Source organism: Notechis scutatus, chromosome 5 (assembly GCF_049901735.1).
Source record: "Notechis scutatus isolate UNSWTSFEM ecotype Mainland chromosome 5, rNotScu1.2, whole genome shotgun sequence".
In the NCBI taxonomy this organism is placed as follows: domain Eukaryota; kingdom Metazoa; phylum Chordata; class Lepidosauria; order Squamata; family Elapidae; genus Notechis; species Notechis scutatus.
The window spans coordinates 32441786-32513874 of record NC_142013.1 but is presented as its reverse complement, the minus strand read 5'-3'; the positions used below and the strand labels follow the sequence as shown (position 1 = coordinate 32513874).

Genomic DNA, 72089 nt, shown 5'->3' with positions numbered 1-72089 from the left:
AGTTCAGAAAGGAATTCAAAACGAACATAATACTGTTCACTATTTTTGGTCATGTCAAAACAGTTGCCAGTTTCTTTGACCCTGGTTGCCTCTGTCAGCATCCTAGGCATAAGAAAGAAGCTTTTTTGCTAAAATCCTAGAGTTGTAAAGCTAAGAAGAATTATTTAGGCCAGAAAATCTGAAAAAAGAAATGAGTGATAGAGAACGATGGAATAGCACTTCTTCCACTGTGTTTTTCCTTTTTATTGTGGAGAATGGGGTGTCTTTATTATGTTAAAAAAAAAGACAGTGAAGAGTAATCCCCAATTACAACATCATTTAGAATAAAAGACCTTTTGGACTGAAGCAGGGGAATATTTAAGAAAATATAGATTGTCATGCCTTGAATTTTCTTCTTTTGTCTAATTTTTTAAGAAGCCTGAGATTTGGTTGAGTGCAATTTTGTATTTCTTTTGAGCTGCCTATGTAGCTTTTTTTTCACTACAGCTTTTTTTTCCCCACATAAAATTACTTGTTCATTAAAGATGGCTTCTTCTTTGTCCCAATCTTCTTGTTCTGCAGGCGTTTCTTGTTGTTTCTCATAGTTCCAAATCTCCATTTCTAAGAATTGAAATAAGAAGCCAAAAGAACCTCTCCCTTCTTGTGCATCTTCATTGTACTTTTCAAGTTCCATTTTCAGTTCTTCTAAAAGTGGTGCCATTTTAAACACTTTTAAACAACCACCCGATTGATTTTAGTAATTCAAATACAGTAACCAAAAATCCAGAAGTCACCAAGTAATCCAAATACTCCCATACTGTTTCTTCTTGCTTCTTTTTTCACTTTCTCTTCCTGGGGTTTTACTATTTTGTTGCCATGTTTCAGTTAAAATGTATCTTTTAGAAGTCTTGTTGAGATTTTACTGTAAGTTCTTTTTAATTCCAGGCAGTCTCCTCCCTTCCAGATCCTGCCCTTTTATTCTTTTTCCCTCCTTTCCTGCTTTCAAAAGCTTTTAAGTATCCAGAAATCTTTATTATCCCTTTGACATTTTATTTTCAGCTAAAATGCCTATTGATGTCAAAGTGGATTTTTTTTTTTTTCTAATTTCTTGCTTAAGTCTCTTAGCTGTCAGTATAGGGAAAGGAAGAGAAGGAAAAAAACCCAAATCCTTTCCCTTTTCTCTCTCCATTGCTGCTTGAAAATCTTCTTTGGGAACAGTGTTATTTTTTTTATAGTTTAAATTCCAGGGTACCTTATTTGTTGCTTTTGCTGTTTGACCCGGTTAACCAAAAGTTTCTCTTCTTATCTTCCTCCTGCACATTCTTTTCCGGTCGAGTTCTTCTTTGGGGTGGCCATTTCTGACCACCGCTACAACCGCATACATAAATGTGGGAAATAAACTGATTAAAAAATGCAGACATTACTTTTATTTCTTTGCAATAAATCAGATTGATTGAAACAAATCTAGATTCACTCAGATCTTTCTCACAGCAATCATACACTTAACTGTGACTTTCTTCTTGAAAAGATAAACCTAAATGCTAAAATGTATGAGAATCTTCTTAAAACTTGACAGTGACCATAAGCAGAAAGATTCTTAACTTGAAATCAGGTATACTTAATGATTTTTTTTAGTTACTGACATTCAAAAATTAATTTGTTTTATTACATTTTTCATAATAAATATCTGGCATCCATTATTGACATTCTTTGGAAATTCCTCATCATCGAAAGGTCAGAAAAAATGAGCTAATGCATTGTTAACACAAGATGAGCCAGTAGAAAAATCTAATATACAAAATATTATTAATAATTTCTAGTTATTACAAAGCAGCCTCTTTTACATGTATATCATTGCCTTTTGCATCCTATACATGACTTTAATTAAAATTTAACTTATTCATAACTATAATTCAAATCTAAGTGCTAGTCAAGTGAAATCAGTGTAATTAGTCCCAAGGGGAATTTATATGAGAACATGACTTTCTTTTCATGTTTATGTTTAGGCAAACAGAAAGAGACTTTGGGACTTTAAAAACTTGAAGCTGCAAGAATAAAAACTTTGCAACATACCGGTAGTAAAAGTCTATTTAGTTCCATTCCTTTATTGTGCATACCACATAGAGCAAAACTGGAAAATGGCAAACCACCATAGAAGTTCATAATTTTTTATAGTTGGTTATTCCATAAAAAGGAAATTAGAATTTATAAGTTTAACTAGAATTTGAATGAATTTAACTTTTAAAAGATTTAGAAAGATGATTATTTCCAAACTCCATATGAGGATAATCATTGCTGTTATCTATATATAATAAGAAATGGCAAGACATTTCCACAACAGAAAAGAGCATAATTACCAAGAAGTGCATTACCAGAGAAAGCATTACTTTTGAGACTCAGTTTGATTAAATAAGATATCAGATTTATATGGAGATCTCCCAATTGTTCTAGTAAAGTGCTTTCTGGTCAGCAAATCATCCCATATCCTAAAATACCAAGAGATTTCAAAGGCCAATCTCAAAATTTCTGCAATAGATGTTAAATCTTCAGATGGAAGAGATTATAAAAAGGCCATTATCTGAGAAGAATGGATTGTACATTTATACAGAACTAGAAGAAATAGCCCAAAACAATATAATTAATTTATCCTTTGTGCCTATATCCTGTATTGACATATAAAGAAGACACAGAATATTGGAATTTATTTTATCACTGGTTGGATAAAAGGGGTGGAGAGTAAGAATGGCATTTGTATTGTTAAGTTAGTCAAATAACCAGACAACACAATGTTTATTAAGTACTAAGGAATGTAATTAATAGAAAATTAATAAAATGTATTAAAAAGAAATATAGAAAGATCCTGAAGACTATTGACCTATCTAGCTCAGTATTGCCAAATGTTTCTAACACTTCAAAGTTTTCAACCAGGAATCTTTTATTATGCTTCCTGGCAATATCCGAGATTGCCTATGCATTTGATCTCTAAAATTAGACTTAGTATATTTTTTAAAAAGAAAGTTTTCAATGGATGTAGTATCAAGAATAAGAATATAATAAAAAATTGTGCAAACTTTCATTGATGATATACTCTAGCTGATTAAATATAAAAACAAGAATGCCAATAAATTTGGACTGTATGTTTCTTCATGGATGATTGTTTACCATTTCTTTAATAGTGATTTGCAGTGTCTGCAAGTGAAGTGAATTATAGAATTTCATATACTACACTTGTTCTTAGCCAAAAGGCCGAGAAGCTATTACAGAATCATGGGCCTGGATGGGAACTTGGAAGTGTTTTAGTCCATCTCCATGCCCCTGGCGAGAATCTTCATAACATCTAAGACAAATGGTTGTCCAATTTTTCTTGAAAACCTCTAGCAATCATACTTCAAGGCAAGCTATTCCATAGTTTTATAATTCTCACTGTTATAAGGATTATTCTAATTTCTATTATTTTGGCAAAGAGTAAAACTATTAAACCAACAAAACAATATATCCATTGATCTATTATAAAGCAAATAAAATGTGATTTAATTTAAAATAAAACTTTGGCAATTTAATAAAAGTTTACTGTATTAAATTGCCCTTACTTTGATACATAACTGTTTTAAATTTCATAACGAAGAAAGTATTTAAAAACCAATATAAAATTATCTTGATTTTCTGTGAAGTTAATATAAAAGTTTCCAGGTGATAGTATATCTATTAAAATGAATATTGCCTTATGTTTTCATATTCATTTCTTTCACTTAACTGCATATCTATTATTTATTTCTATATATTAAATGGTATAGTTCAGCCATTGATGTGATTTTAACTATATTTTATAACTGAGTCATGAGTATTATTTCTGTAAAAAATCTAAAATATATTGCTTTAAATCTTACACTTGATGTCCTCTATTTGTTTTTGACTGGAGGTCCCAACATCTTGGTCAGGCAATCTTAGTCCAGCAATCCAGAACATTTGAATCGTATTAGGGAGGGCAGAGCTGTTTACTTTTTATCAGTCTATTTTATTTATTATTAAATTTCTGTGCTACCCATCTCCTCTACAAGGTGACTTGGGTCTCAATTCAGTTGTTCAATCCATGTGTTATTACAGTCTTTAATATCCAGCTAAATGTATGGCATATGCTTACTTCTCATTGTTCATTGGATTTTAATTCAAAATCAAGCATAAAAACTGAAAATCTATTCCAAAGGCCATTCATGTTTAGCTATTATTACAAATATCCATAGTAACAGCCAAAGAAGTGGTCATGGTTTTTCTTCTCTAAAGGAAAAATTGAAGTGAATGGGAGTTCTTGCTTCTTTGTGGCAAGAGTCTTCCCCACAAACTAGTGGATTCTAGCACTGTTAGAGTTTGAATATGAGCATTATTAGGAGTACAAAATTATTTAATCTGTATTAAGCACTGTATAATCTTCATGTTTATTGTGCAATTTCTATTGTGCAGGGACAAAAGTTCTGGCTTACTACTTTTATGCCCATTTAGATGTACGGAAAAAAAGATGTGCAGCACTGGCTTCAAGTATTTTTTTAAAATGTGGCATATGCCATAATATCAACCAAGAGAGCAGAAAGATGCATGAAAGATGATAGGTAAAAGATATGGCATGTCTTAAAAAGAACATATTCAGATAAGAAAGGTACAAACCAAACATGATAAAGTCACCATCTATATAATAAAACAACATTTTATGAACAGTTTGTCAATCACTTCTTGAAATTGTAAAATGAGATTTTAGGGTATGTATGTTTTTGTTTTTTTGCTTTCTCTAAACCAGGGATATATAGAACTTTGGAAAATGTATATAATGTTGAAAATTAAATTACATTACTTTTTTATAGATGCATGGGGATACAAATATCTTTTCCTTTTTCTCTTTCTCAAAGAAAAGATATGTGCTTTCTTAAGAAAAGATATGTGCTGAATGTTGACTTTGTTGTTAAGCCAATAAATAGAATCATGGTAAATGGAAATTCTCCACTCATCTATAAAGTACATATTCCAGTATGCTTATAGCTGCAATTTGAACTATTGATCAGAAAAGTGAATATTGAATAATATTACTATAACATGATATTCAATAGAAGTGCAATCTGAATTAAAGAGCTTCTTCTAAACTAATTTGCCACCTGATTTTCTTTATTCATTATATAGGAATCTAGCAAAGTGTTTATAAAACATCTATTCATTCTATATCACAGAAAGAAAGCTGTTCAAAATGGAACAATGTATTGATGAACAATTTGAAAAAAAGAATCAAAACACAAGCATAACTCAGTGCTAAAGATATAACAAAAAAACCCTACAGATAATCATAATCACTTAGATCTCAAAGCCTGAGAAAGAGAAAATAAGAATGTTATTAAATATGTTAAAGGTAATAAACAAGATAGATTATTGGCTTAATAACTGAGAATGGGAAAAAATAGTTATTAATTTAATCTGGTAGCAAGAGATATATCCCATCTGCAGATTCTGAAGGAAATTTTCATAAAGCCAATTAACACAGGTAACAAATAAAATAGTGTCACACATTATCTTCATCATGGCAAGCAATTATATCTGATCCAAGTATCCAGAATCATAGAGACATTTATATTTACTGGAAGACTGAATCGGATTAAATAGTCCTCTACAAGGAATAATGAGCTCTAATCAAATGGTATTTGTCCAAGAGAGTTCTATAAAGGACAACATATAATGCATCTTGAATGGTTTTGATGGTACCACTCAAAAAATAATACCTTTGCAGAATCCCTTTTTCAATTAAATTTTCACCAATTATCTCTAAATAGGCTTATACTTTCAATCCTTATACGTTTTCCCTGTTTCTCTATATCTTGGTTCTGTCTTTTATAACTTCTTTTCCTTTCTTTCTTCCCCCTCTTCTTCTCCCTCCCCTTTTTGCCCCCTTGTCTCTCTACTTCTAATTCTCTCTTCTGTTATTTCCTAATATTGTCATTATTTTTCAAACTATTCCTTTTATTTATGTTTTTTCAAATCTTAAACTTTTCACTCTCTTTCCCCCCTTTCCCTTTTTTTCCCCACATAAAATTACCTGATCATTAAAGATGGCTTCTTCTTTGTCCCAACCTTCTTGTTCTACAAGCATTCCTTGTTGTTTCTCATAATTCAGGATCTCCATTTCTAAAAATTGAAATATGAAGCCAAAAGAACCTCTTCCTTCTTGTGCATCTTCTTTCTGTTTATTAAGTTCCATTTTCAGTTCTTCTAAAAGTGATGCCATTTTAAACACTTTTAAACAACCACCAGATTGATTTTAGTCGTTTAAATCCAATAGCCAAAAATCCAAAAATCACCAAGTAATCCAAATAATCCAAAGCTGTTTCTTCTTGCTTTTTTCTTTTTTCCACTTTCTCTTCCTGGGGTTCTATTATTTTGTTACAAAGTTTCAGTTAGAATGTATCGTTTAGGAATCTTGTAAAGGTTTCACTGTAAGTTCCTTTTAGTTCCGGGCAGTCTCCTCCATTTTTCCAGATCCCGCCCTTTTATTCTTTCCTTTTCTCTCCTTTCCTGTTTTAAAGGTTTTTGAGTATCCAAAAGTCTTTATTATCTCTTTGACATTTTATTTTCAGCTTAAATGCCTATTGATGTCAAAGTGGATTTTTGTCAATTTCGTACTTGAATCTCTTAGCTGTCAGTATAAGGAAGGGAAGGAAAAAAAAGTCAAATACTTTCCCTTCCCTCTCCCCTTCGCTGCTTCAAAGTCTTCTTTGGGAACAATGTTATTTTTTATAGTTCAAATTCTAGGGTACCTTACATTGTTGCTTTTTCAGTTTAACCCTGTCAACCAAAACTTTCTCTTCTTATCTTCCTCCTGCACATTCTTTTCTGGTCGAGTTCTTTTTTGAGGTGGCCATTTCTGACCACTGCTGCAACCACTTTGTGAAAGGGAGTAATGGCCAGCTGAGGAGGAGAGATGCGGCTCTCCTCGACCCTGCTGGCAGTCTCCCCCCTCTTCACCACCTCTACAGGATGGCTTAGCCCTGAATCCAGCTGGCTCGGAACGCTCCAGCAGTGAGCACGGATTGAAACCGTGCATGATCGTGGATTTTGGTCCGTCGCCGAAGAAGCTCAAACTGGAAGTCAGTCTACAGAGACTATTTTCTTAATGGAGTAAAAAAAAAAACCTTTGGACTAGCTCTTTTATTCTGTCATCATTAAAGAAGATGAACTCTGGTCCAAATCTTTTATCACTGATTGGAAATAATTAGATCTTTTCATGGGTTCAAATCTGCTGTATCACAAAAGGAACATAATAAGGGTGCCCTCTTTTTTTTCTCCTTGTTACTGGCTCTAAAACTATTTGCAAGAAAGATTCATCACAATAGTAAATTTCCAGAATTAAATGGTAAATAAGAATATAAGTTAACATATATACTAATTATATTGTACTTAACAGTTCTCTAAAGGATTTTCTACATTTGCTAATAGAATATAAACAGTAACACATTATGGACATTCACATTATCAACAGCACATTCATTAAGAATAAAACACTTACTTACTTAGAAAATTTATATGGCTGCCCACTCACTCTAGTGACTTTGGAAGGCTTACAAAATATGAATGGAATTTATCCAAAGATGAACAATATTTCAAATAAATAACAGATTTTAACAATAGATTTAAACCAATTATATCCTCAGGAATTAATGAACTAGAAATAATAAGCATTTGTTTGAAAAAAATAATCATTTGCAGATTTCAAAGAGCATTCAGACAGGCGTAAGTAAATGGAAAATAATAAACCTACCTTAGTTAGAAAGAATAACAGTAAAAATGATTATTAAAGGTTAATTTCCTATTACAAATAATCCCATTAAAATTACTGAAAAGTTCAGTAATGAGCTGCAAAAATAAGCAATTAAATCTAAGTAAATAAACAACCAAGAATAAAACATAAGATTTTAGCTAAGATAAACTGTACTATATCTGAAATTATACTATAAGGCTGGTTATTTGAACTGGATTACAGACTGGATTATACCACATGATTGCGTCATTCGAAGAAGAAGGACTTAGAGAAGGCCTACATAAAAAAATCTTTGGATCAATAGGAAAAGAAAAACTACCATTATTATTTTTTTTAAAAACTCCACTATGTTAGAAGTATGGGACATATAAGCCTATAATGTTATTAAAAGTGTGGGACGTATAAGCACACACATGCAGAAACACAAACATAAATACAAGTAGGTTTATCCCTTATCTATAAGAATGTATATGCAAATTGGTACTAAAATATGATTCAGAAACTAAACAAGTTAAATGGATGTAGCTTAAACAGGACTTTTTATTTGCCTGGGAATAAATGGAAATAAATATCAAATTCATGATGAATCTTAGTGAATTTTCACAAAGAGAAATTTGATTAAGATGATCTTCTTCTAGTATATTAGCCCTATGATAGATAATATACATTCAGAAAATTATTTAAAATGTAAAAATATTTGTTTTACATACATCCGTCTACAAGAAGCCATCTTTGGAACCAATAATTTTGAATTTCCATTTTAAGGGAAGTTGTTGAGAAGATTGCTGGATTGCAGCTTCAGGAAGCCCTGGAGGAAACAAATGATCTAAACTCATTTTAGTCATATTTTGGGTCACAATTTAGTATGGAAATAAGCTTGGTCATACACGGAATGACTGGGGTAGAGGTGTTCAGCCAACCTTGGCCCCTTGACCATAATATCTTCTAAACAGGTTGCACTGGTTGGGAAATGGGGAGAGACAGTTTCATAGTAGTTTTTCCTTTTGGGGGGCTGATTTCAGCTAAAATGGTTGGGCATTAGTTAAAAGAAGGAAGTATCTTTTTTTAAAAAAAAAAAAAACATTTTTTCCAGTGCAACAGAGCATCTAAATAGTAAATAGATTGCAGAGCAGATGTATGGAAAAAGGCCAATTTGTGCATATAATCCTGTGCTTTGTTTAGTAATTCAATTGTTTATTTTTCTTAATTAAATGTAAAAAAGACACAATTTCATGAGGCATAGGCTATGTCAAGCGATGAAGAAAAGAAATACTACACTAGAACTGCAATTAATATTTAAGGTTGCAAGCTAAAATATTTTGCTAACATCTAGGAAAAAAATCTCTCTGAAATATTTCTTTCTGTTTGATTAAAGCAAACTGCTGTCTAAAATATGTTAACAAGCAAGTTACAGTCATGTTAATATAATTTATTTGTTTATTTATTTGTTCTTATTAAGTTACTGTTTCCTTTATGTTCCCTTAGAACAGAGAAACAGAGAGAGAGAGAGAGAGGGGCTTCTATTTTCCTCATCTATTTTTCAGATGTTCTGAAAAAGAAACCATTATGATATATCTTATCAGGCAATTATGAAAAATAGGTCAGAAAAGCTGAGACTATTCAAATATCATTCTCAAGTTCCAAAAATCAATCACCAGCATCACTCAGAAAATAAAAAGAAACTTTCCAGACCCAGGGGACAGGAGAATGAAGAGGACTCTTGCTAGAAAACTTCAATGGCTTTTCATGAAAGCAATATTGACTCTCAATTACCTAGTGACGGACTATTGTTAAAAGGAACAAAGAAATGTCACATGGAGAATATCTTCCTCTAAATAGTACTTTTATTTACTTCCATGCTATCTGATATTGTGATATGGATGGTTGATTTAATCTAAACTTCAAAACACATGCACATCAATTAATTCCAGGGAAAAAAAGATGCTAGAAAAAAAGCATTTTGTCATTTTTAGTATACAAAACATATGGTGTGATCGTGCAGATCCATGTTCGTTGGCCAACAATTTATATAAACCAAGCATACCTATAGAACTTTAACTTCATTTTATGTACAGCACCATAAAAAGAACTGGATAGTTGTAAAAGTTAACAACCAAAATGCTGCATTATGAACAGAGAAAGGAAAGGAACAGTTTGTAGAATGTATACAAATAATTGAAATCTAGGACAGTAACTAAAAAAGAAAGAAATAGTTTAGTATCAATATGATCCATTTCATCTGAGCAATATGTACTTATGACTCCAAAACATGAGTAAAACATGAGCAAAATGCACTCTGTCGTGTTTGTATTTGACTCTTTCACATTCTATACTGGCTTTGGTAGCTGTTTTTTGTAGTTAGCAGCCTTGCTTCATTATTTTATGGCTCCTTCCCAAAAATCAGGTTCAATCCTGGCAAGATGCCACATGTAGGCAGTTGGCTGCTATCCTTTCTGTTTCATCTATCAAAACAATGTGTTACTGCAGCTCTGGAAGCACAAATTAGATTTCTGAGTAGGATGTTGAAAATCAGGATTGCTATGAGCAGCTTTCCCCAAAATACTATTCCATTTTTTGCTAAATGGAACAGTTAAACAAGTTAAGTTGAACAAACATTAAACAAACTGTGTTATAATATCCTTGCATCTGTTTTTTTTTTTTTTATAAACACTGATCATTTCCATTTCTAGAACAGATGCTGTTTTTAGAGAGAATGTTGTTATTTCACATTTGAATTTTGTAACAAACCTTAAATGGATACTCACTGTCTAGTCCTAGCAATGAGTTTATTTTTAACCTTCTCAAAGAAAAAAACCACAGCTCTGTTCACATTTATTTATCTCAATTCTTCAGATTCTTTAATTTATTGAGTTTCTCTGCAGATCTCTTATATTTTGGCTTATTTTTAAAGTGTATTGATTAATAAATCAATCATTCTCTTGAACATGCTTTTCAAAAGCAACTGGATTTTTTTTTGGTTTTCCTTAAAGATGTTTCACTTTTCATTCAAGAAGCTTCTTCAGTTCTTCAAAGTTCTCAGATGAGAGGCGAAGCATCTTTGAGAAAGAAAGTCAGGTTGCCTTTTTAAAAACACTTTTTGGATAGCCATGACCTGGATAACTGAGAATCTCCATAGACATCAAACCAATTATTGCCTTGGTCAATGTTGGCTTTGACTTTTGATAGATGTAGGTATACATTTAGATATGGCGGCAATGTGGCTTAGACATTGTAATTCCATTGATACCAGGGTTGATTTGGTTGGTGTGACTGGTTAGATGCATGTCCCCTTCCTCCCTCACTATTCCTTGTGTATTCCTTTCAAAGCCACATGTTTGGTGGAAGAAGACAACCATTCCACATAGGAGTGTACTGATCTTCAGTCAATTGTGTATGATAGCTGTGCTCCACGACTAGAGCCTCCAAAGAAACTCAAAGTCCATTTGTTTTTCTAATTATTTTCTCTAGAAAAATCTCTTTAATACATCTTCTATTGTCTGCTTATTTACATACATAGTGCAATCCTATGTTACTTGATTATCTTCATCTTGACAAGACTTCCCTTTCTTGAAGTGAACCTTTGAATATTATACCTTCTCTATCACTTCTTTATCACTGTGTAGTATTCATATCAGCGTCTTGAATTTGATGGAACTTTTCTTGATCAGAATGAAATGTTAGAGCTATATTTTTACTTTATTTTTATGGTTTTCAATAATTTCTCAGTTAAACTGGGCTTTCACCTTCCTTTTTTTATAATCCTTTCATTTTTTTTAAAAAAAGTGTAGTCTTTTAAAATACCTTTTGACTGTACTTCCTCAGAAATTTTCCACTTAACAATATGTTAAATTCACTTGGTCAGTGCATAAAGTCTACAACTATAGAAACAGGAATTAATGATGTTCATGTTCTGCCCACTTCCTTTCACTGTTATTTGTACATCAGAGAATTATTACATCTATTATTTCATCTTTGGTAACCATTCTGGTAGGATATATAAATTAAATAATCAACTTACTCTGATTTTTCACTAATTTTCTATAACTTGTTAACTTCACTTTCCCTAAAAACAGAGTTTAGCCTTTAATGCATTAATTTACAGATCTATGCTCATTCATGCATCATTAAAATCTATTTAATGCTCTCTTCAAATGATTAAGGCTTATCTTAGCCAATAAGCCAATATTATCTAGTATAAAAATGCATAATAATTTATGTCCCCAATCAACAAAACACTGATTTCACAAGAAGCATTTTACAGTTTCCGTATTTTTAGTTTTTAAAAAACCCTGTCATTCTTTCCAAGTATACCATGTCAAGAAAAAAATAATCACAAGCCTCACTGAAAGACAGCATTGAAGCACATAGCACAAAGCAGCACAAGGACAGGCACTAAGCACTAGATCCATAGAATCAGGAGTCTAGACAGGATCCAAGGTGGAGACTATGCAAAGATGCCTCAGAAACTATCCAATACATAGTGGCAAGGTGTAAGATTGCATGCAGGAACAAGTATACACTGAGCAGCATAACCAAATAGCTGGCCTTGTGTATAGAAGCATCTGTACTGTGAATGGACTAATTTTCCCAAGTTGAAATGGGAGATTCCACAGAAGTTCCTGGTGAATAACAGGCTAAGATTTCTAGATCCATTCAGGTACTGGTCAATCAACCAGATATCATGGTAGTAGATAAGGACCAGAAGGCAGCAGTGGTGATAGATATAGTGGTGTCAGAGGTGGTATTCAGCAGGTTTTGACCAGTTCTGGAGAACCGATAGTGGAAATTTTGAGTAGTTCGGAAAACCAGCAAATACCACCTCCGACTGGCCCCGCTCCCATCTATTCTCTCCTGGGTTCCAGCTGATTGGCTGGGTCTTCTTTTGTTGTCCTGCACAGGAGAACAGAGCTGGAAATCAGGTGGGGAGGGAATGGAGATTTTACAGTATCCTTCTCCTGGAATGGGGTGGAAATTGAGATTTTGCAGTATCCTTCCCCTGCCACACCCACTAAGCCACGCCCATCAAGCCACACCGATCAAACCATACCATGCCCACCAAGCCACGCCCACAGGACTGGTAGCAAAAACATTTGAATCCCACCACTGAGTGGTGCCAACTGACAACTATATCAGGAAGAAGGAGTATGAGAAACTGTAGAAGTACCAAGGCCCAAAGAATGAACTAGAAAGCAGGCAGAAAGTAAAGGCCAAAGTGGTCCCAGTGTAATATGAGCACTCAGAACTATGATGTCTAAGCTAGGAGAGTAGTTCCAACACATCATTGGAATATAATGTTTTCTGTTCACTAAGAACAACTAAATTACTATGCAGAGTTTTCAAATCCCCAGGCCTTTGATAGAGGTTCTGAGATAGGATCTTTAGGAGTAAGAAGAGATTAGAGACATAAACATACATGTACAATATATATAAATGGTATATAGCTTATAATAATTTAAAGAAAAATACAAAAGATATCATGTTCTTTCTTACTGTGTGAATTTATAGCACTACTTTTCTTAATAATCTGCTGCTTCTCTTATTTATTTGCTTATGCATTTTAATTAATGTTAAATTATAGCGAATATTAATTATTTTTATTCAGATGTATTATCTGTGATTTTAATGCTTAATTGTAAGCCATCTGAGAAAACTTGCTTTTGAAGAATGGTTCTCACATTTTAAAAATGCATGCATATGAATGAATAAAACATGATGTGTGTATCAATAATGAGCCTTAATGAAGATCACTGTAAACGTAAAAATGCTAGGTTCACACTCTCTATCTTGCATTATTTATTTGTTTGTATAATATTATCTTCTATCAAAGGCCTCAAAACAGAATATCCAATTCTCCCCTCTTCTATTCTCAGTAATATATGAAGTATATAAGAAATGGCAACTGGTCCATATCTATTCAGGAAATATAATATAATAACTAAATATTCCGTCTTGATCTCTGCAGTTCTAACTCAATCTATTATTTTCACTCTTATGAAATTCTCTTTGAAATACACATGCTTTGACTTACAAGTTTAGAATATGTAATAAGGCTTATATAATTCATCTTCCTATTAAAATGCAATTAATCAGGCCAGGACCTAGGTCTCTACATGTCCTGAATTTTGTAGCCCTAGAGAGCTCCAAAATCATTACCAATTTGCCATTTTTAATGTGACAGAAGAAAATAAAATAAAATACATAAACTGTATTTAACTTTCTATTAAAATGAAAATAAGTATTTGTGTTAGCCACTATTTTTTGAACAATATGATCTCTAACATAGGTAGTCCTCATCTTACAATCATTTGTTTAACAATTATTTAAAGTTACTGTATATTATTCCTGAAAAATGACGTATGACTAGCCCTCACACTTACAATTGTTGCAGCCTCCCTGTGATCGTGTAATCCTGAGTCAGACATCTGGCAATCAGCATGTATTTAGAATGGTTGTAGTATCCCAGGATCATGTGATCAATATTTATGACCTTACCAGCTGGCTTTTAAAAAGTATGGCCAATGGGGAAAGCCAGGTTTGCTTAATGACCACATGGTCCATATATCAACAATAACTTATCAACATAATAAAAAGGTCATAAATGTTGATCACATGACCGACTTAATGACTATCTCACTTACCAATAATAAGTCTTTATTGATTAGCCCTTGGGCCATATCAAAGTACAAAGTTCAGCAACAATTTGTTACTAAAATTTAATAAAAGCAATACCAATAGAAGTTCCAGACCCAATTATGGTCATACGTTGAGGACTAGCCATATTTCTTTTAAAGGTCAAATAAAAGACTTGACGAAGAAGTTACGGACTTATCTTCAGTTTTATTATGTTATTATTTTCTTTTATTGATCATCATCAACTTTTGTTACCAACAATAAATTATCAATTCAAATTTTATTAACAGACAGAAAATTTAATTTAATTGTATAATTGTTAAGCCTGCTTATGGATTTAGGTTTTTACTTGATTTTGTTTTTGTTTGATTTTTATTTTTTAATTAAAATATTAAGGAAAATGGAAGCAATCATGGAAATAAGAGGAAGACCAAAAGGTAAAGAAATGAACAATAATTTTAGAAATTTATGCAGGTTATAATTTTTAGGTTAAAGATACATTACTTATATACACATATTGCTTATATCCAGGGGTGGGATTCTACCAATTCGCACCTATTTGCTAGAACCAGTTGTTAACATTTTAAGCAGTTCAGAGAATTGATTGTAAGAAGAAATTACTGGCCTAATCCTGTAAGGAAGGCAGGAAGGAAACATTCTGGTGTTGCTTACAGAAACTGCCTTTCCGTTAACCCTTATTACATTCTTGGCAGGACTAGACTTCCTGTCTCAGGAACTTCTCTGCAGTTATTTTTCTCTCCTTTGCTGGTACTTTGCTTGCTTGGAGTGACCATTCAAAGTTACAATGGCACTGAAAAAAGTGACTTATGACCATTTTTCACAGTTACAACTGTTGCAGCATCCCCACAGTCATGAGAGGCCAGGCAAGGAGATGCCCACAGAACCGGTTATTAAAAATTTGAATGCCACCCCTGCATATGAGAGTTTTTCATACTTAAAGAGGGTCACCTGTTCAAAATTTAGATGCTTGGCAACTGACTCATATTTCTGATGGTAGCAGTGTCCCAGGGTCATGTGATCATCTTTTGTGAACTTCTGACAGCCAAAGTCAATGGGGAAGCCAGATTTACTTAACAACCATGTTACTAACTTAACCACTATAATGATTCATTTAACAATTTTGGAAATAATGGTCATAAAAGGGGGCAAAATCCACTGTCTCATTTAACCACAGAAATTATACATGCATGCACGCACACACATACACACATACATTACACATATCTATATGTCTATATATATATATCTATAAATATATAGATATAACCAGGGGTGGGGTTCAAATTTTTAACAACTGGTTCTGTGGGCGTGGCTTAGTTGGTGGGTGTGGCTTGGTGGTCATGTGACTGGGTAGACATGGCTTGGTAGTCATGTTATTGTCTGGGCATGGCCAACTCAATATCACTCACATCGAGGCATGCATCTCCTCACCTGGCCTTTCATGACTGTGGAGATGCTGCAACAGTTGTAAGTGTGAAAAATGGTCATAAGTCACTTTTTTCAGTGCCATTATAATTTTGAATGGTCACTCCACACAAGCAAAGTACCAGCAAAGGATGGGGAAAAGACTCCAGAGAAGTTCCTGAGACAGGAAGTCTAGTCCTGCCAAGAATGTAATAAGGGTTAACAGAGAGGCAGTTTCTGTAAGCAACACCACAATGTTTCCTTCCTGCCTTCCTTACAGGATTAGGCCAGTAATTTCTTCTAACAACCAGTTCTCCAAACTGCTTAGAATGTTAACAACTGGTTCTGGCCAATAGGTGCAAACTGGTAGAATCCCACCCCTGCTCATATGTCACTTTTTTCAGTGTTGTTGTAACTTTGAATGGTGAACTAAATGAAATGTTGTAAGTTGAGAACTCCTGTATAAAAGTTCCTGACACTTGCTTTATATTTTTAATGCTGATTTTTAAAGTTGTTATATTTTTTTCCTAAAACTGAATGTGAATATGACAACTGCCAAAAATAATATTGTGTCAAGCACCACAAGTGTAATCAGAGCTGCCATAAACAGCTCAATACAATACAAATTAGTTATGTTAATTTGGAGCAGCTTGTGAACATACTTCCACACTGCTGATATGGTGACATTCAATATTCTAACTTTAATGATTCCCATAATATGGTGGCATGGTAAATTTACTACTTTTATGCTTACAGTAGTGTCGACAAAGCATTCCTGCATGTAGATTTATAATGATTTGAAAACGTGCTGATACAAGAACAAAATGGTACTGTTATTAACAAACCAAGAGCAGCTCTATATAAATTACAAAGATTTATTTCTTTAATGATATTATCTATTACTTTTTCTCATTGCCACTTAACATTATAAATCTGTTATTACTTCTCCTAATCTGTCAGAATCATCTGTCCATCTGGAAGAACCAAGAAACAGCACTGCTGCACTTAGGAAATATAACAATTCCTAACCTATTAGAAGATATTAATTTAAAAACAAATTATCCTTACATACTTTTTTTTTAAAGTGTCCATTAATTGCATGTTAGAGTACAGTGGCTCAACAGCAGAATTAATGAAAGCAAATTAAGAATTTGAGGATTTCAGGAGTCACATTGAAACAGGAAGCAGGACACTATATAAATAATTAAAAATATTAAATGGGATGACAATTACATTTAAATATTAATGTTAGTACTTGCAGCTTGTTTAATCATTTACTATTTGAGTATACATTTTTTTGCCAGGCAAAAGGATCAAACATTAGTGGACATGCACAACTTTTTTTCTTCTGGATGTTTAAGTCTGGCAGGAAATGTACACTCAAAATAATACATAATTGAATTACAAGTACTAACATTAATACTGTATTTCTCATATAATAAGACCAGGTCTTATTTTATTTTATTTTTGAGCCCTGAAAAAACAGCTAGGACGTCGGGGGTGAATTAATTACTTTCTCCCCCACACACCCTCACCTAGGTCGCCTTGTGGGCAGCTATGCCTTGCCATCAGCTACTCCTAACAACCAATCATGCCGGAGCATGGAGGGCTCCCTACCCCCATCAAGCGCCTTTGTTGCAGACCCATGTTAGCCGGCAGGCGGCGGGGATGTCCGCTGGCAGCATTTCAGCTGCTTCTCAGGCCTCCATAGCTTCCACTATTCCCGCTGGTGCCTCTCTCGCCAGCGCCATCTCCAACAGCAGTATCTGAGTCGCTGCCGCTTTTCCCCTGTCCCCATAACAACAGGGGGAAAAAAAACACTTTTTTTTGGTAAATTTTATTTGAGTTTTCACAAAGAAAAAAAAATACAAATAAAACATCTTTTTTGAAAGTAGCGTAATCCCGGGTTACATTTCTTCGTACAGACACAAATTCAGGTTCATGCTCATTTTTATATTCTATTCCATATCTTATTACTATTTTACATTTTCTGCATAGCTTCTCCCCTCTTTTAATTTTCTCAATTTTATTTTAATTATCTCATCTCAATTCAAATCATTGTATTTATATTTTTTTGTCTGTCCTGTTTCAATTATCTATTATCTTTTCTCATTAAACAAAATTTCTCCTGTAGTTACTGATTGGAGTATGACGCCTTTATATTTTTTCCCTAAAGTTGTAACATTCAATACAATACATAACTTCCATTCGGATTCTGCTTGGTATATTCTTAAAATACACACTGTATTCTTAAAAAAAGAAAAAAATATAAATGTATATAATTAAAACAATATTCCATTCCAATTCAATTCTATCACTAATATTAATATTCATTAAAGTCTTAACATATTTAACATTACTTTTCAATTAAATATCATACTTCTATGGGAACAATTATAAGCTTTCCATAGTTAATTCCCCACCCTCTTCACCTATATTTTATAAAACATTAACTAATTAAAATGTTCCTGTTCCTTCCTAATTCAATTTTCTCATTTATTTTATTTCACTTATTTTATTCACAAACATTTCACTAAATTACACTAACTATTTTATCCGTCATTTTAATCATACGTTGTTTCCAATTTTCTAAAGTTATTTCTATCACTAATATAACAATACAATCTTATGTACCTTTACAGAATCCCTTTTTCAGTTAGATTTTCACCCATTATCTCTAAATAGGTCCTGTTTCTCCATATCTTGTCTCTGTCCTTTAGAACTTCTTTTCCTTTCCTTCTTCCCTCTCTTCTTCTCTCTCCCCTATTTACCCCTTTGTCTCTCTACCTCTATTTCTCTCTTCTGTATTCCCCTTTTCTGTTGCTTTCCAGTATTATACTTATTTTTCGAATTATTTTTCTTTTCTTTGGTTGTTTTTAAGTCTTAAATTCTCCATTCTCTTTCCTCCCCTTTCCTTTTTCTTCCCCACATAAAGTTGCTTGTTCATTAAAGATGGCTTCTTCTTTGTCCCAGTCTTCTTGTTTTGCAGTTGTTTCTTGTTGTTTCTCATAGTTCCAAATCTCCATTTCTAAAAATTGAAAAACGAAGCCAAAAGAGCCCTTCCCTTCTTGTGCATCTTCTTTGTACTTTTTAAGTTCCATTTTCAATTCATCCAGAAGTGGTGCCATTGTATACATTTTTAAACAACCACCCAATTGATTTTAGTCATTCAAATATAATAACCAAGAATCCAAAGATCACCAAATAATCCAAATACACGCAAGCTGTTTCTTTTTTGCTCTTTTTTTTTCACTTTCTCTTCCTGGGGTTACTATTTAGTTGCAAAGTTTCAGTTAAAATGTATCTTTTAGAAGTCTTGTTGAAGTTTTACTGTAGATTCTTTTTAATTCCAGGCAGTCTCCTCCTTCTTCCAGATCCTGCCCTTATTCTTTTTCTCCCCCTTCCTGCTTATGAAAAAGAAAAATTTTAATGTCCAGAAATCTTTATTATCCCTTTGGCATTTTGTTTTATTTTCAGCTTAATTGCCTATTGATGTCAAAGCAGATTTTTCCGATTTCTTATTTAAGTCTCTTAGTTGTCAGTATAGGGAAGGAGAGAGAAGAAGAAAAAAGTCAAACCTTTCCCTTTTCACTTTCCTTCGCTGCTTCCGACTCTTCTTTGGGAGCGATGTTATTTTTTGTAAGTTTAAATTCCAGGGTACCTTAGTTGTTGCTTTTACAATTTAACCCAGTCAGCCAAAACTTTCACTTCTTATCTTCCTCCTGCACATTCTTTTCCGGTCGAGTTCTCCTTTGTGGTGGCCATTTCTGACCACCGCTGCAACCACCTTTGGGAAAGGGAGTAATGGCCAGCTGAGGAGGAGAGATGCGGCTCTCCTCAACCCTGCTGGCAGTCTCCCCCCTCTTCACCACCTCTACGGGGTGGCTTAGCCCCAAAACCAGCTGGCTCGGGGTGCTCCAGCGGCGAGCCCAGACAGAAACCATGCATGATCGCGGATTTCTGTCTGTCACCGAAGTCCTTCAAACCGCAGGGGGAAAAAACACTTTGAGGTACCTGGGAACACCGTGCGCTGCATTTTGGTTTAATGCTGAGTGGCTGGGTGGGTGTGAGAAGAGCCAAGTGAGCATCTCTGTGGAAGTGTTTTAGTCACTTCTTGGGTGGGGGAGCCACCTCTGTAACTTCCACAGTTCCCGCTGCTGCTGCCGCTGTTGTTGGGGATGGTGCTGGCAAGAGAGGGACAGCTGCAGCTCGGCCTGGGCTTGCTTGGAATGTAGGAATGGGCTGCGCACCGGGACTTTTGGAAACTTGCAGAGCCCAAGGCTGGAGCACCAAGTGTAGCAGCAGCAGAGACGCTCGCTCGGCTCTTCTCACACCCACCCAGCTGCTTGGGATTAAACCAAAACACAGCGCATGGCGCTCCCAGGTACCTCAAAAAAAATTGGGGGGGATGGGGGAAAAGCGGGAGCGACTCAGATGCTGTTGTTGGAGACAGCACTGGCAAGAGAAGCGTAAGCACCAGTGGGAACTGTGGAAGCTACGGAGGCCTGAGAAGTGGCTGAAACGCTGCCAGCAGACATCCACGCCGACGCCGCCCTCCTGCTGACCCAGGTCTGCAGCAAAGGCATTTGGTGAGGGTAGGGAGACCTCCACACTCCACTATGATCGGCTGCTAGGAGTGGCTGATGGCGAGGCGTAGCTGCCCGTGGGGCGCTCCTAATGGCAAATTCCCCCCCGCCTTCCCTCCCCCCCAATTTCACATGTTTTAAAATAGGCCTAAATTTGGGGGGAGGGACATAATTTCATTTTATGCCTAGAAAACATGCTGGGTCTTCCTATTGGGGGGGTGTATTGTTGGAAAAACATGGTATTTAATTACACACACACACACACACACACACACACACACACATTACACTTTTAAAATGGAGAGGAATTCTTACACTGAAAAAGAGGCAGGGTGCACTATGTCCTCAAACTCCTCCTGATACATGACTGAAATCTTAAAGAACCTGTGGGAAGCTCCAGGTAAATTGAAAAGCAAAAGGTATTATCTGTTTAAAGAATCTTTTATCTCTGTAAAGATATATAAAGGTGTAGTACTTCAGGTCGCTACTTATTCTTTTTGTTTTGTAAGTCCAATTTTTCTGTTCAAGATCAGTAATTATGTATCCTTCAGAATTGTATGAATATATAGGATTGGCTGAAAAAAGATATTTTCTTAATTTCAAATTTCTTTGTGTTGTACAATATTAAAACCCCAACTCATTTCCCCATCTTTGTTATGAGACTTTGGGCTTGTAAACAAGTAAATTGTACACCAAACATAATATCGCAAATTCATTTCAGTTAATCTGAGTGGTGAAGAAAATGCATAATGACCAACTAGACATTTGACTCTCAAGAAATTATAATTTTAATAAGACAAAAGAAAAGGATGAATTGATGGAGTGTAACCATGTTTATTTTATGGTTTATTTTCATTTTTAAAAATTCACATCAAACTCCTCTCTTTTTGACTCCTTGATAAATCTAACTAGTTTTCTCTGCAAAAGTATGGAAGTAGTTTCCATTGCCGCTTGCAAAGTGAGATTAATTCCTGGTGATTCCACCCATGAAATATTCCTTGCTGTCTCATAAGAAAAGGTTTGCCCTTCTGAATTGGACTTTTGTGTTTCCCTGAGTAAACAGCCTATAATTTCAGGGTAATTTCCCCATCCAAATACTAATTAAGGCCAACCCTGATCAATTTCCACCACAAAGGTGCTGCCAGATGTTAAGAAGAAAAAATAAATAAATATGTCATTAACTTCTGCTTAACTCTGGCGACTTCATGCAGTTTTAGGGCACAGTTTGGAAGCAATGTACCATTCCATACTTCTAAGGTATTCATTTACTTACTTACTTACTTACTTACTTACTTACTTACTTACTTACTTACTTACAGTACTTATTTCCAGTCAAGTCTGCAGGTCTTCAGGTTTCCTGAAGGTCTTATCTAAATATTAACAAAGCCTCTCCCTATTTAGTATACAAGCACAGACATCTGAAATTCAATTCATTTTAAATTACATTAAATCATTTTAGGTTTTTTTCAACATCAATCCTTTGTGTGTGTGTTCTTTTGTGCCCTTACTCCTGTGAAACCATTCAGTTTAAGTAGGCACTCAGGCCAAAAATGTTATTTACTCTTGACTTAAAGATAAATCATATTACTTGACTCCTATTCAAAATGCAAGATTTGAAATATATCGTATAAGTCTCGAGCTATGGTGAACCTATGGCACGCATGCTGGAAGTGGCATGTAGAGCCATCTCTGTGGGCATGCGAGCCATCACCCCAGCTCAGCTCCACCGCAGCTTCACCGCTGTGCACGTGCCTCCCACCAGCCAGCTGATTTTCAGGTCACTCCAGAGGGGGGTGGGGCGCATGCAGGAGATGTGTGTCCATGCGCAGGAGGCGGGGAAGCATGGGGATGTGGGGAAGTGAGGAGAGTCATGCGCGCATGCATGGGGGGTGAGGCAAGTGGGAGAGGGTTGTGTGGACATTGCATTATGGGCACTTTCAGCATGCAATGACAAAAAGGTTAGCCATTACTGGTCTAGACCCAAATACTTCCAAGACTGAAAAAGAAGCAGAATTGTCATTTAAAGATCACAAAAGTTTCAGAGTTAGTACCCTGTGCCACTTGATTCATATTATCCACATATCAAATGATCACAAGACTTATGATGTAGAAATTACAATTGTGGACTAAATATAAAAACAGCCAAGAAAACAAACACATAATTCCACTGAATAAACCAACCCAGTATTCTCACTCAAGGCACAAATGACCAGGCTCAAATGATGCTATTTATGAGAAAATTACCTACTGATGGTAATTGGGATCTGGAATTCTATTATTAAACACTGATGTTGAAAGGCAGTGTCACATGACCACACCAACTTACAACAGCAGTTCTAGAAGTTCAAGTTCACATTGTTAAATAAATCCCATTCAATTGTAATGTCCCATAGTCACATTGCCATTTCTACCTTCTGCCAGGTCCCATATTGACTTTGCTTGTTGAAACCATAATGAAGTTCACAAATGGCAATTACATGATTGATAGTACTGCTGTGACATCATAATTGATGTGGTTGCCTGAATTGTAAGCCCATGATTACAGAGACATTGTGACCCCCCTCATACTTATACATCATAAGTATTATTGTTCAGTGCCATTGTAACTTTGAACAGTTATATTATGGGTGGACATTAAATGAGAACAACATGTACACAAAGACCTAGCTCTTTGGAGAAGTTTAATTCTGGGAAAGGTGGAAAGAAAGAGAAGAAAAGGACAATCAGCAGCAAAATGGCTGTATCATTGGAAGGCCTGAAAGACAGGGTTAGCAATAGGCTGTCAGACAGAAAATCTGTCCTTATGATTGCTAAGAGTCAATGCCAACTTGATGGTACATAGTCAATCAATTAATTTGCAAAAATCCTCATTTACAGTCTTCAAATCTTAAGATAATAGGTACAATGTTTGTATATTGCTGGAGTGTCTAAGACATGTGCTCACCAAACTGGAAGATATTTATCTATGGGTCTTGAACAAAGACAACACACCAGCATTTTCTGATATTATTTTCCAAATTACTTTATTAATCATATTTTACATGTCATCAGACCTAAACCCTGAATTGCAAGTACATGTTTCTGAGGTATTAAGATTGGAGAAAACCATGCACAAGTTTCATGTAAAAAAAATAGTGTTTAGCAGGTAGGGTATTGGATGGTTATTTGGAATTCAGAATTAAGTGACATAACAGGTTTTTTTAATATCATGATATTCAACTAACCCTGACATTTTCTGTACATTCATACACCGATATACAACATTGTTTAGAGAAGTATGTACAGTACAGTTATATAGTTTGTCCACTGTAATGTTGAGCACAGCTCCAAGTTGTTAGCATAAAATTAACATCCATATTACATCATATATGCTATGATGCATTCTGCATTATGTAGCCTATGACTGGCATACGCTGTCACATATTTTGGTTTACTGTACAGACTAACTTTCCATTCTTTGATGCCTGATATTAAAAACGAAACCATTGGATAATAAAGCAGCAAAACTCCAGAAGGTTTGAGACTCTGTTTCTCTAATTTTAATTGGTTGAAAATTTTTGAAATTATAGTCCTAACACATTTGAAAACTACAAGGCTTAGAAAGACATGCCTAAAGAGTATCAGAGTAGTTTGTGGTGTAAAGTCTGTTGTGTTCAAATTCTTTTTCTTCAATCAGTAATCTGTTCATAGTAAAAAGCATATTTTTATATGAATGAATAGAATGTGAAAGGATTAATTTACTCATGAGACCCAATCCACTTCAGATAGTTTAGAACAGTGTTTTCCAAACTTGGCAACTTAAAGATATGTGGAATTCTACTTCTAGAATATTCTAGCCAGCATGCCGAGTTGAAGTCAACAAATCTTTAAATTACCAAGTTTGAAAAACACTGCTTTAGAACAAAAAGAGTCATATAGATTAAGCAATTAAAACCACATATTTCAGATCATAATCCAGAAATAACTTCTAGACTTCAATTTCTAGGATTGATGTTAGAAACAGAAACTGTTAAAAAAATAGGTAGCATGTCAGAATGCAACTACACTGAGACCTACAGTGTGCTAGTCCTGCTATACTAGTGGATACAAGTCACCATGCAAAAATACTCACAATGCAGCAAATTATAGTAATGTTTTGCTAGATTTTCAACAGCACTGTGGGAATTTTGAATGGGAAGGGATACTATTTAGTTACATTCCATTGATATCTACCACTGATCCAGGAAATAGAAACAGAACACCTTCTAGTTCTGTTTTGGTTGATATTACCTACATTTAGGTCTGATTTTTTTTAATCAAAGATGCAAAGTAGAACTGGATGATTACATATTCAATTTTGTTTCAGCTATAAATAAAGCTGTTGTCGATTTAATGAAGATATAGTTCTATAACATGTATTTATATGAAAGTTCATTAAACTTTAAATTTTTCTATATTTTTACTATATTAATGTAGGGAGCCATTAATTAATAAAAATTAAAGCAGACCATTCCATTAATACAATGTGCAGGCTGCTTTCATTAACTTAATTTGCTGAGCTTGTGGAGGCTTGTCGAAACTTTTTCTTTATCAACGTATGCAAGCCATTCCGTCATAACCTGGAAGCAATTTTTTTTTTTTGAAAATACAGGAAAGGTTTTGTAGAGCAATAAATTGTGCTATAAACCAATTTGATGAGCTGTAACCACAAAGCTTCACACCTAACCAAAAGTACATCCTGTGTACAAAAGTTTAAATTACTTTACTGTAAATCAAAATAAGAATCATAAATCTTAAAGGCATTTTTACTTTCCTTCCTTAAGTAGTAGTAAGTTTGGACAGCCATTGTTCTATTAATAAGCAGGAAAATATCAAGCCTAAGAGAAAATCTATTTTCACCATCCCAAAAATAGGATTTAGAAGAGAGCAAGAGAACACATAATTAAGTAATGTTTATCAAACAAGAAGTGAAATACCACTTTTGTTTAAAATCATTCTTTTAGCTATTTTATGTTTCACATTATCCTGCCCTTGGAACTTTTCCAGAAAGATCTCTCAAGGATTAATTAATTTTGAGTGGAATAAATGATAATAGCAATTTCTATGATTGGAAAAGAAATAACCTCTATGCTTCATTAGCTTACTGCATGACAGGTTCCATTAACAGGAGTGGAGGGGAGGAGAGGGGGAAAGAGGAGAGGAGAGGGATGGGGACAAACCAGTGATGGGATTCAAAATTTTTTTACTACCGGTTCTGTGGGTGTGGATTGGTGGGTGTGGTGTGACTTGGTGGGCTTCCATTCCCTCCCCACCCCACTAATTTGCTTTCCAGCTGCATTTTCCTGTGCAGGGCAACAAAAGAAGACCCAGTCAATCACCTGGGACCTGGCAGGCAGAGAATAGATGGGGGTGGGGCAAGTCAGAGATGGTATTTGCTAGTTCTCCAAACTACTCAAAATTTCCACTACCAGTTCTCCACTAACTGGTCAGAACCTGCTGAATACCACCTCTGGGACAAACTGTTTCTATGGTTTCCTACAGTTGACTGTTTGGTTTAATTGATTACATTAAAACAGTACAGAAGAAACCAGTTTAAAAAAACAGGGAAACAATTTTCAAACAATTCCAAAGGGAGAAAGAAGAATAAGAGAGGATTCTAGATGCCCTGCCCTGCCCTGCCCTGCCCTGCCCTGCCCTGCCCTGCCCTGCCCTGCCCTATATCACATATCCAAAACTATGAAGAGTTTCAGTCCATATTATTGAGTTTTGAATTTGCAATATAAATTATTTAGTTTAGGCAAAGTATAGTCAAAATATTAAATGTTCTGTAAGAGATGTTATGCTGAAACAAAACAAAAGATCTCATTACAACATTCAATCTCATTTTCCAAGCTATAATCATGTTCTGTCGTGTTTTCTGTTGCCTGATACAAATCCAAAATTATGTGTCTATAAATATATAAAAATCAAAAATATCTCTAGAGAGAGGCATAGAAAGTTTTGACATAGTGTATAACCTTGTAGAAAGTAAGTACAGAGATTGTCTTTTGTGAAAGGTATAATTTAACTATGAAAGTTTCATAGCGTTCTGGTTTATATAGACATATAGATTTAGGCAAGGATTTTGCTTTATTTAATCTTTATGATTCAGTTTCTATTATCAGTTATCCCATTGGCAAAACATCAAAATACCTATTCATTCACATACATGGTACATCAATGACAGAAAACAGCTACAGTGCTAATTCTATTACTTATTATCTATATAATGGCATAACACTACTAGAAAGAATAACTGAAATCTGATAACAATAAAGTTATTCCTTGGTGACCCTTTAAGGCAAATACATTTTATGGCAATTGGAGAATGTTCAAATTATTTGTTCCTTCTAGTTGAAAACTGGATTTCTTACACCACTCAAAATAAGGTTACTGCTGTGTCCTTTTCTGTAGAAAAGGAGAAGGGACAGTACACAAGAAATGGTGCTGATAATTCCTAGAATTACTATTCCTGAAATCAATGCACTGGTGACTGAATTCAGCTGGAAAGAGGATCCATTTGGATTTCCTACAAAGAAAAGGAATAGAGAACAAAGAATTACAAATATTTTGTAAGCCCTGAGAACAATCCAGCTAAATATATTTGACTTCTCAATAATCATAGGTAAAGAATCAATGGGCAAAAATAACCCTATGCAGGAACAGTTATAGAGATTTCAAGAGAAAAGAGAATCAAAATAAAATACATGTGATTTGGGCAATATATAAATTTAAAAATAAATTAAATTAAAACAAAATTAAATAAAACAAATGCATGATATCTTAGCCATATTTGATTACAAAACAAACCCATCCCAAAACCAAAGGTACTTGCTTTCAACAGCACTGTACCATAAATTCTAGGCCCAAAGGAAGTGCTATCTCAAAGTGTGTTCTCAAAGAAGTCATAAACTTCATTGTCTCTCTGGAATTGGCAGACTTTATTCCCAGATTTATTAACAGATTTATTTTAAAGATACTGGAGGTAAATAGGTGAAAAAGTACCCAATCATTTTCCATTCAGCTTTGCGCTCAGCAAAATTCTGGGTTGAACAGTGGCTCTGCTTATTAATCTCAGTTCAGTGCCTTATTTCTTAATATTTGGGCACAGCCACATTTCCACATCATTTTTTTCTTACCATTTACTATGGAATGCAGCCAGAGATATATTATGTCTGATGACAATAATATAAACCGAACTGTGACTGACTTTTTAAATGTGATAAGCTTTTTAAAAGATGGGATCTTTTAAAAGCTACCCAGAAAATTTTAATTTGGGTGTTTAACATTTTCTGTCATTGAAATTAGCAGAAAATGTTGCAATGTATCTGTCAGCCTAAATACAAAACATTTGACTAGTAATTAGGATAAAATTCAAGTATTTCTTTTAAAATTACAGGAAATTTATTGCAATTGCTATAACTTACCAAGCTGTGAATTGTTAGTTGGGATCTCCTCTGTATGAAATACAAAAATAGATTCATTTTAGATTGAAGGTATTCATTTTCTTTGTATTCAGACAAAATCATTGATACTTTAAACAGGAATAACTAATCTAACACCCCAAGTCTAAATTCACATTTACAAAGATATTCATCTAAACAAAAATTTCTACTAGAAATTTCAAACTAGAAAACTCTATCTATAAGGTACAAGTTATAGCTATTGTGCTATTGTAGCATTCAAAGTACAGTATGCTATAAAATACATTGGAATGAAATAGGGAAAAAATGTGGGCTTTTTGGTTACTTTATGGCATTCACATAATATATAAGTTGATGACTTTAGGGATGATGAATAACTTCAAGGAAGATCCAGGTATATTTATTTAGGTTCTCTGCAGGATTCTGATCTCTGCATAATCTGTTTTTTGAATCTATGAGGTCTATGCAGGCACTCCCTGGTTGAGAACATCCAATTTACAGACAACTCATATTTTGAATGGGCTTCCTGTTACTAAAAATGATGGACAATGTTCCATTCCTCTTTCCTCAAACCAATGAATCTCTGAAGCTGCACAATTTAAATCTATTCCTCAAAGCAAAATAAAGTCCTTGCTTCTAAAAGCAAAGAACCCTTGTTGTTTTACAATTCTTCATTCCTCTAGGGGTTTTAGAAGCTTCTACTCAAGTCTTACTTAAGTCTTGAAAAACCCTCTTCAAATTATAGCAATTGTCAAGGTTATATAAAGAAATTTGTTCCCAAGAAACATTTCAGTCTTCTCCTTCATGAGAAGCATGACAATCAAAACTGCCTTACATATGACTACATACCTAGTCATATGAAAATTAAACAATAAAATACAAACATAGAGTCTATTCTTGAACAAGAAATCATTATTGAACAGAAAATTTTCTACTTAAATTTTAGAAATTATGTAGGATGATTGTCCTTACCAGTTCTAGTAATTATGGGGCCAGCAGATATTACTGCACTTCCAGAAATGCTCTGAGGTGTCCAAGTGGTTCGCTTTACCACATCTCTTTTTTTTCTATTACTGCAGGTCTAGAAGTTTCAATCAAAGTAATTATGATTCAGAGCAGGAAGAAATACTAATTTTCTTTGGTGTTCTGTTTTAACTTTTCATAGAAACTGAATCTTTAAAAAAACTACCGTTGCCGGGTCGCCTTATACGCCAGCAAATAGTAATTGGGAAGCACTGCGGCTGCCCGCGCTGAGGCACTTTTTGCGCACCGTGGAAGCGAATCCCGTGAAGCCGAAAGGAGCAGCCAGCCTTCTCCCAGCTCCCAAGGAAACGAGGCTCGCACCGCCCGAGCTCCGCTGAGGTATCCGGCTGGGGCTGTCAGGAGTTGTTACCGCTGGCGCGCGCTCGCGCGGCTCCAGTCCCGCGTTGCCTCAGGAAGGGAAAGGCAAAACCAGGAGCCGCTGCTGCCATTGCAAAGCGCTGCAGCGCTCTTCCTTTTGCCTTTCCCTTCCCGAGGCAACGCGGGACTGGAGCCGCGCTGAGCCGCGCCAGCGGTAACAACTCCTGACAGCCCCAGCCGGATACCTCAGCGGAGCCCGGGCGGTGCGAGCCTCGTTTCCTTGGGAGCTGGAAGAAGGCTGGCTGCTCCTTTCGGCTTCACGGGATTCGTTTCCACGGTGCACAAAAGTGCCTCAAAAAAAAAAAAAAGTGCAAAAGTGGAAGGCGTGCGGAAGAGGGGGCGAGTATATAACAAACTATATTTTGAGTGGAAATTTTGGGGTCGTCTTATACGCGGGTCGCCTTATACGCCGGCATATACGGTAAACTAAAAGTAAAACTCTCCTGCTTAAAAGAGTCTTCCTTGCAAAGAAACATTTGAAAACCACTGAAAATACAATAGCTCATTCTTGGTTGTTTCTTAACATATTCAGAACTTATTTTATTGTATAATGGTTATATATTGCATTGTCTTTCCTTATTGTGCATGCAGAATATCATATAGGAGGTTTTTCAAATTACTCCACATTTGGTTGGTGAATAACAGATGAAATTCAGGCTACTGAATTTCACTAATTCTATACTGCACTAATTCTATACTCCATCCAGCAGACACTCCCATAAAACCTAAGTAGGAAATTATTTCCATAATCTTACACTTGAATGTTCTCCTTTGTATGTTCCAGCCTTTACCAAACCCTTCAGATTACTGAGTTACTTTCTTTATAATTTACATTCTTCTACATACTCAGAAAATCTGTTTTGAAGAGTTGGTCAGCACTTCAAAAGAACATGGGGAAAAATGAAAACTTAAAATAAAATATTAGAGAAACATTCCCTAGCTATGGAATGTGTAATTCAAAGAATACTTTTTCTCTGTTGGAATACTTATAAAAAAAAGGTTAGTGATGAACATTTGAAAATATACAATACAAAAGTATAATCAAAAGGCAGGGATAACAAACTGGCACAACAGTTTGTCTATAATAAAAATGTAATATACCCTACTATGTAACAGTTGTTAATTACCTGGAAAGGTTATAAAACAGAGAGGGATGAGGTTCCAACAGACTCAAGCAATTAAGCATAAAAAAGGGAAAAGAAAGACCAGGCTGAGTCAAAAGAATCTCTTAGTTTTTGCCCTGATATATTCCAGGCAGTCCTATAATCGTTTTAAGTAATAAGCACCTTTAGATAAATCAACCTAAGCTAGGTACAAAAGAGAGATCTGTACTAGTTGGCTGAGATTTAAAAAATGTATACAAATAACTTCAATTGTAACCTTAAGTAAATTTGATTTAACAAATATTCACAGATATTCAAAAACCTTGAATATCTTTTATACAATTAAATGGGTAAAATATTTCAGAAAGTGAAATACTAAAATACACTATTTTATCAACAGCAGGTTTATTATTTGATTCACTATGAAGAGATTCTACCCACATATAAATAGAACAGTTTAACTTAAACAGAATAGCTTCAATCTGGGAGAAAAGTGGAGATAATAACACTACTGTAGGAGGGATGTTGCATACCTTTCTAAATGGATATATATTTCCTAGAGCACAAGAGGAGAGAGGAGTAAGTTTTCCCATCCTACTTTGGGCAACTCAAACACTCCTTGCATTCTGAACACTGTTCAATGGCCTCTGGATGTAATTGATTATACCTAATTTTGCAGCACTTCAGGAATTTATATAAAGTCTCTCCCTACATTAAATCAATTTTATTTTGGATTCAGTTTTGCTCACCATAAGCTTATTGGAAGATGAATCTAGATTTCTTCGGTTATCATATTACATACAGACTTTCACATCACTCTTTTGATATTTTATATTAATAATTTCCCAAGCCCTACCTTTCTGTTAAATAAATAATGTAAGAGTGGAAGGAATCAGCCAGGAACAACAAGGTTCACCAAAGCTAACAGAATCAGTTTGATTATTTCATTTTAGTGTAAATACCACATTGAATATTCATCTATCATTGAAGGTATGAATTTTATTACACAGTAGTCAACTACTTTTTCAAAAGATCATCTATTATCACCCCCTAATGTTAAGCCTTCAAGTTGCAGCATTACACAAACTCTCTAAAACATACTGGAACAAGAAAAGGGCAGTCATCAGCTCTGCACAACTTTGTCACACAATGTAGAAAAACCGCAGACATTTTCTGGTTCTTATGTTTCACAAAGCGGAACACCTCAAAAGAAAATCGGCCCATTTGACTCTTTCCATTTTCAATTATAGTTGTCTGAGGGTCTTTGTCACAACTGAAAAGGAAACAAATGAAATAAGTAACTTTCACTGCTTGAGTAATACCTCTAAAAAAGAATAGCATTTCATTAATGATACTACATTTTAGAAATTGTTGGCATTTCTTTCTACACACCTTCTGAGGATACAAGATATAGTAAGATGCAAGAACATCTGCCTCTGGAAAAAAAAAGCCTGAATGGGATATTACCTAGAGTTTTCACATAAGGAACACTGGTTCCCATGACAAAGTGTATATTATACATTTAAATAAATGAATAACCTTCCTTTTGAACATACCTTTTTGTATTGCTTTGTTAACTATTTCAAAAGTTCAATATCAAACATATTGCAGATATACCATATGAGACAAGTTGTCTTGCTACAGCAACTCATCCTTAGGCCAAATACAAACTCAGAATATGAACAAAATTAATTTGCTTCATATTTAAATATGAATTGATATAATTCATAGTTATAGGATTTACATGTACAGTAAATGAGAATACTCTACATTTTTCACATTTCCCTACATCTTGCAATCAAAATGTCCACTTAAATCGTGTATTCAGAACTACATGATATTAAAGAAATGTTTGTTCCAAAATACCTACATTCCTTTTTATCAAGAAAATTATGTCAAAATCACATGTGAATTTTCAACGTAGTATTCCAATATCTACATAAGATTACTCTACATCTTCATATTGATTTTTAAAAAAAGTTTGGAAAAGTGTTGAAGTTTTAGAAAGCAAGAAAGGTAGATTCAGCAAGTTATGAAAGACACTTGCTCAGTTTCTCATAGCTGTTTGTTATCCATAAATATTTCCGTGATACAGGCAGACTCTTGTTGAACATAACAACTGTTTCAGCTATAGTCATGCGCGTGAAAAATTATGACCAGATTTACTGACAAATCAGAACAGAAGAGTAGATAGAATGTTGGGTTTGTAAGGAAATTGTTGCCTATTCAAGTGTCCTTTTAACTCTGAAGCAAAAATAGCACTATTTATTTTCATTTATACAGTTTATCTGCATGGCCATAGGTATGTATGTTTTTGATTGAACATGTACATGTGCAAGAATAATTCTGAATGCTTTTAACCACATCAATCTGTGAAGAACTGTTGGAAAGAATAGTGGTAAATGAATGAATGCAGACTCATCAATATGAGTTATAAATACTATTTTAAAATGAAACAAATGACATTCCAAGAATGGTTACTGCAGAAAATCTTCATATGTTTCTTTTTCTTCACTGTGTGGTATTATGCATTCAAAGATTATGGACAGAGATGATTATAGTATTTGATGCTAAGCATTTGACATCTGTATAAATAGTACTAAATAGTACTATAGTATTTGATGCTAAGCATTTAACATCTGTATAAATAGTACTAAAGCCTATAGTATAATAAGATCTTTGTGCAAATAATGGCCTAACAGCTGTAAGGCATTGTAAGCAAATATGAGTACATTCTTGCTTATGTTCTACCATAAATAGAATTGAAATATACACTTCCTCCAGTATTGGAAGAAATATATATTCAGTGTGACCTGTATCCACTTATACTATTCTCCAATTTTTTTTCCTTTGAATGAAATTCAAATTGGAAGCCGTCAATTGAAAATATTTGCTTAGTATATATTTATTGATGAAGGCAAATAGAATAGGTTAGACTTATCAGATTATTTACATGCATATTTCTGCACTAATTCCAAAGATTCAATTCTTCTATATGCATTACTTATTATATTACCTGATATTTTAATGCTGTAAATAATTATTAAATGAAACTAATATTTTATCTAAGCAATTAAAACTTTTGAGATTACTTTTATAACAATCCATACATTTTGTGTAATCCATCACAACCATGTAAATATAAACATGGTATTTAAAAATGTCTACCTAAAGAAGAGATCATATCGCAAATTGTCATTTGGATTTCCAGATGGAGTAGTGTAGCAGTAATCCATCAAAACATTCCATCTGCCAAAAAAAAAAAGAATTAACAGTTAAAGCACTATTTCTCATTCATTACAATCTTTCATATACTGTGTTTTTAGTAACTTACAAGATGCATAACTTTTTTGGGTAAAACCTTACAAATGGATTTGCACAACATATTAACTTAGGGTTTTTTGTTTTTATTTATTATTTGTTTACTTTTTGTGACTTAGCAAGTTCCATGAACCAGACCACTTGGTTAGGTTAGGTGTTGTGTGAGACCCTAAAATGAGTAATGTTAAGTAATCATGTTCAATATCTAAGGAGATGCCACAAAGCAGAAGAGGTCAAGCTGTTCTTCAAAGCAATTGAAGGACAAGAAGCAATGGAGGGAAACTAATCAAGGAGAGAACCAATCTAGAAATAAGAAGAAATTTCCTGACAGTGAGAATAATTAATCATGGACAGCTTGTCTACAGAAGTTGCAGATGCTTGATTACTAGAGGTTATTAAGAAGAGATTGAACAACCATTTGTCTGGAATGGTATAGGGCTGCCTGCTTGAGCATGGGTTGGACTAGAACACCTCCAATGTCCCTTCTAACTGTTATTCTGTTATGTGTTTTAAGTGAAGGTGCCCACTAAACTCTTCTGACTTCTGAAAAAAAAATTTAAAAAAAGAAACCTCAGCCTAGAAATGGAAGGTATGAAATAGTAGTATTCTGCTTTAAAAAACCCTATCTACTACTAAGATAGGAATCTATCTGTTGAAAGATTAATAGATACGTGCCCCACACAATACTACATTTTAGCCATACAATATGTATTTTTATCATCTATTGAGGTAGATTCTGCTTTTGAACACACAAGAAAATAACTGAATAAACACCTGGAGATTGTCTGGGTTCATAAATCCTATTTACTCAGAACATGGGTCTGGATTTAATATGATGTGAATTGGCTAACCACAATATGATGTGAATTGGCTAATCACTCTAATTGGCAAACCATAGTTTATAGCTTAGGTTAATATGTAAGCCCAGCCAATAATAAATATCCATAACTTTAAAATAATGTAAACTATGAACCAATTAAAGTATTGACTGAGGAAAGATTTTTGACAAGCCAAAGAAAAGCTCAGTTCTGAATGTCATATGTCATATTCCTAAACTATGTGCTCAAGTTCTTTATACATTTGCAGTAGTTAAAGCTGTCAATTCTTATTTAAAGAATTGGAGAGTATATATGAAAAATAAAATTTCCCTGATATCCTGATATGTTATCCATGATAAGTTAGAGTTAGTGATACTGGGTGAGCTAAACTAATGATCTGCTTTTATTAGATAGATAGATAAATAGATAGATAGATGATAGATAGATAGATAGATAGATAGATAGATAGATAGATAGATAGATAGATAGATAGATAGAATTCTTTATTAGCCAAGTGTGATTGGACACACAAGGAATTTGTCTTGGTGCAAATGCTCTGAGTATACAAAAAAGAAAAGATACATTCATCAAGAGTCAAAGAATCATAATGTACAACACTTAATGATTGTCATAGGGTACAATCAACAATCAAATAATACTAGGAAACAGTCAATATAAATCATAAGGATACAAGCGACAAAGTTACAGTCATACAGTCACAAGTGGGAGGGGATGGGTGCTAAGGAGTGGTGAGAAGATTAATAGTAATAGTAGTGCAGACTTTGTAAATAGTTGAACAGTGTTGATAGAAATATTTGTTTAGCAGAGTGATGGCTTTCAGGAAAAAACTGTTCTTGTGTCTAATTGTTCAGGTGTGCAATGTATACAGGTCCTTGATTGAAAGCAGGTTGGTAGTAATTGTTTTTTCTGCAGTCCTAATTATCCTCTGAAGTCTGTGTCTGTCCTGTTGGGTTGCAGAACCAAACCAGACAGTTATAGAGGTGCAGATGATAGACTCAATAATTCCTCTGCAGAACTGTATCAGCAGCTTCTTGGGCAGTTTGAGCTTTCTGAGTTGGCACAGAAAGAACATTCTTTGTTGTGCTTTTTTGATGACGTTTTTGATGTTAGATGTCCATTTTAGGTCATGTGATATAATAGAACCTAGAAATTTGAAGGTCTCTACTGTTGATACTGTGTTGTCTAGTATTGTAAGAGTATTGATAGTATGGGAGGGTTTCTTCTAAAGTCTACCACCATTTCTACGGTTTTGAGTGTGTTCAGTTCCAGTTGTTCTGGTTACACCATGAGGCAAGTTGTACAACCTCCTGTCTGCATGTGGATTTGTCATTGTCTCGAATGAGACCAATCACTGTTGGGTCATCTGCAAACTTCAGTATTTTAACAGATACATCATTTGAGATGCAGTCATTGGTATATAGGGAGAAGAAAAGTGGAGAAAGCACACAGCCTGAGGGGGGGGGGCTGTGCTAATTGTACAGATATCAAATGTGATTCTGCCTAGCTTCACCTGCTGCTTCCTGTCCTTTAGGAAGCTTATGATCCACTCACAAGTGTGTTCAGGTACCACCAGGTAGTTTAATTTAGTTAGAAGAATGTCTGGAATGATGTTATTGAATGCTGAACTGAAGTCTACAAAGAGGACCCTTGCGTAGGTATTTGGAGATTCAAGATGTTGTAGGATATAGTGCAGAGCCATATTAACAGCATCATCTGTCGATCTATTTGCTCGGTATGCAAGCTGCATGGGATCTAACAGTGGATCCATGATGGTTTTCAGATGGGACAGCACTAGCCTTTCAAAGATTTTCATAACTATCGATGTTAGAGCAACTAGTCTGTAGTCATTCAGTTCCTGCTTCTTTGGCACTGGGATGATAGTAGAGCGCTTGAAGCAAGAAGGAACATAGCACATATCTAGTGATCTATTGAAGATTTGGGTGAAGATGGGGGCCAATTGGTCAGCACAGACTTTTAAGCAAGAAGGAGTTATCTTGTCTGGCCTTGGTGCTGTTCCTGGCTTTTGTCTGTGAAATAGATCTTCCACTTCTTTTTCTGTGATCACCAGAGGTTGTGAACCCAATGGGGCCAGTTGTAGGAGGCTTGGCTGTTGTTCAAATAGCATTCAATTAAAAACCAACCAGATGCTTTGGACAACCTAATAATCTTGAATATTCTTAACCTTGGTTAATTTCTTCGTTGTTTTGTTGTGTTTTTGGAAAATAACGGAAATTGGTTTTTTGTTTGATTTGGGTTTCATAACTTAGGTTGGATAACCTAGCCTATCTAGTTATTTACTTAACTCAATCCAGGACCAATCATAAAAGGATAGTACAACAAATATGGTAAATAAAATAAAATAAAATAAAATATTTGGTTAATTAACAGCAATCCTGGATGAACTTAGAAAACAAGTTAGTAAATAATCAGGCTGGTTAGAGACAATTTGTGAACTCAACAGTGTGAACAACTTCATAAGTACACAACTCATTATTGCCCATTATAGAGTATTAAATGCAAAGCCAATTTATCATTATGATTGGCAGTACCTTCCATCCAGGTTTGTTGCTCTCACAGCTGCAAAAACTTTTGTTTTCAAAGGTAATCCTGTATTAGGTATAATCAGCTGTTGGCTGTAGGTAGAGTCCTACAAGAACATAGTAAATGCAAATATTATAGCAATATCATAACAGAAGTCACAGTGAAATTACAGAAATGTAAAATGTAATCTTTTCTAATAGAAATAAGATAATTCATAGTTCTCTGCAAGACAAGGAACTTTTAGTGCACACCACTTTTATCAGTGGAAACCCTGGGAATTTCTCTCCTCCAAGGAAGAGGAAGTAGTGTTGAACAAAGTGTAATTTATAATTTGTTTATACAGTTTCCCTCAAAATTGCTCCCCCAATACCTTTTTATCCACTTAAAAGCAAACATAATCGCTAACCAAATGACTGTAAAGGGACTATTGAGAAAAATACTAAAAGAAGACTAGACTGATTTTCTATTTCTTTCTTTAAACAGTGGTTCTGTAGGCATTTTTGAGAGGAAAAGTTGTAGCTCAGATTGGTAGGTCCATGTTTGCAATAAAAATTTAATCTGGCCCTAATGTAAAACACAAATCCATGATGATTTTCTCATTTGTTGCAATCATTTTAAAATAAATGGAACTTCTACAAACAAATAGCTTTTAGTTTTCACTGATTATGTATTGGGCACCACATAAAACTGGAACAGTGCATTGACATAATTCAATATGACCAAATGCACTTGCATGAATGCACTTAATGTGGTACTTTATAGGGACCATATGTCAGAATTTTTAAAGATAAGATCTTCAGAAAATTTTGTGGTACGTACAAATGGTATCAGACAGTATGCAAAGGAACTAAATCAAATATTAATCAAGCTATGTGAATGGTTAAAAAGTGTCACATTGAATCTATATATCAAACTATAAAATACATTAACATACAAATAATCTGTCTCTTCAGTTTAGCAATTTTTTTTAATTATCTAGAGTTTTACTTAATATCAAAAAGATATTGAGACAGTAAGAACAGTTTTACTTTTATAATCTCTGCTTTTTTCTAACACTATAGACAAACCAATTTCTTTGAAACTATTGTACTAAAACTCATAGACATTCAAGACAAAGCAAATTTAGTTTTTTACATCTTATCAACTACATATTTAATACTTGGATTTGATAATTTGAAATGCTATACTAGAAACTAAACTGAATTCTAGATGTTTAATTGAAATTTGAAATAGATTGGGTAGTATATCATTTTTTAGAAAACAAATAAATAAGCAAATAAATTACACTTATAATGCATCTTTATACTTGACTTTATACAAAACAAAGGCATATTGAATTTAATAAGATATTTTCAGTTAAGTGTACATAAACTATAACTTGGTATATATTCCCAAATACATAGTTCTGTTATATCAATCTATGCAAATTTTGCAAAACATCTCTTTGATCTTTATTTTGATATAATAATTTATAGGAATCCTTAATTAGTAGATTTGAAGTTACCACATTCTGATTCAAATAAAAGATGGCTTAATTAGATAATCTTTCTAGAATTCCTTTGTATATATGAACATAGAACAAATACTTAAATCAATTGCTTGATTTACACTTTGAGAGGTCTTCTCATATTTATCCTATCACAGAATTTTAAACAAATGTAGAGAACTGTGAATTAATTTCTTTTGCAAGGATATCTTGCTTTAATTATAGGCATTAAAATTCTTTTGTAAAAGTTATGTTTATCCTTCTAGATACTAACTTGAGTTACTAGCTGCAATAATGGATTTTAGAATTATTTTGCCTCAATTTAACAATATCTGACCCCACTTAAACTCTGTATTAGACAGTGTTTCAGCAGGATCACTGAATATGTCGACATACTATATATGGAAAATTCTGGGACACAGATATAATTTTGACCATGAAATGCTTATATTATAGCAACATCACTGATAAAAATAACATCAAAATCTGTATTTGGGAGTAAACTGAGGTTTTCATACAGATACATTATTCAGGACAGCTCAGTTTGGAAATAATATTTTTACAATATTTGCAGAATTAAAAAAATAATTTGATATAGATATTATCTCTTAGTTGTCCATCTTTAAAAAATGTTATTCTGTATACTTGATCCAGATGCTTTTTGTTTGTTTGTTTGTTTTGGTTTTGAAGTTCCATAATAGTTAGAAATTTTGGAGTAAAAAACTGTAACTCTACATTTAGTTATATGTTCTTTACTATTTACAAAGCTCTGAAAAATTATGTCTTCATAAAAAACACTTTGGAAAATGCTAATGTGAAATTAGTTTTCTATTTTTCTTAAAATAAGGTTTGATTATGTAGTTGCTTTATATAATTTTAATGGGAATTGATTACAATTTGTTCTATTTTTACACTGTGGATAAAACCAGTAAGCTTATTAATATATCTTTGGACCAACCATTGCTTCTTACAGAGATATTTTTGACAATATTCTGAATATTAGGTACCTATCAAAATTAAAAACAGTGGATTTTTAGGATTAGGTTTTGGGTTTGCTCCTGCAATAAAGGAAGGAAAGATGTCTGCTTGGCTTGCCATAATGGATTGCTAAAAGCCAATAGTTGTTACAAAGTTTTCTCCCACCAAAGGGATAAAAGAAGGGGAATATGATAAAAAAAATATGGTTATAACATAATTTACCAGAGGGTCATCAGTTTTTATTTTCTTCCTTGTTAAGTATTACTGAGATGATAAACATTATAATTTTATTATTTCATGAACTCTGTTTCATGAGGGTATATTTTAGTTGAATTCGTTAAAAAATCCTAAAAATAAAAATGCGTATAGATAATACAAGGCTAACAAAATCAGTCGATGCCAAGTTTTAATATCCAATTAAATGGTGAAAACATCTGTTAAAAATCTGGAGTTCCTGCTTTAAATGAAATCCCTTTTCGCTTAGTGGGGCATCAAAACCAGGTAACTTTTTTTATTATTTTATTTTACAACCAGAAAATTGCAAGGTTATATATGAATGCTGTGCTGATAAAAATAAATGTATCTACACAAGGAAGAGTAGCAGCCTGCAGAACACTTAAATTATCACTTGGATTGAATTGCTTATAAATTTACTAAGCCATATTTTTATGACATTGATATAAAAGATATAGATCAAATTATATTTTAAGTCATGTGCTTTCCCAAAGCAGCTTGTTCCTCTGAATTCTGACATGAATTCAAATTGCTGACTTTTTTTGTTTCTCTAGATTTTCATGACTGATGCCAGTTCTTTTTAGCCCCAGAGGCATTACTATTATCTCCTTGTAATGATGTCTCTTCCAGCTCTGTTTTATTTCCTATGTTCCCTTTTATATTGTTTGATTAAATTGTCACGACTGAAACTGTCAAAGTATGTTTACATTTATTAGTATTTGCATTTATTAAGTGATACTGTGGTCAAAAAAAAGTAGGGATAATGAAGTGAATATCAATAGCTTTATTAATCTGAGAATGCACACTTCCTTAGTAGTATTTAAGTCACTCAGAGGCAATTGTGGATAATTGTACCTTAATTCATTAAGCAATCACAGCACAGCACTAGAGTATATTACATTTTAATATATGAAAATTAGTATCCTTCATATTCATGATTAATTATGCTCCTCACAGAATAATATCTTGACCCCAACACAACCATTTCTTAAAAGCATACCTTGTTCACCAAGTAATCCTAATAAATCCAATAGTAGATTTATACATATGTATAAATTCATTAGGAACACCAACACCACAAAACGAATTAATCCAATGCTGCAACCTCTACTTAAGCAGAATGTGAATTTTGTTTTGCAAATATCATCCGCAAATTGAATGTCAAGTATCAACTTTGACAAATTTCAGATACTTTTAACATACTACCAGCATTTATTTCCTTTAGGAAAAGAAAGAGAAGCTATCTTCCCAAACCTGGATCTTCACTCCTAATCTTTCAATGTGAAACAAAGCAGATCTGCAAGAAACTGTAACTACAATTTTGCAGTGCAGTGCACTGTATAATGCAATTTAACAATCTTTACTTTCCTTACACATGTTTCATTCCAGTATGTGAAAGTTGGCAATATAATATATCAATTGTAAATCCACACCCTGGATTTACACCCAATAAAAAACGAACTTTTGAAACTAACACCTAAAGTCACATTGCCCAATCAGCTCTCGGTCCATCCGATCTGGTGCCTCCAAACTCCACCTCCAACCACCTGCAGTCACACCCTCAGTTTCCACAGCAAAGAATGTTAACTACAACATCCCCCCTTATCTCTACAACCCCACTTCCTGCTCCAGACTGTGGTGAGCCTGAAGCAGTGTTAAACCCCTAAATAGAATGCCTAGAAAAAGCAAAAAATTAAGAAATGGCTAATCTATAACATGGCTACACCTACGCCAGCTTCAGGGTCGACAAGTAGTGTGTATAGCTTAATAGTGCTATTATTGTTTTCATACATGGAAGTGAGTGGATGTGTTAATTTTTAGTTATTCAGGTAAGAAAACATGGTTCTCTAATGTTTGGAGTGTGAGTCAGCTACAAAAATAAACATACATGGCACTCACCAATTACATACTGTAAAACAATTCTGTTAAATTCCTTGTTTTTAAGGGGAAAATGATTATAGTTAGAACAATATCAAACAGACGTTACCATCTTAGAGATTAACAGTTCATCTGTTCTACAAGGAGTAGAGAAAAAATCCAAGATGAATAATTTGCACACCTCTTTGAATCAGAAAACTATTCACCAAAATGCTTTATTATAAGAAGCAAAACTTGTTACACATTATTGGGGGAGAGCAACCTGCTATGGGGAAAGGTACACTTTCTTGTCCATAGGGTTTTATTTATTTTATTTGTATATTAGATATATCTCACCTTTATTACATTTATAAATAACTCAAGGTAGTAAATATACATAATACTGTTTTCTCCTCCTGTTTTCTCCATCACAAAAGTTGAGTTGGGTTGAGAGAGAGTGACTGGTCCAAAGTCACCCAGGCTAGAACTCATAAGCTCCTGATTTCTAGAACAACTCTTAACTACTATATCAAATTGGTCTCATTTACAAGGTAAGTGTATAAAACTTACTTGCAAAAGCATTTTGAACAAACCAAAAATCAATACTATTGGAAAAATAGTACTGGCTACTATTAGTACTAAAGGCAGATTAGCATCTGTTTTAAAGAAACTTATTTCAATCCTTTCAACACAATATATTTTCCTCAAAGTTTTAAGAAATTTGCTCCTTTGTCTCTGATTATGTACATATACTATTTTAAGAATGGAAGTAATAGTTTTAATCTGTAGAACTACATATTACTAGAAAGCAAAACAAGACATTTGTTTAACTACAGTTACTATTATTCTGCTACGATATTGTAGCTCATTCATTACACTCCAAATCTAAAGCACAGACTTTTAAATCAACTGCATGAATTATACTCTAGGTCCATGATGAGATGAATAATAATCTTGGAAATGTAATTGTAATTTAGTAAAATACCAGCTGAGAGATGAAAAGATGATTTTTTAAAACTATATATTTGAATGGATAAAGAAAAATTCTAATCAACACAAAATATGATTTGGAAGATTAGCATTGGCCTTATAAATAAAAAATCAGTTAAATTCTTCACATTTCCCACTCAATGACCCTATTTATTCAATACAAAATTTTTCAATTACATATATTCAAATTTAATTATTATGCTAATAAATAGAAAGTATAATCTGCCATCAAGAATAATGTAAAATATTAGCTATCAATGCCGTCACAAAAACTACGAAGAGAATAGAATTAACATTGATTTATATTAGGGCTAAATGTTTTTTGAAAGATCTAAAGATGATGAAGTACAAGTCCCAGAATCCCTCACTACTGAGAGTTAAAGTGTGTGTGTGTGTATCAGTGGTGGGATTCAAATTTTTTTACTACCAGTTCTGTGGGCGTGGCTTGGTGGGCGTGGCTGGGGAAGGAGACTGTAAAATCTCCAGTCAGAAGTGAGATTTGCTGGTTTTCCAAACTACTCAACATTTCTGCTACCGGTTCTCCACAACTGGTCAGCATGGCTAGGATGTCAGTGAAAGTGTCTTCTTTTACAATGGAAGTATGATTAGTGAAGCAGTTTGTGGAACCCATATGGAACCTATATCCAGGCTGAATAACTGAATTAGTTGAACTACTGTTGCCCTGTGCCAATCTTAGTGCTGATTAATCAGAATGCTTCTAAACTGGAAAAAAATATCGTTATCATTATTGTTGTTGTTGTTGTTCATCATTATCACCATCATTAACCCAGATTATAATCCTTACATATGTTTTCAATATGTTTCATTCTATCCATGTCACTGTTTTTTCATCTGTTTTCAATATGTTTCATTCTATCCATGTCACTGTTTTTTCATCTTGTTTTTTTTTTTAATTAAAATTTGAACAGAACATAAGGGACACAATACAATGATTCCATATTATAATTATAATTAAAAACAATAATAATAATCATCATTTTGTTTATTCACCCACAAAATATTTGGGTCAAGAATGCATAGCCCAAAGTTTATTTCCTACACCTTTCTATCTTTTGGCAAGCATTAATAGAAAGAGGATAGGAAAATGACACAGCATACGTGATGATGTTATTATGTGTGGAAACATTGAGTCATGCCAGTTTTTTATTTTAAACATCTATCCAGAAATTGTTTTAACAATAATTAAGATTAATGAAAAAAAATACACAAATTCAAACCCTAGTACAAACTTCTCATGTCTACTTACAAGTATCTACTCCTTATAGAACAATCAATTTAAAAATGTACTTTTCCTGTTGATTTCAGTGGAATCTACTCTGGAACTGAAATTAAAAAAAGAATCCACTGAAGATGCAAAGAAAGCTAGATCACAAAAAAAGTATAAACACAAAGCCCAGAATTGGAAAAAAAAACATGCTAAACAAGTTAGAACTTAGAATAAGCTGACAATAGCAGATACTAAGAACTGAATAAGGGCTTCCTTATACTGTATATGTTTAGAATAAAAGGAAATAACTAGTAAATAGGGACTGAGTGAAGAATGTAAAATGCTGAGGAGCAATAAAGGATCAGGAGAGCAATCAATTTATCTCTTGTTTTTATATAATTTTCTTTGTGAAGAATGTATGTGTTAAACAGTGAACTTGTGAAGAGCAAAATGCATGCCTTTGAAAACTGAGCCAGGTAGACATGGACATAGAATGTCTTTATATCTTGAATGAATTTCATCTGAGGACACTCCAATTGCATTCCAGAGCACAGAAAAAATTAGAATTTCCAAATGTATTTTAAAGAAATTGCAGAGAATGGAGAAATAGATCATAAAGTGGTAAATCTATAAGCATTTCGAAAACAAGGTGGCAATCATCAATGTGGTAACAATGTGCAATTGTTTAACTTTTATTTCCAGACTGACTTTCTCTCCATCTTTTCATATAACAATTTTCCTTCATAAAGTGTAGTAATAAAATATTTTCACTTTACTGAGCATTTGACAAAGTGTGTCATGGCATCCTGATTAGCAAACTAATTAAATGTAGATTGGATGGCATGATTTTGGATACATACTTGGCTTGAAAATCACAATCAAAGAGTTTAATATTAAATTGGATCAAGTTCAATGCCAGAAAGTACAATCTTAGGCTCTGTACTGGTCCATAATTTTATTAATAACTGGGTTAAAATTATGGAGAAAATGTTTATCAAATTTTCAGGTCTTTCAAATTTTGATGGCATAGCTAATATACAAGATGACAGAAATAAAACTCAAAATAATCTTGCTTGATGTATGTTTGAGATATTATTCTACACAGAATGAAATTTATTGGACAGATCCAAAGCTGATCACTTATCAGATAAATCTCAGGTATTCCAGTATAGGATAACCCCTTGGTTGGTAGCAGTTTGTGCAAAAGGCCATGGGATATTCATTGGCAACTGAGTATGAGCAGTGTGACACATAGCTATCAAAGAGACAGAAGCAATTTTATCAAGTTTCATTTTCAAATTATGTTGATGGATGAGTTTCATTTTATTCTAATTTGATCAAAGTAAAATTCTAACAACTATATTAATTTAAAGGATTAGTTTCATTTAAAAAGGTCAAAAAGGAATGATTAAACTCTAGAAACTAAATGTATGGGAGGAAAAGCTTAAAAGGCGATTCGGCCAGTTTTACTTTGGAAAAAGAAGAGACGATGAAAACCTACCCTCTAATTTTTTACTTGAAGTAATAGTGTACCAAAAATGGCTCTGCAGAATCCAGAGCCAAGAATCAAACAGAAAGATGAGTCATTGAACAGGTCAGTTCTAGGAATTCTTCTCTAGAGCTAGAAAGGAGGCAGGATTGGCCAAAAGACTTCCACATAGAGGTTTCCCATGAGGACATCATAAGACACTGGTTTTAGAGCTTGGCAAACTGAGAGAAAGTCATCTTGTCTAGGTCAAGGTTTGGCATCTTCAAATGTACACTGGGTTTTCATACTTCCTCTCTTAACTACCTTAGGAAATTGCTTGTAAATGGCTTTCGGATGTTAAGGACTTTCAGAAGGTTTCATTAAATCAGATACGTTTCCTTTTATCCCTGATGAAAGAAGTTTAATGCAAGTTTAAAGACTTTTAAAAATGAATAAATACAAAAAGATGTCTAGAACATTTGTTTAACAGAACAAAAATATTTATTTGTTTCTACTTACATTGTAAAGGAGCAAATTCAATGTGCTTATAAATGTACCATTGTTCTCTCTTACAGAAATTGCAGCTGATGACCTATGAATAGATTAGAAAGCAAAACTATTTAATATGTCATTTATTCAATGCTCTTTCTTATTAAAACAAGAGAAATAAGCTAATTTTATTTATTTATCAAAATTTGCAGCTGCTTATCTTTCTCACAGAAGGAACAATAAATTCATGAATCAAATAATTAGGAAATAAACACAAAATAGTCATTCAGTAATTTATAGGGTAGCATTTATTTCTGAGCCATATATTAAAATTTTGTTGAGTGAAAACTAATCAAATCTGAAGTAAATCAGTTCAATAACTGTTTTGTGTATTTATGTGCAGTGAACCATCTAAATATCTTCTAAATATCTGTGATTAATAAATATTTTGGAAGCAAATTTTATTGTGAAACAACAGACTAGTTCAAATCAAAGGGTAAACTAAATCCTGGGAATCACATTCTTTTAATACTGTTTTTCTTCGTGTCTTCCTTCTTTTTTTGTTTCTCTAGATTTTCATGACTGATGACAATTTTATGTATAGAAAGGGAAAGGGCCAACATTCATACAACTGTCTTGTGCTGAGAATGTAATATGCTTACAGAACACAACCAATTCCACTTTTCTAAAACCTGAACAGTTTCATAATAAAAATGGAGCAATCACAGTAACTTTTGATTATAAAACAGTAGTTATTTCTTTAAAAACCAATCTAATATTCATACTTACGAAGCAAGTTGTGTATTGTTGACTAGATATTCCAAAGGATAGCTACAGCTAAATTTATACAGAAGTCCTGGTAAATAGCTGATGATTGTTGGTGGATCTGGGGTATCTATATAACCTGAAATATTACCTATTTGGACTGTGGATGCATTGCCGTATACATTGATACCTGGAACTGAGGTTACCTATTAAGGATAAAGCAAGAAAATTGAAATTACAGAGAGGTAAAGCTTATAGTAGAGAAGAATCTATCAAATTTTGTGATCTGCTGTCATTGGGGCGGGGGAGTTGGGAGGTTATTTTTTTATTTTTTCCAGATTTTGTTCTATTGTACTTTATTAATTTATTTGAATCTTTTTATTAGTTTTTTAAATATGGTTTTACATTGTGTAAGCCTCCTCGACTCGCCATGGGAAAATAGGTGGCAATATAAATTCAATAAATAAATAAATAAATCTGATGGGATTTTAGTGCTTAAAACCATCTTTATGATTTCATTTGAATCAATGACTTAATAGTACAGTACATCTTTAATAATTTTTGGGTGACTTATCCAACCCTATTGCTTTTCTTTGCAATCATGAGGGAAAGAAATTAAGCTACAGGTAACCACCTCTGACAAACAGGCAGAATGTTATGTTTTGATACAGAATCTTGGATAAATCAAAATCTATTGATCACAAACTTTTTTGTGAAATTCCCCTTTAAAACATTGGGGCATAATTGGCCTTTTGGTAGAAGGAAGCAACATCACAAATATTTGAATAAAATAGCTGGTGATTCCTTCCTTTAATCAACAGCCCAAACGAGGCAATTGTCTTTCATTTTTATTTCTTCAGAAGTGCCTGTTGGAATTGTATTACATTCTGACATTTTTACTGTGGCTTTCAAGTTCAAAACTGACAGGAGTGCTAAGTAATCAAACTTGCAATGTTTGTATTTAGAGGATGAGGAAAAAGTGAGAATAATATGGCTTTGTTGTAAGCCATATCATTTCCAAATTCATACAATTGGTCCAACTCACAACATTTAAGAATATTTCAGGTAAGCCTAGTTGAATTAAAACCCTCTCCGTTCTGTAAGAATTATTTGTGTCTACTATCCTACTCCATCCATCCCATATCAATTGAAATAGTAGAGAGAGAGACTTTACCATTGCCAGTCAATTCTATCATAGTCATTCTTTAGCACTTTGGGTGGTTAATCTATTTCTGAAAGTACAATAGATAAGCTATGTATGTTTGGATTAATACTGAGTTTGCTGGGGGAAAAGATTATCATTATGATTTATCTGTGGCTAAACCTCCTCTTAATTTTACCAGCTTCAAGAAAAAGACAGCTCAAGCAAAGTCTATGTATACTTATTTCCTAACAACAGCTGTGTTCCACTTCTTCCTGCAGCATTTTTGGGTAAAAAAAAAAACTTTACGGAAGTCATTAATTGTCCTCACAAGAATATTTTCATTTTGAAAAACAGTTTAGAGTGATGTTAAGCCTTGCCTGGGGATGTGGAGGAAGGAGATAAGGGAAAGAAATTTCTATAAGCCCTCCTATGTAAATTAGTGGCAACCAAGTAGAACATAGGATTTACCAAAAATGCATTTTAATTTTATATAAAACACTCTGGATATTACTTTTCTATTTTTTTTTTAAATTGTAACTTCCTATAGTTAGACTTGCATTTAATCTTGAATCTCTCTCTGTACTGGTCAATGGTCAACCCAAACAGTAAGTTTTTCATCTCTTTTGTTTTCCCTGATTAACATCTAACTCTTTTTTCTTGTTGGTTGTGATCAATGAAAGCTTAACTCTGAGACATTTATCATTTTAGACTCTCTTTCCTCTTCTTTCCTAAATGAACCTTAAGGGTGGCTACTATCCAATCACGTAACTCTTCTTGCTGATGCAATACTAGTCTTCTTTTTTAGTATTCACTGTTCTTTCAATGGCATCTGTCAGAATTCTCTGGGTGAATGCAGGAATCTCTTCTCCACTAACTTCTTGTATTGGTCACTTCTGTACCATACAGCCGTGTTGTAGCACTTCCATTTTGCAGTTCTAGCAAACCACCCCACTGATTTTACATAACATGAAATTTGTTCCCCTTCCACTCCTCTTCTGGTCAGATTTAACTCCAAAGTTCTACTGCATTTCCAATTCAATTTCTCCACTCATTTCTTGTCTACATACTTATAACAATAGCAATCACTGTGAATGCCCTCTCACACTTCCAAAGGATGTTGACTAGTAGATTATTAGGCACTACTGCCACTACTAGTATATATTAGGCACAACTGATAGGACAGGGATGAATATACAGATTATTATTACATGCTGGCAAAAGCTTCACTGCAATGATCTTACACTTCATAATGAAATGGGAAGGGAGGGAGGGAGGGAGGGAGGGAGGGAGGGAGGAAGGAAGGAAGGAAGGAAGGAAGGAAGGAAGGAAGGAAGGAGAGAGTGAGAGAATATCTTCTTGGAAGAGTCTAAACATTGAATCTAAATCATAGGTCTTACTTATGTACTCCTTATTATGGAATTGAGAATATTAATTGCCCAGAAAATTTATTCCTTACTAGCAAACCAGAAGTGTATGAATCTAAATTTAATATACAAATCAAATATAAACTGTTTATTAAAATGGTATAAGTTTTTAAGGTGACAGAGCGATTAATAGATGACATTTTCCATTTCCACTCTCCAATAAGAGTTGCCTATTATTACTGTTTTGTTTCATAAATTGAAATCATGATTATATTCCATAATATTAGAACTAAGGGCACAAAGGAATAAACACTTCTTTGAAATGAAGGAGGCAATCTATCACCAATCAGAACATTATTGATCTTTAAATTAAAAGCATTCATATTTGTATGTCATGCCCTCGTTTCACACAATTTTAGGTGCCTAACAACACCTAACAGCTGTATGTAGCTTCTGAAGATTCTTGTCTTACCATTAAAGAACTTCCACAGGATTCCAAAGTGCTGAGATTGATTATGAAAATTACCACTGCTGGAAATGTGTTGTTGTTTATAAATCCCCTGCAGTGAGAGTCCCCGTGTTTCCCATTTAGTGCTAAATCAGTTTCAGAGTAACCAGAAAACAGGACAGTGCAAAAATTAATCTTCATAGTAATTGCCTGAACTCCACAGTAGACGTTGATATCTTGTTCTGCTACAATAAAAAATGGAACTATTTAGATTGTGTTAAGTTATATTTTTGAATGTTAAATTAAGGAAATAAACCTAATTTCAGATCAATTTTAAAACAGACAATATAAGAAGCAAACTAAAAATAATAGCAATAATACATAAGGAGGTCTCTTACCAATAAAATTATTCCGTAACTGAGAATACTACACTCTACATCTTAATAACATAACGTTAATGTGATTTATCTTCATGTACTTCCTTGAATGATGGGAATGTTTCCCCGGAAATAAGACCCTGTATTATAATTTTTTGCCACCCCAAAATTGCACCAGGTCTTATTTTCAGGGGGGGTTATCATCCACAGAATCACCTCAGTTGTGCGCATCACTGCCAGTCTCTTTTTCACTTTCAGAGCCCTCAGGAACTTCTTTGCACACCTTGACCCATTTCTTCTGCAGCCAGCAAAAGTTTCCTGAAGGCCCCTGTAGCTGATAACATAACTCCAGATCAGCTGCAGAGGTCTTCAGGAAAGCCTTGCTGGTTGCAGAAGAAATGGGTCAAGGTGTGCAAGGCCTGGCTGCAACTATCCGAAGCTAAGTAGCAGGGCAGTTCCATCCCTCCCCATTCCAATAGAAAACAAGCCCCAAATATCCCCAAAAGTTTCAGTAGCACACTATCATTTATATTTTGCAGATAATACTCCATTAGATAGCCATGCCAGATAGCAATCATTTAATGTTATCAGAGACAAATATGTAAGCAATAAATAATTAGAATAAAATACCAGATTTCTATTTTAAATAGAACCAAAACATGGGGTTTTACATACACACAAATGATCTAAAAGCAATAATTGATGAAACTGCCTTATAACATATACTCAGATGAATAAGATTCACAGTACTAGTTTATTTATTTTTTGAAAATAGCAGTTATAAAAAATTTATAATAGGTTATAATTATAATAGGTTACATTGAGAGGTTGAGATAGCAGAAAGGAGGTTGAGATAGCAGAAAGTTTTCTAATAACATTTTAGCACAATAACAAATGTATCTGTTGTTTTATAAAACATTAGATGACTTACATGAGGGAATAGAAGGGAAACTCATTAAATTTGCAGATAACACTAAGCTAGCAGGAATAGCCAACACCCCAGAAGATCAGCTCAGAATCTGAAAAAAATCTTAACAGACTTGAACAACATTTCATGTCCAACAACATGAAATGTGGAGAAAACCAAGATTTTACACTTAGGCATGAAAAACCAAAGGTACAAGTACAGATTAGGTGAAACTTGTCTCAAAAACAGTAACTGTGAGAGGACCTTGGAATCCTAGTGGATGATCACTTAAATATGAGCCAGCAGTCTGTGGCAGCAGCCAAAAGCTAGACCAATCCTTGGTGGCAGAAAGGTATAGAACCAACAGAAGTATAGAATCTAAATCATATAAAGTATTAGTGCTGTTTTATAAATATTCTTAGTAAGACCACATCTGGAATGCTGCATACAGATGTTGATACTTTGGAAAAAGTGCAGAGAAGAACAACTAGGATTATTAAAGGCCTTGAAGACTAAAACATATGAAGAACAGTTGCAGGACCTGGGTATGGTTAATCTAATCTAATCAAAATAAATTAATGCTATCAGCTTATCATACTATATATACATATCACAACTCCATATTTTATCCTTTATCATAGCTATATTTATTTAGGACATCTATTTTAATAGTTAATTGCAGATATGTATGCATACATGAATGTGTATAACCCATCTAGTGTTGGCCAGTAAACATATAAACAAGCAATTTCTATATGCTAGATTGTGTAAAATGTTTAGAATTCCAAATCTTTCAAGCTTGAAACAGTTGCTCCGTATCTTGAACAGTTTTGTGTAGCTTTTCTGGAAATGTTTGAAATATAGCCATTTAACAGAATAGTTGTAATGAAAATTTTGCAAAATCTTATTATATACTGTACATGTCTCCAGGATTTCTTTCACATATGGAGAGCAATTGGTTGGCTATAAATGGATCAGGTAGGATTTTTCTGTCACTTATCATATATTGCTAATAAATATATCTATGACATGATGCATTTTGTTTTCCTTCCCTGTTTACAGTGCATAATATAAAATTGAGTTATTTAAAAAAAAGTGATACATTATACCTATGCGAATCAGAGCTGATTTGATTCAAATGGTTTTTGGCATTATTTGATTTAAGTTCATAATTTGAGGCAGGAGGCTAAACTGGTTCAATTAAATTGTTTCAGGACTCATTCACAGCTTATATTGCAGAAGATCAAAACAGCTGTTTCTGCTTTGTTTTGATGAGATTAAAATTAAATGGGTAATAAAATCATTAGAGAATATTAACCATGGCTACTTAACTTAGCTATCTTTAGTGAATGTATCCCATAAACTGTTGTTCTTCATTTGAGAGGAAAGTTTAGAAAACAACAGCATAGCAGCCTATAAATTATCCAGCCAAGAAGTTATGTTATACTGAACTAATGCAGCAAAACTATTAACTCACTTTAAAAATTAAAATATTGTTTACAAATATACATATCTGTTTACTGGTTTCATGGGGTCCAGATAGATTGACAAGAAATTAATCTTATATCAATGGGTATCAGGCTAGAAGAATATTAGTTGTAAAAAGATGCAGTATGTAAGCAAAGACTGAGTCTTTAAGGTAGCAAAACAAGAATCTCTGATTCTCACTTCATTATTATTGTTATTGTTATCATTATACAAGGGACAAATAGAAGAAGTCTTCAAGGCCATGGAGGAACTTAATAGCTACATGATAATTGTTATCTTCCAACTAGCTACATTTTTCGGTGAAGATCACCATTATATGTTCTTAATTTACGTTTCTAGGGTCCATTAGTTATTGACATAACCATTCAACGATACATGTAGGAAACACCTTTGTTGTTCCAGTACAACAATAAGGCCATTAGTCCAGTTCTTCTTATGAAAGACAGTCCATAGAGCCCATAAAGAATACTTACAATTCTTATAATAATAAACATTACACTATTTTCCAAATGCAATAATTATCTGTTTCTATAAAAATGCAGCTTTGGATCTGTAGAATTAGAAATGTATCTATGCGTGGCTTTCGATGTCAGTTTCATTCTTTGCTATTTACTTTTTTTTGTTTTTCTTTAATCTGAAGAGTCTGCAGAGTAAACTTTGCCCTACATAGATGAACTACATATGAACTACATTTCATAGATGAAATGTATAAGCTAACTAACTTGTTTCTGGAATGTAATATAATGCAAAATAAATGAGTGCCATCAGCTTATCATACTGTACTTATATATCACAACTCCATATTTTATCCTTTATCATAGCTATATTTGTTTAGGACATCTCCTTTAATAGTTAATTGCAGGCATGTATGCATACATGAATGTGTACAGCCCATCTAGTGTTGGCCAATAAACATATAAGCAAGCAGTTACTATATTTTTATTTATTTATTTGATTTGCCAATTGTTTACAAGATAATAAGTATAAGTGAATACATAGTTGTGAATACATGAAATGGGTACATATAAGAAAAAATAAAAGAAGAATAAGAGAAACAATAGGACAGGGACGGTAGGCACGTTGGTGCGCTTATGCACGCCCCCTACAGACCTCTTAGGAAAGGGGTGAGGTCAATAGTAGACAGTCTAAGGTTAAAGTTTTTGGGGTTTGGGGAAGAAACTACAGAGTCGGGTAGAGTATTCCAGACATTGACCACTCTATTGCTGAAGTCATATTTCCTGCAATCAAGTTTGGTGCGGTTAACATTGAGTTTGTATCTATTGTGTGCTCTTGTGTTGTTATGGTTGAAGCTGAAGTATTCATTGACAGGTAGGACATTGCAATGTATGATTTTATATATACCATGCTTAAATCAGACCGAAGACGGCGTAATTCAAGGTTTTCTAGTTCTAGAATTTCAAGTCTGGTGGCATAAGGTATTCTACAGCGAGTGGAGGAGTGGAGAACTCTTCTTGTGAAATATATGCTAGATTGTGTAAAATGTTTAGATACTTTCATAATTTATTTTCCATGAATAGGTTGCATGCCATTAAAATTATCAAGTACTGCTTGATCACACATGCAAGGAAAACTGCTATTTTACATTCAGGCTCTTGTTCCTTTTTTGTCCATCAAATTCTTTTTTGCCTGCCAGTGAGTTTCATTTTCTACTGCTTTTTTTCTGTCTCATTCAGAATAAAATCCTCATGCTGTATCATGCTATTATTCCTGCTAAATGGGTTAGGATTATCAATCAATGGTTTACACTTACCTCTATGCATTTATGTACCCTTGCAATAACAAGGATATTAAACCAATCAATTTTCTTCCATAGTGAGAAAAAAATCTGAATGTGACATTTTAGCACTAGCGAAAGGGAAAAAGAGAAAAGATCCTATGTTTACCAAAATTCAAACTTTTTTCCAGGATTCGGCAGGATTCTGTTTGTTGCTTTTTCATCTTCTTCTTTTGCATTTTTCCTGGGTCTGAAATAAATCTTCTATTGTTGTTGATTTCATTGTTAAGTGTTAATAGCTCACTACAGCCTCTATAGTAAGGTTAACCGCTGCTTTGCAAAACCTGATTCAATCGTTTGTCTTGCATATAAGGGAATACTTAAGGGATGACTGGTATCACATGCAAAGTTTATTGAAACATCTCAATTACTGGTAGAGATCTATCTTTTGTATTCTATTGTAGTTTGAAACCATATGAAGGATAAATCTTGTTTCCCAGTCTTGGTGAAGAATGCAGTATTCTTTATAATCTGCCCCTTTAGCTTAAATAACTTTTAAGGGACACCTGCTTACAAAAGTGAGCCTGACCAGAGATATGAGCCTAGAAGCCAACAATTATGAATATCTGCAGAAATTGATAGGTACATAAGAATGCCAAAACAAGGATCATGAGGTCATAGTGTCTTCTTACATATGTCACAACACACATATGAAAGGGACGAAGATTGCCATTGCCCTCAGGCAGACACAGAAGATGAAAAAGCAACAAACAGAATCCTGCTGAATCCTGGAAAAAAGTTTGAACCAAAACCTGTGGAACACCATAAAGCAAGTACTGAGGGTGAAACCTTTCTCCCACAATCAACAGTAACAGGAATCAGCCCTTGAGGAAGAAGCAACATAGTGCCTATCTTACTCCCACTAAAGATCGACCAAAGGGCAACCAATATCGTTAAGTAAACTTAACAGTTTACTTTCTTGACTGAAAGATATCCAGATAATCTGCTTCTTCCTGGATTGTCTAAATCTGTTATGCAACCACCTTTTCAACAGTCTTCCCTAGGAAGGAAATTTTGGAAACTGGACAAAGGTTATTCAGTATAGATGAATCTAGCAATGGTTTTTTGAAAAGGGGGTGAATCACTACATCCCTAAAAGATGCTGAGAAAACTCCTTTTGTCAGAGAAGAATTCACCACTCTCAGCACCAAGTCATATAAAGGTGAAACTTCGTGAATGAAAACGCCAAAGTTGCTGGGAATTGCTCAGGTTTCCCCGAGGGCTTTGCAAAGGCAAAGCTTGCAGGCTGCCAAGGAGGGCGAAGGGTTCTGCCGCGGTGGGGGCGGGCTGCTTGTATCGTATCTTGTGTTGACCCGGCCCGTCTGTCAAATTTTAAAAGTCAATGCGGCCCCCGAGCCAAAAAGTTTGCCCACCCCTGCTTTAAATGGTCTCTCAGTCTGGTTCAGTAGGAAGCACAATCATGGGAAAGACTGCTGACCTGACAGTTGTGTAGAAAACCATCACTGACATCCTCCATAAGGAGGAAAGCCTCAAAGGTAATTGCAAATGAAGTTGGATGTTCCAAAGTGCTGTATCAAAGCACATTAATAGAAAGTTATGTGGAAGGGAAAAGTGTGGAAGAAAAAGGTGTACAAGCAGCAGGGATGACCACAGCCTGGAGAGGATTGTCAGGAAAAGGCCATTCAAAAGTGTTGGGGATTTTCACAAGGAGTGGACTGAGGCTGGAGTCAGTGCATCAAGTGCCACCACACACAGACGGATCCTGGACATGGGCTTCAAATGTTGTATTCCTCTTGTCAAGCCGCTCCTGAACAACAAACAACGTCAGAAGTTCCTTACCTGAGCTAAAGAAAAACAGAACTGATCTGTTGTTCAGTGGTCCAAAGTCCTCTTTTCTGATGAGAGCAACTTTTGCATCTCATTTGGAAACCAAGGACCCAGAGTCTGGAGGAAGAATGGAGGGCACACACTGCAAAATGCTTGAAGTCCAGTGTGAAGTTTCCAGTCTGTGTTGATTTGGGGAGCCATATCATCTGCTGGTGTTGGTCCACTGTGCTTCATTAAGTCCAGGGTCAATGCAGCCACCTACCAGGAGATTTTGGAGCACTTCATGCTTCCTTCCGCAGATGAGCTTTATGGGAATGCTGACTTCATTTTCCAGCAGGACTTGGCACCTGCCCACACTGCCAAAAGCACCAAAACCTGGTTCAGTGACCGTGGGATTACTGTGCTTGATTGGCCAGCAAACTCACCTGACCTGTACCCCATAGAGAATCTATGAGGCATTGCCAAGAGAAAGATGAGAGACATGAGACTGAACAATGCAGAAGAGCTGAAGGCCGCTATTGAAGCATCCTGGTCTTCCATAACACCTCAGCAGTGCCACAGGCTAATAGCTTCCATGCCACGCCACATTAAGGCAGTAATTGCTGCAAAAAGGGCCCAAACCAAGTACTGAGCACAGATGCATGCTTATACTTTTCAGAGGTCCAATATTGTTCCATGTACCATCCTTGCTTTATTGACTGCATGTAATATGCTAATTTTCTGAGATTGTGGATTTGGGGTTTTCATGAGCTGTAAGCCATAATCATCACAATTATGACAAATCATGGCTTGAACTATCTTGCTTTGCATTTAATGAGTCTATCTCATATATTAGTTTCACCTTTTAAGTTGCATTACTGAAATAAATGAACTTTTGCACAATATTCTAATTTTTTGAGTTTCACCTGTATAACCTCCCTGGAGGCTTTGGCCTTAGCCACCCAAATTTCTCTGATTTTTAAAATTCTGCCAACACAGAAGGGCTGAAGATTATGAAAAAGACACTTGTGCTTGCTCAGCAATACATGTTTTCCTGCAAGATATGTTTTGAACACTATAATTTACACCTGCATGCAATGAAAAAGAACGTCTGGATGCTTATCATACATATTTGCATCAATTAACTTGTTCTGTGCTTTTACTGATATAAACCATGAAATAAAAGTGCAAATAATAAATGGATAGCCTTTTGCTAAGGTGAAAAGGCACATTTATGCAACTAACTAACTAATTTATCTCAACTAACACTCACCAAGACTCTACATGCAGCTCAAACCAGTAAAATATTCCAATAGATTTGGTACAATATCCAATAGACGTTTTAATCTTGCAATGGGAGTGCTACTTGCAATACATATGAGAAGTTAAATCATTAAAAATGAGTCTGTTGCTTATCCCTAGCCATTTCACAAATTTTCCACAATGTAAAGAGTGAACAAACATACAATACTTCAGATGAAATGTTCAGATGATGTGCATCATCTGTTGTCTGAGTTTCCTTTTGTAACATTCCCCAATTCATAATTGTTTACTATGGAATCGTATTTGTAAAAGAGGTTCAAAATAAACACAGTGCTGGACTCTGATATAGCTATTACTATATGTCAATGTGTAATCATGCTTCCTCAGAAATCACCACTGTATCCATGACAACTATATCCTGTGAAGTTAACATACTTTTAATCTACTCCTCAGAATTTTCCAGAGTATTTTCACATTTTAGGATCAAGTTGTCACATGAAATTGAAAAAGAATGCAACCATACATGCAACTAGTTTGCCATGTCTCATTTCATTTCTGACAACTTTTGAAAAGAGAATCATGAAGAGCATAACAACAATGATGAAGTACTTTATTCTAACCTACTGGTATTTTCAATACTAGTCACCTACACCTAAAAAAACAGATAAAATTTGAATCTGCATGAATATAGGATTTCTCAACAGAGGTGTCAACTGTGACAGGTATATTAATCTTACAGTAGATAACATAATTTCTGATCCATATACTGCTAAATTCTTCTCCAGATCTGTTCTTAATGCTGGTTGCTATAAACTAGATATCCATTTGATTTATATGGTAGTTGTGTTATTATTATTATTATTATTATTATTATTATTATTATTATTATTATTATTATTATTATTATTATTATTATTATTATTATTATTATTATTATTATTATTATTGCAGCACCTTGGTATTGAAATGTTTGTCAGCTACTGAAAAATTTCCCAAAGTAATTATTGTGTTACTTACTGAATTAAAAGGCATGTTTAACATTAGTGTTGACACATGAATGTATTTTTGCATTTTGTCAATCTGATTTTATTTAGAACAAATATGAATTTAAGAATTAAACAATAAAAATTCTTTGGCTATGTGTTCTTAGCAAATAGTGTCTTGGCAAATCTCCACAAGGTACAGTCCATAAAAATTGTAATGCCAACTGTTTCCACTTCCATATGCAGTCTACGGGGATTCTGGGCCTTTGGATTTTATCTCAGATTGTCAGAAATCTTAGAAGAAATGGGAACATATGGGAATACCTGAGATCTATTACTTCCTTCTGATGTTGTTCTGATGATATTTTGATCTAAGAAAGCAAATGGAAATCATGGTGGATGACAAACATCATACAAATATCACCACAAGGCAAAGTCTACAGTGTTATATATGGCATTGAAATGTGTCCTAATATAAAGAGAATCTCTTACCGTTGTTTTGGTACACTCTAACTTTGTACTGCACTCGTACGATTCTTTTTTCACTATCATAACTAATGAAAACTTTTTTGAACCAATATGCAATAATACATCTTTTCAGCCTCTCTACTTACTAAACACTTTTGCCCAAATTTCAAGAATATAATTGCAAATTTTTTTATCTTTTAGGAAAAAATTATAAAGCTGGTTATTCCTCCAAAAAACTGTTACTAGATCAACATCAGTGAAACTTTGAACTTTGTTCAATTGCATATCATATCTCTCCCATGATTTTTTAAAAATGTTATTACTTGCACAGGTACATATTGTTATATAATGGATGTAAAATGTTTGGAACAGTAAAAATGAATAATAAATGATGCATATGGGAATTGTCCATATGACCTAAAGCACATGTAATATTTGAACAATGAGTTAATATTTATGGTTATGCCAAGCTGTAATTTCACATGCTAAATGGCTCCATATTTAACATCTATCGTTACCATGAACTGAAATCAGTGAAGATTTTCGTTGTTATTAATAGCCAGTATCCTGCAGTGGAATTGATCACAACCAAATCTACCAAATAATAACTCCAAAGCTAGAGAATATTTTTTAGTATTTTTGCCATACTACCTATTCATAAAACTGTCAGGGAGTATTTTCAGAAAAATATTTCTCATTTTTCCAATTAGTTTGGTTTTACATTTCAATAAATCATGACCTAGGCTAATAGGAAGTTCAGACACTTAAAAAAAAATTTCAAACTTCCACAGCAGAACAACAGTAATTGTTCAAATTTCTTTCAACTCTGAAATGAATCGTGATACTCATTCCGTATAGGATTTCCAACAGCTATGTCCAATTTTGGCAGATTAATCATAACTAAACTGTCCCATTGAACATCTCCCAGAGAAGCCTTATGTTAAAGCAATGAGTGATTGGGCAAAATGTGTAATAAAACAAAATGCAGATAAATTCAGACAAACCTTCAAATGTGGAGAGATGTAGAAATGATACAGTCTTAAAACACCTTTGTAAGTATCAATCAAAAGATGTACTGCATCATGATCCTGGCACAAAGAAGCAGCCCTCAAGTCAGAAGAATTATTCCACAACTCTAGCCATTCTACAATACATTTCTAAATGATGATGATGATGATAATGATGTCCACCCCATCAGAAAAAGACTTGTGTGTCATGTTACACTCACTGGTGTCTATTACACCCTCACAAATTAGATATTCCTAACTCCAGAAAATCATTCATCAGACTACAGGATTCCTGAAGGACTACAGTACGGAATACATATAGTGAGTGCTTAGTTTTCATCTTATAGAATTTATGGAAAGCGTAATATTTGTATCATAACATTAGTATTGAACTATTGTTTAGTTTTTGACATAATTAGAAGGAAAAGAGGTGATGTGGCATTCTGTTTAATATGCTGTATGATCCAACATAAGTTTTAAGGGACACTTGTTTACAGAAATCAACTAGTCCATATTTTAGAGCCAATCAGAGAGAAGGCTTGGGGCCATATTAAAAAATGTGTAAGGCAAAGCAGAAATAGTTTAATATCTTCTAGTGTTAAGGAATTTTGTTCCAATCTCTTTCATTTCCACCTTTTGCAGGGATCTTCAAGAGGTTTAGCAATGGGGAAGAAGACTTTGAGATTACAGTGTATTTATTTTGGACTAAGACAGAAAGATTCTGGGAAGCAGCAATGGTTAGAGATGACTCCACCTCCTATTTCATTTGCAATAATTCACCATCTCCCACTTCATTTGCAACAAAGTCCACAAAATCAAACCTCCAAAGCATGCATGCATACAGTGCCATGCTACTTTTTGAGAGAAAAATGAATGAAGTGGAAAGAAAAGAGTAACAGTAATAACTATTCTGACTGGAGTGAAGAGGCAGTTCTAAATACACATTATAGGAAAATATTTTCCAATTTCTGCTGAACAATAAAAAATAGATATTTTCTCCCCCACCTACTTTCATTAGTTACTTCCACAGTTCTAGGCAGCATTTTTGTAGCTCATACATGTACATGTTTGATCGATAATAAAATATTTAAACTATTTGAAAAGATGTACAGAGTAAAACATTTTAGAAATGAACAGTGGGAATTACTGTGGAAATGATGACTGGACAAACATATTGAAAATCTGAAGAGTTATTTATGATTTCTTTTATAACCTAAATTTGTCTTAAGAACCAGTCTTAGCAATGCTAGAACAATCTTTATCTTTAACATGTTAGGATAAATATTGCTGAACAAGAAACATTTAATCTTCTACATACTATAATTATTTTTCATGCTATACTGCTATATGGATCATTAATTGAAACAGGGAATTTGTTAGATCATCATTATGATTTAGTGTTTTTAAAATATCAAAGGATTGCATATTGACATTATTCAGCATGTCAGAATGAATAATAGCATTATGTTTTCAATTACCTGATGATACTGGAATGTTGAACGCAAATATACACATTCTAATTATGGTGAAAAGTGACAGTATCTCTAGATCAATTTAATAGTGGTTCCTAAAGGAACAGAAGAGATTTTATCAATCCAGGAATCTATTATTAAAATAAGTGAAGGGGAATGGCAGTTACTTAGTAATAGACTATATATTTTTCCTGCATAAGATTTCAATCAGCATTCCTAATGCAAAGGACAGGATTTGGAAGAACCTATGTATGAATTTTTAAAGAAACACTGCCCCTATAACTGATTCTACAAAATATGTTAGCTTATGTATTTTTAATATTGTTGCTTCCCAGGTGTGAAATATAATGAACATTTAACTAAACTATGAAATGAGATCATATCCAAGACATTTATCTACTGTAAATATAACATTACCTGTAATGATACACTCATGATTGGGGCCATTATCTCAATCTTCCTGCATTTAGGGTTCCTTTAGCAAGAGGTCCATGCAGATATAATTCTGTTCATCACTTTTGTATGAAATAGTCTTTATGGTTAGTTTATATGTATGTTTGGGTGCATTCCCAGAAGCCATGATGTGGACCATCAGAAGCTCTGACAAACTAAGAAGAGTACTAATATAAATTGTCATGGTCTCAATTCCCCACAACATTTTACACTACATCTATAAACTGTGAATAAATGCACAGGACTCTTCATTTCATGTTACAATAAATGTATTATAGAATGTGCAGTTGGCATTACTGTTATCATAATTACTTGCTTAGTGACCAAAAGGGCTAGAATGAAGGGAAAAAATAAAACAGGTGTGTCAAACTCAAAGTCTGGGGGCAGATCCAGCCTGTGCGGTGCTTAGTTCTGGCCCAAAGGGTCACCCTGGGAACAGCAAAGGACTGGCCCGTGGTGTCTCTGCCAGCGAAAACGGAGTTCTGTTTTTGCTGGCAGCGGGTTGCTGGAGACCATCACAGCCAAAAATGGAGGTCAGGAGCCCATTTTCGCTAGCAGAGCACTTGGGCCACTACAGGTGCCCCTGACATGAGTGACATCAAGCTGGCCATGCCCACTCCAGCCATGCCCCTGAGGTCAAATACAACCCTGATGCAGTCCTCCATGAAATTGAGTTTGACACTCTTAAACTAAAATGTAAGTAGGTACATAAGGAGGGAGGGAGGGAGGGAGGGAGGGAGGGAGGGAGGGAGGGAGGAAGGAAGGAAGGAAGGAAGGAAGGAAGGAAGGAAGGAAGGAAGGAAGGAAGGAAGGAAGGAAAGAGCCAACCTTTGGTAATAAAACTTCCAACAGACAAACCACACTTCATTAATCACCACTTATTAGTGTTTGTGTTTATAGTGTTGTATTTATAGTTTGATGGGTTGTTATGAAAGAAATAGCAAAAGTCTAGTCCATCATAAGATGTTGGAAATATAAGAGTGGAAAGAATGCTTGCTTATCCATCATCAAAGGAAAAAAAAAACATGAATATCAGAGATTAAGTCAAAATAAGCAGCCAAAACTTTGCTTTCAGATCTTTCGCTATATATAAATAATTCAGAAGATGTCTGCTATCATTATTTCCTTTGTTGAACAACATAATTTAAAAGTTACAAGAAGAGTTCAGAAATATTTGGGAATCCCAAGGTACCCAGTAATAATCATTATTACCAAAAGTTATTGCCAGTGTTATACTTTTTTTTCAATCAGTAACATTTTAGAGGTATCACTAAACTTCATTTTTTGTTGTATTAAAATATCAGGAAAACTTTTGGAAGCAAGTGTTTAGTTTGTTTTTCTCACAGTCATTTCTACATTAAATCTAAAAGCCAAATAATGCTGTGGCTGGTAATTAACATATTTTTATTCATTCATTTCAAATATAGTACTGGAACAAACTATAGACTTAATTTATCAAAATATATAAGAATAAAAGGAAATGTAAAGTCATAAAAATAGCACGGAGAAACAGTTATATATTTCTAGAAACATGATGAAAATAGCTCACAGCATTGTAAATTTAAGTGAAAAATATGACATATAATATTATTGAACAATGCTTTTACAATGTTTTATATTTAATCATAGATCTAGTTGAAAGGTATATAAACTCTGTGACTCCAAAAAAAATAATCGTTATAAATCAATGCCAAAACAAACAGTACTTCTGTTAAAGAATGTACTTATAGCGTACTGAACCATGAAAACCCTTTTTTAGTATTTTTGCCATACTACCTATTCTTAAAACTGATAGGGAATCATATTTTCAGGAAAATCTTTTCATTTTTCCAATTAGTTTGGTTTTACATTTCAATAAATCATGGCCTAGGCTAATGGGGAGTTCAGATACTCAAAAAAGTTTTTCAAACTTCCACAGCAGAAAGTTCTCTAACAACAGTAATTGTTCAAATTCCTTAGACATTATACTGTCAGACTCATGTCAACTCTGAAATGGATCGTGACATTCATACGTATAGGATTTGCAACAGCTATGTCCAATTTTGGCAGATTAATCACAACTAAACTGTCCCATTGAACATCTCCCAGTGAAGCCTTATGTTAAAGCAATGGGTGATTTGGTAAAATGTGTAATAAAACGAAATGCAGATAAATTCAGACAAACCTTCAAATGTGGAGAGATGTAGAAATGATACAGTCTTAAAACACCTTTGTAAGTATCAATCAAAAGATGTACTGCATCATGATCCTGGCACAAAGAAGCAGCCCTCAAGTCAGTAGAATTATTCCACAACTCTAGTCATTCTACAATATATTTCTAAATGTGAAGATGATGATGATGATGTCCACCCTATCAGAAAAAGACTTGTGTGTCATGTTACACTCACTGGTGTCTATTACACCCTCACAAGTTAGATATTCCTATTTATGGAAAGCGTAATATTTGTATCATAACATTAGTATTGAACTATTGTTTAGTTTTTGACATAATTAGAAGGAAAAGAAGTGATGTGGCATTCTGTTTAATATGCTGCATGATCCAACGTAAGTTTCAAGGGGCACTTGTTTAAAGAAATCAACTAGTCCATATTTTAGAGCCAACCAGAGAGAAGGCTTGTAGCCAATATTAAAAAATGTGTATACTATAAATAATAATAGTTATAAATCAGTGTCAAAAGAGACAGTATTTCTATTAAAGGTCTATGTATTGGGAAGACTTATAAATTGATTTTCTAACAAGATTTGAAAAGATTGAATCTATTCTGTTTCATAATTAATATACACATACTTTTTGTTACCATTTATAATAAAAAAGCACACGTGGATATAAAAGTCTACACTGGCTTTCAAATCTGTGGGTAAACTTAAATTACTGCATCAGGATGTGCTCCCCATTCAATGTGTATAATATTAATGCTATAGAAACATGGAAAGTCAGCCTTGATCTTATTCCATTGTTGCTTCTCCACAGTCAAAGACCAAGATTTGGCATAATAATATTGTGATATGCTTATTTTTATTCCAGAACCTGTTGGAACTATTAACAACAATAACAAAGATGTAACCTTAATCTCTATGATTTCTTTTCTATATTCACCTTAGCGTAGTTATTTCCTGTATTTAAATCTAGAAATGATGAGGTATTGCCGTTCTTTGTTTCAAAGAGAAGAAATGAGCAAAGATTGAGGAAGGTGCTGGAGGATATTAGCATAATACTATATACACAACTTACTCATTTTAAAAGCAAGGGGGAAGGAACTGCTTTAACTCATCGGCATAATGAAAAGAATCAACTATCTGATAAAAACTCTGTAGAAACTGACAAAATAAAATATTCTAAAAGTTTTTTAGTACTGAAAATTCTTATGCATCCTTGAAATACTGTTTTGAATCTTAAGAATGAATGCAATGGAGAATTTCAAGCAGGAGAATGTCATTGTTAGTGTAGTTACACAGCCGTACAAAGTCCTAGAAAAAGCTGCTTCACAATGGGTGGGTGCACATATAAAGAATTATTATTTCATCTTTACAAGCTTCATACAGCCGCTTTGAAAGTTGCCCAGGGCTGTCTCAGCATGAACAAAGGGATGCTTTGCACAGCCTTAGAAGTTCCAAAATAACTGTACAAGAGGGAGGTCACTTTTACAATTTGATCTTATTCCATTGTTGCTTCTCCACAGTCAAAGACCAAGATCTGGCATTTAATTTGTTTTACTTGAGCTTCTGTTAAAAAAAAAAAAAAACATCTGTTCCCCCGAATGAGAATATTCTTTTTATACATATATGTACTTTAAGATACATAAAAATGAAAGACCAAAAAGGAAAACAAAAACAAAACAAACCGTAGAAATAAAACAGAAATATAATGAAAGTCACTTGATACAAATTTTAAGCATATCATTAAACCTTGATAACGCAGCACTATATTGATCAGATTTTCCATTATACTGATGGACAGCCTGTTTATAGATGGAAAGTGAATACAGATTGTAATCACGGGGCTGTGCTGTCTTCCCAGCATTGAAGAGTAATGTTTTTATCAAATGATTATCAACCATTTATAACTGTAAGTGTGCAGGTTAGATTATCAGTGGTAACAATGTCTAATTTATGGCCTCAAATATCTATTAATATTGGGCATCAATACTGGAAAAAATGTTTTGTTGCAAAAAGCATCCTTATAGCAATAGCACTTAGACTTATATATTGCTTCATAGTGCTTTACAACACTCTCTAAGTGGTTTACAAATTTAGCATATTGCCTCCAACAATCTGGGTCCTAATTTTACCAACCTGAGAAGGATGGAAGGCAGTCAATCTTGATCCAGTCAGGATTGAACTCTTGGCAGTTAATAGAATTAGCTTGCAATACTGAATTCTAACCACTGCAGCTCTTTACAAAAGTATAATGGCACTGGAGCAAAAACATTAATGTATATTGACTATGGAGATTCTCAATCATTCAAATCATGGTTGTCTCAAAGGTGCTTTTTGAAAAGACAACTGGACTTTCTTTGTTTTTCCTTGAAGACATTTTTGCTCCTCATCCAAGAACTGAAGAAGCTTCTTAGAAATGTTTCCAAGGAAAAACAAAGAAAGTCCAGTTGCCTTTTGAAAAAGCATATTTGGGACATTAATGTATATTCTATAATGTGCATCCTATACCTTTCAAAACTAATAGCTTTTCCTGTTGTCATAGATTTAATGGTGCCATTGTTTGAAGACATAAAAGTTAATATAAAATATTATGTGATTAGTTGTAATTTTTGAAAGACAATGTTATTTAAATTTGGTCATTTATTTCTTATAAATATTCCCCCAAATAATAATAATAAGTAAAATATTTTTTAAAAAGCTTGGAAAGCTAAAAATCAACTTTCTGCTGAGATTTCCTTACAAGGCATATTGATAATGAAGTATTTGGTTTTGTCTTGTTCCACAGGCAAGGTGGACAGTTTTTCTCAAAATGTGAAACTGAAACCATAATCATCAACTATGCAGAGATGGTATTCAGTAGGTTCTGACTAGTTCTGGAGAACCAGTAGCGGAAATTTTGAATAGTTCAGAAAACCAGCAAATAACACCTCTGACTGGAGATTTTACAGTATCCTTCCCCTGCCACGCCCACCAAGCTACGCCCACAGAACCAGTAGTAAAAAAAATTGAATCCCACCACTGCAACTATGCTATCAGTATCATTGTCATCAAAGGTTGTCCTTCCTCTAATTTAGCCATCTGGTAATAAACTTATCCAAAGCATCTGGTGCAAATACTTCTTCATGCAATAATCTACCTATAAACAAAAATCTTGTAGAAAAAGAATTCAGTCTTTTTTTTATTACTATTAGTTATCAGATAAGTTTGCCTCAGTAACTCTAACCCTAACCCTCAGTAACTTTCATTTTGATTTCAACTGTCAGAGGTTGGAAGAAAGAAATCTGGAAAAAAAATCATTATTATGTTTGCCTTCTATTTGAAAGATCTCACTTGGCAAGAGAAATGCAGAAATTTCACAAGAGCAGCAGAGAAGGCTATATCTAAGTGGCAGTGGAAGCCAGCTTCAAAAAACTTCTCTTTCAAGTATCCACTTGGGTAGCAGTGAAAGGAAATGGCATATTTTTTTCTCTGAATGCTGCTATAAGCTTATCTTGTTCATCATTATAAGAAATGTTTAGAAATTGGAAATTATCTCAGTGATAATTGAATAAGTGGATTACTTCATTTTGAATGTTTTCTTTCAAAATGTTTTCCACATCTGTAGCCAGCATTTACCACAATATTCAAGCAAAGTATTTCTTATTTTATGTGAAATAATCTACAGAACCTTCAGCTCTGCCATTTTTTTATCTAAAGCATTACATCAAGTTCTACATTTCAGATTCAAATTGTGCACAAACGTTTATCTGCATTCATTCATTCTACAAGTTTGTAAATAATGTGAAAGAACTTTCAAGACAATCAGAAGCCCAACTGAACTTTCTTGTTTTTCTTTTTGAGGTTGGAACCAGCTCTAGCCTAGCTGGAAGTGTTGACTTATCAGAAGGGTGAGTAGAAACTTTGTTTTTTTTTCTACCATCTCTGTTTTGGACCAAAGATATAAGGCCCATAAGCCAGCAGTTTAGATAGGAAAAACAAGTCATGATTTCTGTTCCCCATTAAAGAATAAAGCCGTCTAGAAATAAAGAGATTACCATTTAATCCAGAATTCTAACTCCTAAAGTCAGCATCCTACCATGTCAAAGAGAAATCATAAATCATTTTCAGTTATTCATTACTAACTGCTCAGATTCATCAAGTCATTAAATTAGCATTTAATAAATTTTAAATTTCTTTCAAAGCTCAATTATTGTACTATTTTATTTTGTAATTATTATTTTTTTCTGAGATTAAGTATAGACAATCAATTATTTTTAATATGCTATGCTGTTATGTATGGTATGTTTAATGTATAAAGATAGGATTAATCAAACTATCCTGGAGGAGTATTTTAGTAGATCAGTTCTGTGGCTTTTAGAATTGGTTGAGTTAACTTGGAAACAGAAAGAACTCAACTAACCATTTATTGAACATGCCTCCCTTTGATTTAGCCATCTCAAGATGGCAAAATAATACAAATTTATGTCATGTAATTTTCTGCTTCTAATTATTATGTACATAAGGCTGAAATAATCTATTCATACTCTTGACTTGGAACTTTGTAAGGTTTATTGGGAAGGTCAGTAAGATACTTTAATTGAGAATTACTGGTAGTTTTTAACTTTTCATGATCAAAAACTTTAGGATAATATTCTTAAATAATGGTAATCACAGAACTAGCAACTGTATCTGTGTTTTGAATTCAGTCTTAAGAACAAAAATCATGAATTCTCTCATTTTACCTCTAAAATCTTCCAGTATTGTTGGAAAAAATGTGTTGATGTATTAAACTCACTGTTTTAATGACAACATGAAACTCTTATTTTTATTTTTATTACTAGGGACCATACCTGAATGAAGCAGAGCTGATATTTTTATGTTCTTCAATGGAATTCAGTCACTAATGAATACTCTCCATATGCTTCTTTGACTAAAAAGGTTGGCATTTATTGCAAGTAAGTACCCTTTCAAAGCAGGGGAATACAAATTTTACATTTAAAATATAATATTAAATACTTACCAGGAAACCTGCTATGTAAGTTAGCATCACAGTTATATCCATTGAATTGTGCAGTCACTGACACCAATTTTACAAACAGCAAAAGCAGGGGGCATATTCGTTCCATTGCAAACCTAGGAAAATATTAGGCAGATCATATTTGAAATAGAAGGCTTCAGAATAGGATGCTATACTTGGTCTGATTTTAGAATAGAAGTCTGCAGTATAGGTAAAGTAGTTCGTACAGAATATGAATTTCTGCTTGTAATTAACTAAGAAAAATCTATTTTCATTCTTCTTGCATATTATTCAAAATATTTTATTTTATAATATCTTTTGTTTCAAAATAAAACAAAAATTCTTTTAGATTCCTTTCTCTCTTACTGTGTACTTACTTCTATGTTGGGTTGTGGACAAAATGTTTGGACTATTCTTTTTTCTTCAGGTTTATAACAAAGGATGAATGGATTGTTGTCAGCAGTGACACTTGATTTAATTGTTATCTGTTATTTATAAATATCACTGTTCAGGTCAGTTAGAACAAATTAATAGTAACAGGAAAGGCTACCAATAAAAAGCTAGAACTGTTTAATGTTTTGTTTAATAATGATAACTAGCAATATGTTTGTTAGGAAAATGCCTAAGCAAAATAAAGTAGACTATAGGTATAGGTATAGGATTAGGTAGGCTTTCTGTTTTATCAAATAACCTGATTCAAATAAAAAATGTAGAACATATGAAAACACCCTATATTTTTATGTCTTCTGGATCAAATGATAAACTTCTACGTTCATTTTTACCTGTTTTTATCTTCACCTATCAAATAATGAGAATCTAGTTAGTGTCATGGTTAAGGCACCAAGCTAGAATCCAGGAAACTGTAGATATAGTCCCTCTTAAGTCAGGAAGGCACCTGGATGACTATGGGCCAGCCACTTTCACTTAGTCCTAGAAAAAGGCAATGGCAAACCACTTCTGAAAATCTTGTCAAGAAAACTGCAGGGACTTGTCCAGGCAATCAACAAGAATAAATACTGATTCAGGGACACAATAATAAAAATCAAATAATAGTAGATCAGAACTATAATGATATACTGTTCATATAGATTTTACTTTTTAATGAGACAGTCCAAACAATTCATTAAATGAAAATCTTACATTTAGTATGAGTACATTCCTCCTAATATCTGTTAGTTTTCATTTCACTGAAAAGAAATATCCAATATAATCTATTGTATCAATGGATAGTTAGAAAATATACCAGAACAATAACATTATGTAATTTGATATTTATCCAAACTCTTAAAGTGTATTGTATTCAAACATCCCCCCAAAAAACAAAATTACTGTTTATGTTTACTCTAAAATATACCTCAATCACCCTGAGTGTTTCTACTATAAGAAATGGGAAATTCGTTCGTTCATTTTTTCCCAGAAATTCTCATGAGTCTTCTCTAAGCACATCTAAGTCTCAACCCAAAATTGAAACATTATTCATATGATGAAAATAAAAATCTGTAAATAATATGTATATTTTATATTCAAATTAGTATTTACATTTATTAACTTTATAATATATAGCATTTCAACATTACATTTACATTTATTCAGTCTGAATGCTACAGCCATAGATAATCATTCCCAGTTGCAATTCTGAAATTAATAATATTACCATTTCCAAAATACTGAAAAAAAATGCCTTAAATTTTTAATATTTTTAAATTTGTCAAACTGGGTTAAGACATATTTTATGAGACATGTTTTCTTGCCGATCCTTTCTATGATCTGTTTGCTTGTTTATTTATGTGTAACTAGTCCCATTTGGTAGGAAACATTTTGGTCAGTGTAAATAAAAAACATAGATTGAAAAGTTAGTCATTAGTAGAAATAAGATATTTAACTCTTTAATATATATCATATTGTCAGTATTTAAAGTAGTATAAAGTAAAGAATTTATTATATAAGATATTATTTCTATTTATTAAAAAATCCATAAGTTTTATCATAATACTACCAAAACCTTATAAGTGTCTTTCAAGTATTAACATCACCAATAACACAAAACAGCCACAAATATTTTGTTCGGACCATTAAAATCATTTCATTGTTCTATTCAGACAGAATTTTTAAAATACTATTTGTGTATTATTTACATATATTTATTAAAATCACATCAGTATTAGAGCAATAGAAACTAATAACACTATACTGAATACTCATAATAAATACAAGTATATTTAGTTGGTGCTACTCCCACTCAGGTGTGTTTAGGATTTCTATTCTCATTTCTTCATGGTTTTGCTTTGACCTTTTCCAAAGGTGTATATTTTGGGAATATTTCTGCAATTACTAATAAGCACATATACTGGTTCAGCTGTGTGGACTCTGACAAGGAGCAAATGTCATTGTATTCACAGCTGCCATAATTAATTAACATTTTTAAATGCTGTGCATATTTCATACTAATCAAACCACTTTGCTAAATTGGAAGCAGCCTGAAGACTTTGTATAGTTTCCTTTGGGGATAACCCATAGATCAACATCAAATGCATTCAGATGGCTTTTTGTATGACTGATACAATTTTCGGGATTAGAGTATTGTGGAAGAAAAGCTGTTGCTGTTGTCTATCTGTCAAATAGTAAATACCAGACTAGAAAAATAAATACTATTCAGAGAACATACAAAGATTCATAGGATCAACATTCACTAATTGTAAATGTTTCTATAGATCAAAGTAATTGTCATAGTGCCTTTAATTATTCTGTATATGTTTGAGGAAGTAAACAAGAATATGAATATCTGCCTTTTATTAGCAGCTAAAAGTTTAGCAACAATATCAATTATAATTCATTTTATTATTAAATTATGGATATTGTTTTATTGATATTGTATTGCCTTTCTTCTCTGAGTTATAACAACTGAAATACCAAAAATAGGTGGAATAAATAATATAAATAGTGAAGTTATTCTGTCTGGATTCGAATGTAAAGGCTTTATCCCATTATTGCTTTAAAAACAATCATGATGTCAGGATTGGGAATATAAAAACTTAACTTCATTCATTTAAAATCTAGCTGTAGCATTTCATAGCCAAATTTAATCCCCAAAAGGTATGTGTACCTTTGACATGACATCTGATATTTCATTAATTGTACAAAAACATTTTTTAGTTTTCATTACTAAAAAGCCAAATTTTATGGTTATACTTTTTTTAAAAGTCTATTTTTATAGAATTTATTTATTTCAAATCTTGATCAGTATTTATTTTGGATTTAAAAGATACTTTGATCCTGGAAGCAGTTGTTGAAACATGCTTTACCCACTTCAAAAGAAGTGCTTAATTTAGTATCATCATTCTATATAAATAATATGAATATGGCAAAATCTGTATGTACACTTTATTTATTGAGAAAAATGAAAATCTTTCTAGAATACAGTGAGGTTTATTTCAAATTTATCTTTTCTG

General features: G+C 33.6%; 1 protein-coding gene and 1 pseudogene across 1 annotated transcript; both read right to left on the bottom strand.

Moving 5' to 3' along the window:
* Positions 1 to 3128: 3128 nt before the first annotated feature.
* LOC113409923 (U2 spliceosomal RNA) lies at positions 3129 to 3237 on the bottom strand (annotated as a pseudogene).
* A 23540-nt stretch (positions 3238 to 26777) lies between these two features.
* On the bottom strand, positions 26778 to 68749 carry ZPLD1 (zona pellucida like domain containing 1). Its single transcript, XM_087967679.1, has 10 exons — positions 68644 to 68749; positions 49532 to 49752; positions 46576 to 46757; positions 45817 to 45889; positions 37065 to 37162; positions 33524 to 33604; positions 31457 to 31628; positions 28824 to 28932; positions 27855 to 27884; positions 26778 to 26956 (listed from the first exon to the last, which is right to left on the bottom strand). Exons 1-10 carry the CDS (start codon positions 68747 to 68749, stop codon positions 26778 to 26780), a joined length of 1251 nt encoding a protein of 416 aa, XP_087823805.1.
* Positions 68750 to 72089: the final 3340 nt, after the last annotated feature.

Excerpts from the sequence above, each read along its gene's own strand:
- ZPLD1 (XM_087967679.1), bottom strand. The coding sequence starts at position 68,749 with ATGGAACGAATATGCCCCCTGCTTTTGCTGTTTGTAAAATTGGTGTCA. Across the intron at positions 45,890-46,575 it reads AACAATACACAACTTGCTTC|GTCATCAGCTGCAATTTCTG; the intron begins GTAAGTATGAAT and ends ATCTATTCATAG. Across the intron at positions 33,605-37,064 it reads GCAACAAACCTGGATGGAAG|ATGGAATGTTTTGATGGATT; the intron begins GTACTGCCAATC and ends TTTTTTTGGCAG.